Source organism: Peromyscus leucopus, chromosome 3 (genome assembly GCF_004664715.2).
Source record: "Peromyscus leucopus breed LL Stock chromosome 3, UCI_PerLeu_2.1, whole genome shotgun sequence".
NCBI lineage: Eukaryota > Metazoa > Chordata > Mammalia > Rodentia > Cricetidae > Peromyscus > Peromyscus leucopus.
In genome coordinates this window covers 124,293,833-124,354,780 of record NC_051065.1, presented here as the reverse complement: position 1 = coordinate 124,354,780, position 60,948 = coordinate 124,293,833, and the positions used below count along the sequence as shown (strand labels likewise).

Genomic DNA, 60,948 nt, shown 5'->3' with positions numbered 1-60,948 from the left:
AGTGCTAGCTAGGATTAGGGATGGCTCCCAGGGTCTCAGGCTAAGTAAAAACTCCTAACAACTGAGTCAGGCCCCAATTCAGATTTTGACCAGGCATCTGAGGAGCATTCCTCAAATGGTAAATTTAGATAAAGAAACATAGCTTGTCATTTTCCTTGTTTGGGATTTTTTTTTCTTGTACATCATAGATTTTCATTAATGAAAGTGAGATGTCTTAATTTTGGAGTCGTGAGTTGAGGGGCCTGTGGAGAATCTAAGAGATTCAGAACCTGAGCCCTACAGGTTGAAAATCGCCCTGGGCTGTGACTTTACAACAGGGGAGCCATATATTATGATTTATCACAACTGAATGTGTCATAAAAGTTTACTCACCTCTCCAGATTCATCCTCTCAGGACATGCTGGCTGCATACAGCTCTGCAGGAGGTTTTATAAATCAGAATTCCCCAGACGTGGGGCACAAAGCTGTGCAATGGCGCTCCAGGTCTATAGGGACTGACCAGAGGGCACGGCCCCTAGTCTCAAGGTTACAGAAGGGCTTTGTGGTTCCCAACTGCCTTGAGAACCCAGAGGTCCAGAACAAAACACAGCTGGGAAGAAGGGCGGAGCTGGTGTGTCCTGGCGGCTGCGCAGTCCACGTTTCTCCGCCTCCTCCTTCTGGCCGCCCAGTGTTTTTCCAGCTGCCGGCTCAGACTTCCTCTTCCCGGAAAGGAGATTCGGTGTACATTATTTTTTTTTTCTTCCTGCGCGTGAAGCTCCAGCAAAGTCAGGTAAGGACCGCAGTACCCTTTTAAAAGCAGAGTCCTGTCCTTTTTTCCTTAGGAAAGTAACGTGGTCACAAGCATTGTTTGTAATTTAACCTTTTTGTTTCTTTGCTTGAGACAATGCAGCCCAGACTTGCTCTAATTAGAGGCAGTTCTTCCCTGAGATTACAGACATGTGCTACTGTGCCCTGCATTGTTAACCGTGTGTGTGTGTGTGTGTGTGTGTGTGTGTGTGTGTGTGTGTGTGTGTGTGTGTGTAGACCAGAATGTGTCACCAGAAGCTAAAGTTACAGGTACACACTCTGGGACATGGACACTGGGAACCAAACCCTGGTCCTGCGGAAGAGAAGCAAGCTCTCAATGCCTGCACCTTTTCTCCAGGAGGTTTGCTCATTCTGTGTAAGATAGTAGTCCAGGGAGGCAGTCCACCTACTGAGGGATTGGAGTCAGACAGATAGGAAGAGGGGCCATGACTGGATAATAAAGTGGAAAACTTCCGAGATGGATGGTTTTTCCTCACCCTCCTGACCTGAGACAAAAGCCTGGCATCTTAAAACAAAGGCCCTGTGAGCTTTTTCTCCTTCCTGCAGGCCCCTACTGAGGGACTGGCTCCACAAGCTGAAAGCCCCAACAGGACATGTTTTCACAATAGTTGTCCAGCCAGCCATCCCGTCTTTCTTCAAAGGATCAACACCAAATTAGGGGAGCAAGACCCTTCAGAGACTTAAAAAACCCTAACCCTCAAGAAGAAACTGGATTCCAGCTCCCCAAGTGCCCCTTCTACTTTGAGGAGGAGTCTTTTTCTCTGCGTGTTTGCTGCATGTGTGCTTCTTCGCCCCTCAATAAAAGCCCTTCCTAAACTATTGGTCCTGTCTGCTCCTCTTTTCAGTGTCTGAGATTTCTCCAGTGCTACCTGTTGAGCTTGAAAGTTTTCCTGCTTTTTAACTGTGTAACTGGCAGAGAAAGCTGAACCCAGTCAAGAGCGCTAGAAGGTCACACTGCCCCAGTCAGGTATGGCGGGGTGTACTGACAGTCTGGCTTGAGTTCAGCTCTTTTTTGTCACTGCTTCTTTCTTCCACGGTGATCTGCCTGCCTCTACCTCCCAAGTTCTGGGATTAAAGGCAAGCTGTGCACTACCATACCCAGCCTGCTATCTTTCTTATAGCATAATTTGAGTACCTACTTAGATCGTCTTTATAAGTTCTTCATAACCAAACTGTCAGTGCTGGGAAGACTTGGTGTTCAAATTCAAAGTAATTCCTTATTGCTCTGCTGTGAACCTTAAAGCGCCATTGATAGGGTGCTTGCTTAGCATGCATGAAGCCTTGGGTTTGACCCCAAGCAAAAATAAACCTGGAGTAGTGGCTGCACAGCACTTGTGACGTAGGAGAGTCAGAAATTCATCATCATCCTTTTCTATTTAGTTGGAGGCCAATCTGAGCCATGAAACTGTCTGCAAACAACGACAACAAAGGAGCTGGAGAGGTGGCTCAGAGGTTAAAAGCACTTGCTGCTCTTGCAGAGGACCGAGGTCAGTTCTCAGTACCCATGTCAGCAGCTCACGACTGCCTGTAAGAGGAGTTGGTGCCTCTGGCCTCTGCAGACAGTCACATACACTTACACACACAAATACAAAGAAATCTTTACAACAACAGCAGGTCAGGCATAGCGGCACAAGCCATTAGTCCAGCACTCTGGAGGCAGATGCAGGTGGATATCTGTGAGTTCAAGACATGAGTTCCAGGACAGCCAGAGCTACATAATAGAGAGACCCTGTGCCAGAAAACAAACAAAAGGTGGCATTTCTCGTTTCTCCTTACCAGTGTATACTTTGGGTTATAGATATTTTAAGTTTAGGTTTGGTAAAGTCGAGTCAATATTGACAGGAATTTAGAAGTTGGTGTCCTATTACAATGAAGTCCAGGCTGGGTAGAATGGCATATAGCTGTAATTCAGCACTCAGGAGACAGAAGCAGGAGCCTAACTGCAAGCTTGATGTCATTTTGGTCTACATAGTGAATTCTAGTGCAGCCTGGGCTACAGTATGTCTATATTTGATGGGTACGGCTGTTTTGCCTGCGTGTGTATAAATGCACCGTGTGCTTGTGTGTGTGTGTGTGTGTGTGTGTGTGTGTCTGTCTGTCTGTCTGTGTCTGATGCCTGACAAAGCCAGAAGAAAGCACCAGATCCCCCTGGAGCTGGAGTTATGATTGTGAGATATCATGTGGGTGCTAAGAACTGAACCTGGTTCCCCTGCAAGAGCATCAGGTACTCTTAACTGCTGAGCCATCTCTTTAGCCCCAGAGCAAGTGTATCCTAAAAACAAAATAACAAAAAGGTATACCTTACTTCATTTTCTTAAAGACTGTTGTAAAATAAAATGCCTGTGTATTTTTTTTCATGAATTACTGAAAGGATTTCACAGTTAAAAAAAAAAGTAACTGGATTTCTTTACCCAAATTGATAAGCCAAAGCTGCCCTCTGAAATGAACTTGTGCTTGTGAGTTGTTAGAGCTTACACTAGCTTATTTTCTTGTTATGTTGAAAGATATGGACTAGGAATTTTCAGTATTGCTTGTTGGTTTGTTTGATGTACAGATGCAAACTTCCAGTGTCCACTACGTGGAGAGGCAGACCCCCCTCCTGTCTGCGTGGGGAGCAGTCCTTGTTAAAGCAACACTGACAGCCTGAGGTTTGGAGAAGTTCTAATGACTTTCAGCCTGGGTTGGAAAACTTCCAGGAGCCAGTGGCGTCTCCTGCAGGCTATGAGCAGTGGGTTGCCCCTGTTTCCCTGGAGGACGGCAGGGAGCTGTTTGGACCCTGAGATGAAAGCCTACCTGGAGGAGAACACTGAAGTCACCAGCAGTGGCAGCCTTACCCCTGAAATCCAGTTACGGCTTTTGACCCCCAGGTGCAAGTTCTGGCGGGAAAGGGCTGACCTGTGGCCCTACAGTGATCCCTACTGGGCAATCTACTGGCCAGGAGGCCAGGCCCTGTCTAGGTATGTCTCGGTGAAATGTGCATCTTGAAGGCTGTTGAAGATCCTTTTCCCTTCAGCACCCACCCCCACCTCCGTGCTATTTTTTCTGGCCCTATAACATAACAGCAAAACCAGAAGTCACTGGGGCTCATGCAGGTCCCAACTTATGTATGGCTTGTATTGCTATCCTTCTCATAAAATAGAAGAGGATTTGTCCTATGGGAAGACAAAGTCATTTCCAAAAAGGCCTCCTGTAGTTATCCATGATGGTGTGTGTCCCTTTGTAATCCTAGCACTTGGAAGCTGAGCCAGGAGCGTTTGAAGCTATCCTGTGATATATAGCAATGCTTTCTTAAAAAATTTTAAATAGTATCTATATACTCACATACTTGACTTTGGCACTTGCCACAGAGAGGAGAGTGGGGGATTGAGGCCTCTCGAGTCTGGGATTTCAACTGAGACCAAGAGAGAAGACAAGGATTGTCAACTAAAAAATTCAGAGAGGGCTGTAGCTACATCCAGAACTGGCCACTGTTAAATTAGCTTGGCTTCACAACTGTCATAGATGTTGATACTATAATGACAAAGTAGTTCTCTTCACACCTGTCATGGGTAATCTTTGCTGTAAACTCAGTTGAATTTGGAATTACCTACAAGACACAGCTGTGGGCATGTCATGAGGGTGTGCTTTTGTTAGAGTTTTCATTGCTGTAATAAAAAACCACAACCAAAAGCAGTTCTTTGATCACGGTCTATCATCCAGAAAGTCAGGGCATGAACTCAAGTCAGGAACTTTGAGGCAGGAACTGAAGCAGAGGCCATGGAGGAGCTCTGCTTCCTAACTTGCTCTTCATGGCTTGCTCAGCTTGCTTTCTAATACCAGACAGCATTACCTGCCAGTGCATTGCTCTCAGAGGGCTGGGCCCTCCCACATCAATCATTGGTGTGGATCACATGGGGACCATTGCTGCTTGACTAGTTCCAGCATTTGACTTGGTGGATCACAATTCCCCAGCACCTTTACTTCCATTTTTAATGATTCTCCCATGTGTTTTGGGAGTTCCTTTGTGCATTTTCTTTTGAGAAATTTTGTGCAGGCTTTGAAGGATGAAAATATATAAAATGGCAACCCCTTTAAACAAAATAATTCTTGGAAAAAATCTCTGCCACCATGGAACCAATATAGTGTGATGACTCTGCGTACTCCCACACAAGTTAACACCAAACTGCTAGAAAATTTGGATAAATAACATATGCTTGATTAATAAGGTATATTTGGTAATCAAGATTGGTAAATTCCTGAGGTCTCTTCAGGTTCACAGTAACATTTGTCTAACTTCATCTTTACTCACTTTAAGCTTTAGCTATTTGGATAAATTAAGCTATGTATAAAAAAACCGTGCAATATTCTATATTGGAGTGTCTGGTCCCCCAAGAAAATTCTTTTCCCAAGTTCAGACATTTAGACAAAAACCCCTGTGGTAGTTTGAATGTAAGTGGCCCCCATAATCTCATAGGGAGTGGCCCTATTAGAAGGTGTGGCTTTGTTGGAGGGGATAAGGCCTTGTTAGAGAAATACGTCACTGTGGGGGCAGGCTTTGAGTTCTCTTTTGCTTAAGCTTCGCTCAGTGTCAAAGTCTATTTCCTGTTGCCTTCTGGTCAAAGTGTAGCCAGCACCATGTCTGCCTGCACACCACCATGCTCCCTGCCATGATGATAATAGACTGAACCCTGAACTCTAAGCTGGTACCTCAATTAAATGCTTCCTTTATAAGAGTTGCCATGGTGTTGGAGTCTCTTCACAGCAATAGAAACCCTAACTAAGACATAAGTTGGTACCAGAGACTGTGATATTGTTGTACTTTACCATGTTTTGTTTGGAGGAATTTGGACTTTGGTACTTTGGGTTAGAAAAGCAGTGGAATGCTTTAAGCACTGCTTAATGGGTGATACTAGTAGGAAAGCATGGAAGACAGTGGTGCTGATAATGATTTGAACTGTCTGGGGCTGGATCAGGAGATTTCAGAGGAGAAGAATTTTAGTATGTTGTCTAGAAATTGTTCTTATGAGATTTTGATAACGAATGTGGTTGCTTTTTGTTCTTGTTCGAAGAGTCTACCTGAGACTAAAGTGAAGAGTTTTGGATTAATTCTGTTGGCAGAGGAAATCTCAAAACAGTATAGTATAGACTGTTTTGTGGTTATTAGTATTAACTCTGATGAAGATTTATAATGAAAAGAAGCAAGCTGAGCAAGGAAAAATACAAAATGTACAGTTCAAGGAGAAAAAGGGCACCAGGGAGTGGAATGGAGCTAGGCCCTATGTTCAAGGAGACCAACAAATTAAAGAAGAACAGGATATAAATGCTGTATAGGGAGTGGTGACCTCAGGGCAAGACCCCACCCAGCTAATCTTCCAACTTGTGAAAAGGAATGAAAGAAAAGCTTAGAGCCAGGTGTGGTGCTGCACACCTTTAATCCCAGTACTCAGGAGGCAGAGGCATACAGATTTCTTGAGTTCAAGGCACCCTAGTCTAGAGATCCAGTTTCAGGACAGCCAAGCTTAGAGAATGAAGGACAGAAAGTTGGTGAAGATGTAATTGAACAAGGGGGCCATGTTCCAGCCCCAGTAAGCAGAAGAACTCGGTAGAAGTCACTACCTGGAGGGATCAGGGAATTCCTCCAGAGGAAGCCAAATCCCAAGGAGCTTTTGGTGTTTCTTGGCTTGTTATATATCAGCTGTATTCTGTTATGAAAATCATGTGTGCCTTCATAGTTTTTCCAATTCACTTTCCCCTAAGAAGGACTAACAGTGTAGACTCTCTGGACATACACATTCCAGGTATTTGGAGAACAGCCTCAGTAAAGGCTTTCTCTGCAATCAGGTTATCTCCCTTAGCCACTTTCAAGGACTAGCAGTAATAACAGTCCACATGCAAGTCTCCTGATTTAAGGTAAATTCCACAAGGAGACACCGCCTAGGAGAGGTGGACATTAAGTAATAGCTTTACACAATTTAGCTCGGACCCTCCCTTTATATACCGGGACTTCCAGGGCACAGGGGAGAAGAGAAAAGAGAATGGAAGAACTAGATGGGTAAGAACTTGAGAGGAACAAACTGAGATGGGGAAGAACTAGATTGAAGGGCTAGAAGAGAGGACTAGAGGAACGAGATGGGAGATGAGGAAGAGTCAGATAAGAGAGAAGGAGATGGGAGAGGAGCTGATAGGGGAAAGAACTAGATAGATGAGAACCTAGAAGGGACAGAACTAGATGAAGGAATTAAGATAGTGTTGTGCCCAGATCGTGACCCCCAGAGAGACCACCAAAGACGAGCATGCCGGAATGCAAAAGCAAGGTTTAATTCTGGATATCCAAAAGCATTACAAGCCTAGGCAGGGACTTCGTCCAATACATCCAACGCAGTGGAGGCTGGAGGAAGCGCCCACCTGTCTGCAAGCTCAGTTTTTAAAGGGAAAAGTCACAAGGTTACATCATTTAGGGGTGCTAGTACAGATACAATTCTGATTGGCTCGCTTCTAGGGACTTCTAGAAATTACTTCTAAGGGAGTGGTTGCCCGCCACCATTTCTCATTGGCTGCCCCCAGATGGGGGCATCTGGTGATTACACAGTCACTATGGAAACTAGGGTTGGGACATTCTATGGTCAAGCAGTTGCCTAGGGGGCCAGGGAGAGGACATTCCATAGTCTGGTAGGCATTACCTCATGACTATCTTGTGACTCTGTACTTTTACACTTCCTGGTTTCTGGAATCTGAACTGACTGGTTTCAGTAACTAAAGGCCTATTCCCAAAAGGAGAAATCTTAGGCCTTAATTTTAGGGTGAAAACATTTTGGTCTTATTTCTAAGATGGCTCATTTTGGTCTCACAATAGAACCTAGAGGGAACAGTAGATACATATAGAGAAATCAGGCAAGAAAGGAGCTAGACATGAGAACAGAACTGAAGCTGTGTATAAAGGATGTTAAGCCAGAGGAATTAAAGCAAGTAGACTATAGAGGTTGGTGTACTGAGATTCTATTTCCTGAAAATAGTCCTCTCCATTAGTAGTTCTCTCTCCTGAGCCCCTGGGATGTATAATATTGAGGCTGGTTATTCTAATATTATAGAAGATTCCTGGAGTTGGACTCAAGCAAGTCATTATTAAGAAGAAAATGTCCCACAGGCCACGCTGGTGGAGGCATTTTCTGTTGAAAGTCCCCTTTCCCACTTGCCTCTAGCTAGTGTCAAGTTGACAAAAAGGAAGGATGTTTCCAGTGAAGCTTGACAGAGGGCCCGCCCACCGTAAATGTGAGTGGCACTGCTCTGTAGGAGTGTGAACACAGAAAAAGGAAGAAAGCTGAGTCCTGGAATTCTTTTCTTCATAATTTATACTGATGTGAGCAAGTACTCTCATACTTCTGCTGCCACAGCCCCCTACTGCCAGGCCTGCCCTCCCCATGATGAATTATATCTCCAAACCATGTTCCTTCAAAATAAACGCTTCCTCCCTTAAGAGTTTCTTGTCAGGTGTTTGGTTACAGCAATGAGTCATATTAACTTTTTTTTTTTTTTTTTTTTTTTTTTGAGGCAGGGTGTCACTCGTGTAGTCTGGCTGTCCTGGAGCTATGTAGCCCAGGCTGGCCTGGGTGTCACAGAGATCCCACCTGCCTCCGCCTCCTAGTGCTGGTATTAAAGGCATGGGCCACTGAGCAACTTTTTCTTAAAATATTTTGTGTGTGAGTGTTTTGCCTGAATGTATGTCTGTGTACCCCATGTGTGCCTGGTGTCCATGAGGATCAGAAGAAGGCATCAGATCCTCTGGAACTGGAGTAACAGACAGCTGTGAGCTATCATGTGGGTTCTGGGACTTGAACCTGGATCTTCTGCAAGAGCAACAAGTGCTCTTAACTGCTGAGCCAACTCTCCAGCCCTCATACTAATTTTTGTAACACACTCCTCACCCCCAAAGTCTTGTTTTGATAGCAGTTTGGTCATACCTTTGGTGTTCGTTGCATAGTTTCACCCCCTTACACAAGATTTCTTAAGGTATTTCCATAAGTAAAGCTTCTACCCCACAAGAAACTAATGTCAGCTGTTAAAGAACCTACATGGCCATACAAGATTCGTATGTCTTAATTTGTGCTCAGGTTCATGTGGATGTCAACAGTAAGCACAGAGTTCTGAGGTGGATCCTAAAGACCCAGCCCTTCAAAGATCCTGCTTTAATATTGTAAATTCCAGCCTCCCCTAGAACTTCCTCTTCTGCACACGACAGTATGAGTGATCATTTGCAATGTTCTCTTCTTTGGAAGCTCAAGGACATCTTAGGTGGACCCTACATTTGTTTGGATTCTGCATTTTTAAGCACCCCCCCCCCCCGTCCTTTTAGCATGTCCGTCTTCGTCTTCTCTGCTTTAGCATTGGTCCTGATTTCATCTGGTTGTGTCTTTAGGGTGTATAGCTATCAAAAAAAGGTGTCCTGTTTCCCAGGAATAGTATTGTTACCACTGGTCTAGGTCAGGTGGGTTCTATACCATGGGAAAAATTACATTTAATTCATTGCTTCGTGTGTTCATGTGTGGTAGCACAGGAATGCATGGTGTGCTGTGGAGGTCAGAGGACAACTTTCATGAATTGGGTCTCTCCTTCCATGTTGAACTCAGGTCATCAGATTTGGCAGCAAGCATCTTTCTCTGCTGAACCATCTTTCCTGTTTTGGTTCGTTTATTTTTTATACTTCTCACTGTCCTTTTCCATACCTCAGGTATTTTCTCTTTTCTTTCTACTTTAGGTATCTTCTGGATAACCCGGATGTTGTCAGAGGAAAGTCTGTCTTAGATCTTGGGAGTGGATGTGGGGCTGCAGCAATCGCTGCTAAGATGAGTGGAGCATCAAAGATCTTGGCCAACGACATAGACCCCAGTAAGGACTGCATATTTAAAACGTTTAAAGCTCACCCCCTCTCAGGATACATCATGATCGCTTACTGCCTTGTTTTTGTAATCTGATACTGTGAGGTATGCTCAGTGGGATGTTATCTGGGGCCTGGGCTGACAGTGCATCTCCCCAAGAGGATTTGATTTGTTGCTAGACATTCCAGAGGGATACAAAGCTGGGCGTGTGTGGTAGCTTCTGGGTTGAGAATTCCCTGCAATGTGTAAGTAATGTTTATTTGACACAAATTCAAGTAAAGATAAGTTTGTGTCTTTAGTGGATATTTTTACTGCATTAAGACCTAAGTTGTGTTAGGTATGGCAGCCCACACTTTTAATTCCAGCACTCAGGAGGCAGAGGCAGGTAGACTTCAGAGTTCCAGGGCAGTTAGGGCTACAAAATGAGACCCTGTCTCAAACAAAACAAAACACAAAAGAAAAGAAAAGAGGCCCAGGTGGTGACAGGTAAGCTTTTATTTAATCTGATTTTTTTCTGATCCTACCTTCATTTAGGGTAGAGCCCTCCAGGGGTCTTATTTTATTAAGAGGTTTCAGTTATAATTTAATCAAACCTAACATTTGTTTTTCTGTCTACAGTAAAAAAACATACTAAAAATAAGCAGAAAATGTTCATAAAAATCCCACCATTGCTGTTCTATATTCAGTATATAGCTTTTTAAAAATTTTCTTTCTTGGTTATAGTCCACATGAGAAAGTTATAGACCACCTTGAATATAAGGCCAAATAAGAGTCCTTTGTTGAAGAGACTGAGAGCAGGCTTTTGTCCCAGTGAACTCTCTTCCCCGAGATTAAACACTACAGAACTTATAAAGATAAAGGACAATTAAATCACATGAGGTGCAGGGTAGGGGAGTTTTTACTTTAAACAAGGGATTATTTCCCAAAAAGGAAGGAGGAACACTGATCTGTTAAACATTTTACAAGCATCATTTCTCAGGAGAAACTTCTGTCAAGCAGGATGTAGTTCTGGGAGGTGGGTATGGAGTCAGGATAACTGATCTCTCCTAGACCAATTCCCTCCTCTTTTTTTTTTTTGAGACAGAGTCTCATATAGTCCAGATGGCCTCAACTAGCTATATAGCTAAGGGTAATCTTGGATTTCTGATCTTCCTATTTTCATCTCTCAAGTGCTGGGATTATCGGCATGCACCGCTATGTCCAGCCTCTTTGTTTTGTTTTTTGTTGGTTTGAGACAGGGTTTTAGGCTGTAGACCCAACTGGCCTGGTACCTCCCTTTGTAGCCCAGGTTGGCTAATACTTGCAAGGATCTTCCTGCTGCATACTACCAAGTCTTGGAGTGACAGGTATGCATCATCATGCCCAGCCAGTATATAGTTTATACTGATATAAACTTTAAACTTCTTTCCCTAAAAAAATAACAACGGGGATGAGGGTGGGGTGGGGGGTGGAGAGATGGCTCAAAGGTTAAGAGCACTGGCTACTCTTCTAGAGGATTCAGGTTCAATTCCCAGCACCCAGATAGCAGTTCACAACTGTTTGTAACTACAGTTCCAGGGGATCTGACACCCTCACACAGACATGAATGCAGACAAAACACCAAAGCACAAAAAGTTAAATTCAACAACAAAATCCCTTTTAACAAAGGAGATATTAGATTATTTTTACAATTATTTATTTATTCATCTGTGTGTGTGCACATCACATGGGGAGATGGGGATAGCTTGTGAGATTTGGTTCCCCCTTTCCATCATGTGTTTTAGGCATTGAACTCTGGTTTGTTGAGACAGGTTCTTTCTGTGTAGTCCTGGCTGTCCTGGAACTCCCTGTATAGACCAGGCTGGCCCAAACTCACAGAGATATGCCTGCCTCTGCCTGTTAAGTGCTGGGGTTAAAGTGTGCAACCATGCCTGGCCTTCAGGCATTGAACTCTTAGATTTAGTGGCAAGCATCTTAACCTGCAAAGCCATCTCCCTGGTCCCTGTTGTTCGATTAAAAAAGGGGTTCAACCACAGAAACTCAGACTATCCCCCATGGACTTTTACAGTTTGTAAAAATGGCAGACAAATATTTATGCAAGGTTTGGAGGCATGATGACATTCTCTTTGCCAAAAAGGTGACCTTTACTGCAACAAATTACTTCCCTCATCAGTACTAAGATCTTGGTTAAGAGATCTAAATAGCAAATGGTACAGACTATATACACAAGGCTTACATGTTGTGGAGTTACAGGATGTTATGAATTTTTAATAATTAATAAATTAATAATTACTAAATTGGCAAAATTTCTAAATACTATTTCCTGAAGAGTAAAGAGGCATATTGTCTGTTAAAGTTTTTTATCTCAAAGAGAATGAAATTGTTTATAAGCTATGTTAAAGAACTCTTTATGCAGAATTCATATAACTCATTACTGATAAATACTTATGTTTTGAGAAAGCTTGGGCTAAAATAGAAAATGAAATATAGAGCTCATGTGGAGGAAAAAAAAAGGTGTTTTTTTGTTTTTATTTATTTTTTTACTTTTCGAGACAGGGTTTCTTTGTGTAACAGTCCTGGCTGACATAGAACTTGCTTTGTAGACCAGACTGGCCTCAAACTCAGAGATTCACCTGCCTCTGCCTCCCAAGTGCTAGGATTAAAAGTGTGTGCCACCACTGCCTGGCTCAAAAAAAGGTGTTTTTAAACACCTTAACAAGAAAGTACAGTAGCTTACTGATAAAGCTTACAGACCAATTTATCATGTTTTGTAAAGTTGCAGGAATGGCGATTACACTAAATTGCAAATTAAATGGACTGAATCCTTTTCCCATTTCAACGGAAAACATTCTGAATACCCAACAAGGTAAGTTTGATGTCATTGTTCTTGGAGATATGTTTTATGATGAAGACCTTGCAGACAGTCTTCATCTGTGGCTGGAGAACTACTTTTGGACCCACAGAACCCGAGTGTTGATTGGTGACCCTGGGAGGCCCCAGTTCAGTGGACACAGCATTCGGCGTCGGCTGCATCAGCTGGAAGAATACACACTTCCAGAGCCAACTCAGCAGGATAACAATGGACTGACCACAAGTGCAGTGTGGGAATTTCATCCCTGATTTTTCAGAGTGCTTTTATTATGGGTATAGTTCTGTTTGTATTAAACTCTAAAACTTTCTTCTGTAGGAGGTTCAGTTTAAAGAATGCAATTCAGTGGGGTGTGGTGGCTTGAGGCTTGAATCCCACCACTTGGGAGGCTGAGGTAGGCTGATCTCTGTGAGTTTGAAGCCAGACTGGTCTGCATAGTGAGTTAGTTCCAGGACAGCTAGAGCTACATAATGAAACCCTATCTAATGGAGAAAGTGAAGGGTTTACAACACCTAACCCTAACCCTAACCCTAACCCTAACCCTAACCCTAACCCTAACCCTAACCCTAACCGCCTGGGAATACCGGGTGCTGTAATTGGCTAGGCGGAAGTGTCCGCCTGGTAAATGGGACCGTGGGGGGCGTGTTGTAAACCCTTCAGAAAGTTATTTGAAATTTCCTCTGTCTGGCCCTTCATAGTCATGTACGTGTTTAATACCAGCACTTGAGAGGCAAAGGCAGGTGGAGCTCTGTGAGTTTGAGGCCAGCTTGGTCTACAGTGAGTTCCAGGACAGCCAGAGCTACATGGTGAGACCCTGTCTCCAAAAAAAAAAAAAAAAAAAAAAAAAGGGAAAAAATAAATTTCTTCCTTCCTTTGCTCTAACACCTTGGATAACTCTGTATGGTTTACTAAAGTTAGTAATGGTTATGTTCCCACTTCATATACCAGGTTGTCAGGATTTTATAACAGCAAAACACTGAACTCTAAGCAAAAATAATGTAAATAATACATATCATATACAACTGACTATGTAGAAAGTATATCTCTATATGTATCTATATATATAATATACACAATTTGCTGCAGTATTAATAAAATATCTCTGGAAGATAAGGAACTAGAGAGTTATCTTTCTGTTACTGTAACAAAATAACTGATAAAAATCAACTTAAAAGAGGAGTGGTTTATTTTGGCTCGTTTCCCAGAGGCTCCAATCCTTGGTCTCTGGCTCCACTGTTGTGCAGCGGCGGCAAGGTAGGATGTTACGGCAACAACAGTATGCAGTAGAAGTGGCTAGGAAGCAGAGAGCCAGAAACCAGGAATAAGATAGACCCTCTAAGGAACACAACTGGACAGACTTCTTCCAACAAAGCTGCACCTCCTAGAGTTCCCATCCATGAGGAATCAGCCCAACTCAATTTTGTAATCGGGAAACCAATTCTAGTTAATTTCCATTTACTGTAAAACTTAAGTTTCTGTTTATCAGAACTGGGCTGTGCCCCACCATCATAACCATAGACTGTTCGGTAACATGTTCCAGGAAGATTTTCTTAACTGCCTCGTCTTGCTTCTGTAACCACGCTTGCTTGCAAAAATCTCCCACCCTGCAGTTTTGCCCTATAAAAGAGGTATGAAAAATTGGCTCAGGGCTGTTCTCTTGAACCCTGTCTTCCCAATAGTCCATTCAGTTAAGAATCCATTAATGAACTAATCCATTGGTGAGGTCAGAGACCTCATAATCTATCGAATTCCCCGCAAGTTCCTGCCTTGAGGGGATTTCTGTCAGGGTCGAGAACAGATGCTACAATTGGTTAAGGATACTACTCTGAGGGATATCAAATGAATCTAAGCACACTGAGTTCCTTAGTTCATTCACTTTATTCTTCAAAGTCAATTCTATCTACACAGCTTCTTTTCTGTTCTCATACTTAGCTCCTCTCAGTCCCTCCTGCTCTCAGTCCCTTCTGGTGTTCTCTCATCTCTATCTAGTTCTTTCCATCTTGTCCTCTTCTTTGTTCTTCTCAATCAATTCTCCTATTGCTGTTCTCTGATATCTAGGTCTTTTCCATCTTCTTTCCTCTTTTCCCCCAAGCATGCACGTATGTATGTATGTATGTGTGTGTGTGTATGTATGTATGTATATCCATTCATTAACAACTTGTTAGTAAAAACTACAAAGTCGACTCTCAGGGACAAGTATTCTGATAAGAGTCACACTTGGCAAAGACTCGGTCAGCTTAATTGGTGAATGACAACAGCTGTAGGTTGTAAAAAGTTCTGGCTATCTCTTAAAGGGATAGCTACAAAGATTACAAGGAAAGAAATTAAACCAATGAGAGATTTAAGGAAAAGGCAAGGAATATGTGTACTATTTTATGTGATTAATAATATCCAGACATGATTGTAGCTAGAGTTTTCCTGCCTGGCCCACAGTCAGGACAAATCTCTGTCACCCGCCAGTCCCACAGCCGCTCAGACCCAACCAAGTAAACAGAGACTTATTTTGCTTACAAACTGTATGGCCATGGCAGGCTTCTTGCTAACTGTTCTTATAGCTTAAATTAATCCATTTCCATAAATCTATACCTGCCACGTAGCTCGTGGCTTACCGGTACTTTACATCTTCCTTGTCCTGGCGGCTGCTGTAGGCAGTGACTCCTGCCTTCCTGTTCTTTTATTTCTCCTGTTTGTCCTGCCTATACTTCCTGCCTAGCCACGGCCAATCAGGTTTTATTTATTGACCAATCAGCAACTTGACATACAGACCAACCCCCAGCACAGCCAAGTGCAGATCATCTCAGACACCTGCACTCAGGCCCATGGTCCTAATCATCCTCTATGCCAACCTGCTGGGTAAAGCCATGAGGAACCTGAGAACGGGCTCCCACAGGACATACAGAACATCCCACAGCACATGGTTAGTCAGTTAACAACCTTTTTATGTTAGTTACCTGAATCTCAGGACCTATATATAATTAGTCTACTGAGTCTAAAATCTTGCATTAAAAACTGGTATAGAAGTAAATACAAAGTGTTCTTTGAATCAGAGTGGGGAGGTGCTAGTGGAGGAAGCTTAGGGTAACATAGGTGCTATTGATCTCTTGAAGGACTAAGATATACCAAGGCCAGACACCTGCAATTCTGCTCTGTGAAAGTTCTATGAGGACACTTTGGCCAATATTTACCTTGTCAATGGCTAAGGATGGAGAGTAAGACCTCTAAGTGTCTACAGTCCACATGGAACAATAGACCTAGCATGAATCATTTCAGTATGTTTCTATTCATAGAAATTGTACAGTTAAATAAGAAACCATCTTTTAGACTACCACAATTATGAGTGCCTATAAGATTGAGATGCAATCATGAGATTACATGTACCACCCCCAGCCCTATAATGCCATTTCGTACTTAATTTGTACACATTTCTGGGACTGGAGATAAAATCTAATGGTACAGCACCTACCAAGCATGCATGGAACCCTAGATTCAATACCCAGTAAAACAACACACACACACACACACACACACACACACACACACACACACACACACACACATTTATAAATCTGATTTTGCCTACGAAGAAGCTCATAGATGAACAAAATGTACTTGGAAAGAGCAGCCATAAAACCCAATGAAACTGCCTTGGGATACAGCTCAGTGGTAGCCTGTCTGCCTAGTAGATGAGGCCCTGAGTTCAAGCCCTAGAACTGAGTGGGGTAAGAATCAATGAAATGAGTGTCTGAGCAAAAGCCTCAGTAATGTGAATTTGTTGAATGGCTGCCCCCCCCTTTGAATATTAATCTTTTTGGTGTTGAGAATCCAAGCCTAGCATCATGCAAACTAGGCAAGTGTTCTACCACTGAGCCACTTTTCCAGCTGAGTGTCTCATTATAACTGGTGAATTATTACCGTTGATTCCTGTGAAACAAGTATATCCATTTCTGTGAAGAGATAACAGGCCTTATGTTCTACTTTGCTTTTGGCTGAACATTTCATTAAGGTAAAAACCAGAAATCAATTCAAAAGGTAATTATGCTTTTTAAAGCATCTTTATTTAGAATTCTACCCATAATGTCTCTTACAACAGCTCAAATACCTACACCAGAGAACGGACTATAAAGGGAAAATAAATCATCTGAAACTTTCGTTATTAAAGAAACAAACCCAACCTCCTTGCCATCAAGTGATAGAAAGATGGCTCATCAAACAAATATGAGATAATAGAAGTGTTAAAATGCTGAGTCTGGTTAACTTTAAAGCACAACCATTTACATTAAGATTGAACTGGTTCTCTGGGAGTTACAGCTTAACTAAGACAATAAAATAATAAATTAGTGTTAAATTAAGTGAAAAACAAACATTTATAGAGCATATCCTGGAAAAGTTCCTCAGATCAGCCTCTGTGAAGATCAATAAACAGACCAAGTCACTTGCTTTAGTTTTCTTGATCCTACTAATTGCTCCAAGACTTCTCGTGAATGATCTATAAAAGAGAACAATGACAATATATTAATTTATAACAATTAAAGATATTTAATGTTTTTTTCATATCTAAACTGGATATAGGCTGGGTGTGGTAATGCATGCTTTTACTACTGGTACTTGGGAGGTTTAGGTAGGAGACTCAGGAATTTAAGGCAGACCCAGCTCATAGCAAGTTGGAGGCTAGCCTGGGCTATATAAGATGCTGTCTTGACATAAAGAAAAAACAAACAAAAGCTAGGTGTGATGATAGCTATTACAGGGTTATTGGAAGGGTTAAAAACAACATGAAATATAAAGCACATTGGAGCTGGTGGGATGGCTCAAGAGGTAATGCACTTCTTGCCAAGCCTGACAACCCAAGCTCCATCACTGGGAGCCACAGGGTAGGATGAATAGTGTGACCTCCTCTACATGCACACTAGATATCACATATGCACCTCTCTACACACAAATAAGTAAATGTAAGTTACAAAGCATATTTAAAAAATTATTTATTTTGCTGGACATGGTGGCATGCACCTTTAATCCCAGCACTTGGGAGGCAGAGGCAGGCGGATCTCTGTGAGTTTGAGGCCAACCTAGTCTATAAAGTGAGTTCCAGGAAAGCTAGGGCTACACAGAAAAACACTGTCCTGACAAACAAACAATAAAAAATTGTTTACTTTAAATTTTATGTGCTTAGCCTGAATGTATGTAATGTGTATTGGTGTACCACTTGTCTGCCTGGTGCCCACAGAAGCCAGAAGAGAGCATCAGATTCCCTGAACTGGAGTTACAGACATCATGCATGTGTTGGTAATTGAACCTGGGTCCTCTGGAAAAGCAGCCAGTGCTCTTAACTCCTGAGCAAGATTGCCAGCCCTGGTAAATAAATGTACTTTTAAAATCAAAGCATAGTATACAACTGAATAACTCATTAATAATTAGTTAATGGTACTCTTCATTATCATTAGATTTTGCACTCTGAACAATGTAAATATTTTTTTCTTTTGAGAAAGGCTCTTTCTATGTATCTCAGACTGGTCTACATAAGTGAGTTTCAGGCCAGCCAAAGCTACATAGTGAGAGACCCTGACATTCCCACCACCACCACCAAAAAAAGAAAGGTAAGATATCGCACACTTCTAATTCTAGTGGTGGAGACAGGAAGACCCTTAGGGCTCAGAGGCTGACTCCTGAAGAAGGACAACTAAGGTTATCTCTGGCTTTCATAGGCACACAAACATGTACATGTACGCCCCCCCCAACATGTGCACCTCACACATAGGAACATACGACATTTTAAAAAACGTAAATTAAAGAGAAAAAAATACAGATTTCAGGTTAGTGGTGTAAGTCAATGGTACAGCACTTGTTTAGCATCTGCAAGGTCCTGGGTACAACTCCAGCACCCCAACAAACAAACAAAATCACATGTTAAAGTAAGGAACTGGACAAAGAGACAGGATGCAAAGAGCTACTGTACAAAGCTGGAGAGACTTTGTAGAAGGCCACTACTGTCTTGACAGCAAATATAATCAAAGATATCACAAAAGAAAGGAAGAAAGAAAGAAAGTTATGAAGAAAGGATAAAGAAAAATCAATATCTCTTATGAATACAGACTCAAAAATCCTCAACAAAATCTGCACTACCCAAATCTAGCAACTGCAAAAGGATCATATACCTTGATTACCTGGATTTATATATATATAAAATTTTTATTTTATGTTCATTGGTGTTTTGCCTGTATGTACGTCTGTATGAAGGTGTCAGAAACCCTGGAACTGGAGTTACAGACAGTTGTGAGCTGCCATGTGGGTGGTGGGGATTGAACCCAGGTCCTCTGGAAGAGCAGTCAGTACTCTTAACCACTGAGCCATCTCTCCAGCCCGATTGCCTGGATTTTAACATCTGAAACTCAATTAATATATTTACCTTGTATTAGTTTCCTATTGTTGCTCTAACAAGCACCTAATTCAGTGGTTTAAAACAGTATTAATTTATTATTGTACAGTTTTAAAGGACAGAATTCTAAAATGGATCTGACTGGACTAAAATTAGGGTTTGGCCTGTCTGTACTTTCTTTTAGAGGCTCAAAGGAGAATTCACTAATAACATTTTCAACTTTAGAGATCTGTTTTTTTCTGGAATCCAAGATGACTGGAGGTTTGGGACTGTAACCAGCAACTTTCAGGTGTCCTTTGGAAGTACAGAATAGAACATGATAAAAGTTGACAGATGATGTTATTCTCACCTGTTAGGGGTTGTCTTAGGGTTTTTATTGCTATGAAGTGACAGCATGACACAACTCTTATAAAGGAAAACATTTAATTGTGGTGGCTCACTTTCAGTTTCAGAGGTTTAGTCCATTATCATCATGGCAGGAAGCAAGGCAGCGTGCAGGCAGACATGGTGCTAGAAAAGGAAGCTGGAGAGGTCTTATATTTTGACTCACAGGCAACAGGAAGTGGTTTGAGATACTGGTCAGTATCTTGAGCATATATGAGACCTCAAAGCCCGCCTCCACAGTGATACACTTCTTCCAACAAGATCATACCTCCTAGTAGTGCCACTTTCTTTCTCAGATAGGCATTCAAATACTTAACTCTGCAGCATTAAACAGGTGACTAACCCAGAGTAAAGGAATGTAAAATGTACAAATATAAAATGAAGGCTGAGATCCAAGGTTCATTCTGCTTTTGGTAAATAAGGGTCCAAGGGAGGAGTCAGTACTTTTCAGCAATAACAGTTCTCTCCCTCTCCACCATCCCTCCCTCCCTCTTTCTCTTTCTTCTGAGACAGGGTTTCTCTGTGTAAGAGGCCTGGCTATCCTGGAACTAGCTCTATAGACCAGGCTGTTAACTGATGCCTCTTAACAGGATATGGAGTGTTGTATGTGTTGAATTTTTCTCAGGTAGTTTTTCTGTTTCTGTTGAGATGATCTTGTCCCTTATTGATAAGATGTGTATTAGTTACATTTCTATTGGTGTGACAAAACACCATGACCAAGGCAACTTATAAAAGAAAGTATTTAATTGGGCTTATGTTCAGAGTGTTAGAGTCTATGATGGCAGAGCAAAAGCATGGGAGCAAGAACAGATGAGAGCTCACATCTTGACCTACAAGTAGGAGACAGAGAGAAACCTGGGAATGGTGTCTTTTAAACCTCAAAGCCTAGTTGGGCTGTGGTGGTACACACTTTTAATCTCAGCACTTGGGAGGTAGAGGTAGGTGGATCTGAGTTTGAGGCCAGCCTGGTCTACAAAGCGAGTTCCAGGACAGCCAGTGCTGTTACACAAGGAAACCCTGTCTTGAAAAACCAAAACCAAAACCCTCAAAGCCTACCCTCAGTGACACACCTCCTCCAAGAAGGCAATACCTCCTAGTCCTTCCCAAATAGTTCCACCAACTGGGGCCCACGTATTCACACATATGAACATGAACGTATGAGTGTCAATCTCATTAAACCACCACACTCCACTCCCTGACCCCATAGGCTTGTGGCCATGTCATAATGCATTTATTCCAACTTCAGAAGTCCCCATAGTCTATCACAGTCTCAACACTTTTTAAAAGTTCAAAGTTCAGAGTGAATTCTAAGATTCAAAGCAATCCCCCAAATTTACCCCCTTCAGGGCCTTTCTACATAACCCTGGCAGTCCCGGAACTTGCTATATAGACCAGGGTTGGCCTCAAACTCAAACTGCCTGCTTCTGCCTCAGAAGTTCCAGAATTAAAGGTGTGTGCACTCAGTGCACTCTCTTAATTGTAAACCTTGTAAAATAAAAAAGCAAATTATATACAAACAACTTACAATGGCAGGGATATACATTACCATTCTAAAAGGGAGGGATGGTGGCACAGTGAGCAACTACTAGACCAAAGAGGGACAAACTCCAATCCTGTAGCCCATGTCAGATGCCAGTGCTTAGATGGCTCCATCTCTCTGGCACTGCTGCCTACAGCATTTCTGTCTCTAGGGCTGGTTCCACTCCCTGTCTGCAGATCTCCTTTAGATGTCTTGGGTCTACCTTTAACATCTTGGGGTCTCCAATGTAATCCAGACTTCACTTCCACAGCTTCACAAAGTGGGGGGTAGTACTTTTTTTTCCCTCCACATGCACACCACCCCCCACACCCCTTGGGTAGTACTTTTAAAATCTTCATTATCCTTAAGTGTTATGGTATTTATTTCACTTTTTAAACTTTCAACAAAATTTTATTATACAAAGGCTGTCCCATAACTGGATACTTTCTACTTGGTATGGTATTTATTTTAAGCTGTTTGGGGCCAATGAGATGGCTCAGTGAGTAAATCTGCTTGCTACTGATCCCTAAAACTCATATGGTGGAAGGAGAAAACTGACTCCAGCAAGTTACCTTCTGACCTTACATGTCCACCATGGCATGTGAACACATACACAAATAAATACTAAGCTTTTGCCTAAGAATCATTTTCGTCATTGACTATATATACATTTTTCCCCCGACTTGGTTTCTATTAAAAATAGAAGGGTAAATACAAGTTTGATTATTTCCAGATGTTAACTAGAACAATATTAAAGGTAAAATTAGCAGAGATAAATTTTATAACATGTTGTATATGCAAGCTATCTCTAGACAAACAGAAAAGCCTATTAAGACAGAGCTATTTCAGCTAAAGTTACAGGGCCAGAAACTTCTGGTTCACAGACTGTTTCATTTCAAAATTTGATGACAGCCTACTTGTTCATGACTTTCAGATTTTGGAATCCATAGGACCTCACTGATTTTAAAATAAGGAAGTATTAAAACAGGGAGCTAGAGAGATAGCTCAGGGGTTAAGAGTACTTGCTGCTCTTTCAGAGAACTTGAGTTTACAACTCACTGCAACTCTAGTTCCAGGGGATCCAGTGCCCTCTCCTGGTTCTAAGGGCACTGACAGTATGCTATCCAGGAAGCTGAAGTGAGGACCAAGGTTGAGAAATACCTATATTCTTACTACCTAAGCATAGATTTCCCTTAGAGAGAAGGGAACTAATGTGGAGCTGTCACAAAACATAGAAAGCCTAGGTAGCAAATCCTTAAACTGAGAGGGCTACAAGAATGCTTTGTACTCCTTTGCCCATAGGCCTAGAGTTCTGGACTAGCTTAGGCTCAATGGTAATCATAATGATAATAATGTACAGGAGAAGTAAGAGTTACTTTATAAGTACCTCTGCTTATTCATTATATAGGTTAAGTGCATACATAACTCAATGGCTAGGCTGATTTTTTTTTGTGTTGCTGTTGTTGTATATGTGGTGTGTGTGTGTGTGTGTGTGTGTGTGTGTGTGTGTGTGTGTGTGTGTGTAGGTGGACATGTGTGTGGAAGCCTAAGGTTGACATTGGTTGTCTTCCTAATTGCTCTCCACCTTATGTATCTGACACTGGAGTTCACCATTTTGGCTAGGTTGGCTAGCCGGTTTGTTCCAGGGATTCCCTGTCTCTACCTCCTGCTTGGGCATAAGCTAGGGTTATAGGTGGGATCTGGGGATCCAAACTCTGGACCTCATTCTTGTACAGCAAGACTGAACCTGCTGAGTCATATCCTCAGCTTTCAATGGATAAAATTTTTGTTATGGTGGTATTTGAGACAGGATTTTTTTAGCCTAGGCCAGCCTAGAATTTACTAAGTAGCTCGGGCTAACCTTGAATAATAAGCCATCCACCCTACCCCGGCTGGGAATATAGGGATTGGTCATGATGCCTGGGTTAAATTGTTCTCACCCTACTCCCCAAGACAGGGTTTCTCTGTATAGCCCTGGCTGTCCTGGAACTCGCTTTGTAGATCAGGCTGGCCTGGAACTCAGAGAGATCCAGCTGCCTCTGCCTCCCAAGTACTAGGATTAAAGGTGTGCTCTGCAACCCCCACCCCCATATTTGATCATACTGTGAAACCCAAGTTTTCTTTAATTAAATACAATCTTGGGTCAAGAGGTGGAGCCAGCAACTAGTTGACAGGAAGTAGTCAGAGAGTGTGAGGGAGCGTGGAAAATAGATAAACGCATAGGAAGTATTAGGGACTTTTTGGTTTGGGATTGGGGAAGAGACACTCTCTTGCTGGGTAGATGGCTAAGGAGGAAGGTCAACTGGTTTGAGCTAGCAGGTTTTCACCCCAGTATCTGACTCCCAAGTCTTTACTGGTAAAATAGAATGATAGAGACTTAGTTAAAAATTACATTTGGCTGCAGAGGCAGTTTTGGGGGGCACAGAAGTCCCGCCAAGCCTCAGTCTGTGCAGCAGGGCAGTCAGTGACTGCGGAGTCACAGTCATTAGCTGCAACAGCAGTAGATTCAGTGCGGCTGCTGTGCTGATGATAAAACAACACCTGACAATTAAACTGTTCTCAATCTCACTTTCTACATCTTGAGTAAACAACAGTCAGCTGGTCACGTAGCATATTTAATAGATGTAATAAACTTGACTTTTTTATTGTCTGCATAAATATCATCTTAACACTATGATCATGACCACTGTTGGCATCATCATCCTTATGTAGGTAACACTGAGCCTCACCACCACCATTACCATAACTAGTACCTGCTTTGAGATCCCAATAGATCAGATGATCACCATGATAAGCCTGTGAAGGAGTATACTGCATCATTTTACTGATAAGTATAATGAGTAATGGAATTAAAGGACTAAGGAATTTTCTCAAAGTTCTACAGTTGGTAAAAGACGAAGTCAAGATCTGAATACAAGTAACCTGTGAGACTGACCTGTTATTAGGGGGCAGCCATGGAAAAGAAGTATACATATCTGAGGACAGGCAGTCAGGACAGCTTCTACAGCTTTATCAGTTAGATTTATACAGTATCCCATGTTAATCTCCTATATAGAAAACAAAATGAAAGAAAAAGATTTTAAAACTAGATCTATAATAGCAGCATAAAATGTTTGGAAAATAATTTTACATAAAAAAGAACTAAAGTGACTAAGATAACTCTATCTTGTACTGACTCCACTTTGTCTGTGTAGACACTTCTCAGTCTCCTGCCCCACCAACAGCCATGTCCGCCTTGGCAACACATTTGGGATTTTCCATGACTCTAACCATGATCCGAATGTACTAATCAAAATAACTAATGTTTATGTAAACTAAATATAAACTAAAATAACTGCTCTTCCATGGGACCTGGATTTGATCCACAGCATCCACATAGTGGATCACAACTGACTGTAACTCCAGTTCTTGGAGATCTGACATCCTCAAGCATCAGTCATGCATGTGGTGCACAGGTATTTATACAGGCAAAACACCCATTTGTATGAAATAAAAATAAGTTTGTTTGTTTCTAGACAAGATCTCACCATGTAACTCTGGCTGGCCTGGGACTTACTGTATAAACCAGGCTGGCCCTGAACTCACAGAGATCTGCCTGACTCTGCCTCCCGAGTGCTGGGATTAAAGCATGTGAGCCACCATAAACACTTTTTTTTAATGTACATTTGGTGTTTGGCCTGCATGTATATTTATGTGAAATTGGATCCACTGGAACTTGAATTACAGACAACTGTGAGCTGCTATGTGGATACTGGGTATTGAACCAGGTCCTCTGGAAAGAACAGCCAATGCTTTTAACCACTGAGCCATCTCTCTAGCCCTGGAACACAAAATACTTTTTTAAAAAGGAAAAAAAAAAAAATACGATGAAAGCTGGGTATGGAATTACACTCACTGTAATTCTAACTATGGGAAGACTGAGGCATGAAGACTGCTGCAAGTTCAAGGCCAGCGTGGGCTCAAAATATAAAGCAAAAACAAAAATTCAAACAAGTAAACAAAAAACTCCAAAAGATAAATGGGCAGAGGGAAAAGATGTCTCAGCAGATAGAGGCCTGCCATGCAAACCTGAAGACCTGAGTTCTTCAGGACCCATGTAAAAGTGGAAGGTGAGAACCAAATGTATAAAGTTGTTCTCTGGCACCCTGCCTGCCAATAATTTTTTTCTTTCTTTTTTTTTTTTCTTTTTTTTAAAGATTTATTTATTATGTATACAGTGTTCTGTCTGCACATATCCCTGCAGGCCAGAAGAGGGCACCAGATCTCATTACAGATGGTTGTGAGCCACCATGTGGTTGCTAGGAATTGAACTCAGGACTTTTGGAAGAGCAAGCAGTGCTCTTAACCTCTGAGCCATCTCTCCAGCTCCCAATAATTTTTTTTCTTGAGAATAAAATAAAGTTTAGTATTTTCCTAGCCATTTAAAAATTACCTCTAATTGTTTGGCACATGGTCCACTAACAAGCGCAACCACACCACTGTCAGACACCTGAGCAAAAGGGAAAAGAAATATATTCTGTGATAGAGACAAGAGAATTCTCTACAGTGCATTAATCATGAAGAATAATAGCCTCCCATTCAGCAAACATGCATTTTAGTCATATATTCTTCCTATCTGTTACTTAATAGTTTATGGAAATATGTAAATTCTAGTACAATTATTAAACACCCGGTGGCAGTGCAACATGAAAGAGATTGACCTGGAGTTGTCTAACCAAGGGTGAGTTTGATGCCTTCTAACAAAGGAGCACATTTTCTGTTTATTGAAAAGCATATCAAGCATGGTATAGGAAAGGAATGAGTTTTACAAGGGAAGAACTAATTTCTCTGACCACATAGACACAGAAGAGCAAGCAAAACCACAAAACATGTTATACTTTACACACACACACACACACACACACACACACACACACACACACTGTTCTGAGTTAGGGAAATGGAAGAATTACAAGGGAGACATATACATTAATCTGAGTCATGGCATGGAGTGGTTATGAGTTAGAAATAAGGAATATAGTTTGAGATCAAAGCTTTGTGTTCATCTTAGCTTTTAAAAGATGATTTACATGGAGAGTACAAAGTACAATAAGATTACGTTGTTTTTCTTAAAGTAAGTTATATTTAAACTAACTACACAGTATATAGCTTTAAATGATCTCAAAGCATATGATTAAGTTGGTTACAAGGTTGGACAAATGTTCTACTTCTGAAGGCAAGCTATAAGAAGAATTCTAAAAAACATTCTCATACCACCTATATCAAGAGATGGCCAACAGTTTCAACAATAAAAAAAGAACTAATTAAAAAAAAGAACTAATTATGATATTCTGATTAATCATGGATAATAATTGATACAGCACACAATTTGTGTCAAGTTTATATCTCATTTACCTGAGTAGTTGAAAAGTCAACACATTGCAAAAATTGGCAGTTTTTTCCTAATGCATGTAAGGACATATCAGTAATACTTAAGCAGCCACCCAAGTCAATGATCTTTAGCAGCTGGCAATTGAGTGCAAGAGCAAGGACTCCTTCATCAGTGATATTGCAACATCCTTTCAGAGAAATTTCATGAAGGTCGGAACAGGATGAAGCTACAGCTTTTATTCCTAGGGGAAAACAGTGAACTATATGGTTATAAATGGATATTACAAAATTTAAAACGTCCCAAAATTATCAGAATAGAATTTCTTCAAGCATCAGATGGACAAGGATTTCCTCTCTGAGATATAAACATAGGCAGGCTTACTGGAAGCCTGTAAGAATAGATACCAGAGGTTGCCTTTATAAAGGCTGCTTCAGTTCTAAAGCCCTTCTGTTCTTGATCTAATATTCTGTTAGGTAACCTCTGTGGATGCACGTTAGACATACCTACCTGGACAAAGAACAGACTCCAGACTTGACTGTACTAATTACCACACTACGAATACAGTAAGATGCTATCTAAGTCCAATGGTCAGGGTTTCCTTGCTTTACCTTAAACTAGTGGTATGATTTACACCCACCAAATGTAGTCACTGGATGCAGTGCTTCACAGTACTTTTGTATTTTAAAAAGTCATTACAATTCCTTTTACTTTGGAATACTTTTTTTCTTGGAAATTAGAATCAGTATCATAGGTTAGCCATATTTGGTTCAGAATGAACTACTATCTCCTTCAAGTGAGGTCATTATTTTGCATCATATAAAAGAGGCAGATGCTCTACCACTGAGTTGTAGTGTGTGTGTGTAAGAAATGTGATTAAGACAGATTTTCATTTTAACAATCACCAATTGTATGTTAGTAATTTTCAAAGTAGTTCATCCCACAACAGGCCAAGTATATCCAGGACAAGATGCAGAGGCAAGGGAAGTAGATTTATGGAGGTAGCAGTTTTGTTAGTGGGGGGGGCTAATGGGGGAATTCTTAAAGGTAAAAATCCCAGATGAAGTCTTCTATGAGGTATTTCCAAGTTCTTGTCACTGGCAAAGAATTCAAAGTCCAAGTAAGAAATCAGGAGGAAGTTTCACTACACAGGGAGTGTAGGATTCTCAAGAGAGCTTCATGACTTACAGGCTTTTCTTGGTAGGCCCTGTGCTATGGGGAGGGACGGGAGTGTTTATCATCAGGTATCATCCCATGTTTCCTGTCTTTTTCTTTGGCCAGAACATTACAATGGACATAGATCCTCTGTAGCTATTTCTTTTATTTATACATTCATCCCCCCCCCCTTCCTCTTTATTTTTAGACACTCACTGTGTAGTCCAGGCTGTCCTTGAACTCACAACACTCACCCTGTCTCAGCTTCTAGAGTGCTGGAATTACACATTTGAGTCACTATGACTGGCTTTCTGTCTTAAAACAGACACATTCTGCATGTTAAGTGTTGCTGGAGGGCTTCTCTCCAGGTTCCCCAAGCCCCGCAGTCCCACAATCCACTTATAAAATAATCACTCAGACGCTTATATCACTTATAAACTGTATGGCCGTGGCAGGCTTCTTGCTAACTGCTCTTTTATCTTAAATTAACCCATTTCTATAAATCTATACCTTGCCACGTGGCTGGTGGCTTACCAGAGTCTCTACATGCTGCTTGTCCTGGCGGTGGCTGCAGTCTCTCCCCTCCTTCTTCCTGTTTCCCCAATTCTCCTCTCTCTTTGTCCCGCCTATACTTCCTGCCTGGTCATTAGCCATCAGTGTTTTATTTATATAGAGTGATATCCACAGCAGTTAAGTTTCATAGCTATTAACTAAAAACTAAGGAAGGGCATTATAAAGGCTAGATACTCTGGGTGCTATGGTGCTAAGGAAAGATTTGGCAATTAACATCTTTTTTGGCAAAAGGATATGAGGAACAGACAAAGGGAAAAGGAACAGGACAAGTCCAAAGGGATAGCCCTGATAGATACCTATGAAGACATACTTATTTTCCTAGTGGTATTGAAATAGGCTTTTGTTAAAACTGCTTTTGTTAAAAAGGATTGCCTAGTCACTCGGACTGACAAGGCAGTTAAAAGCAGGATGCAAGCCTGACATTTCTGCCTTTGTTTTATGTCTATAACTTTTACTTTTGAGGCAGGCAACATAGGGAATACAGTTTAGCCCAGGACTCTATTTGGTTTTGATTACACACACACCCTCCTCTTGTAATGATGCACTTGGCAGCCCAGCACCTTCACCTGCACATACTGTGCACACACACACATCGAGCAACCTCAGAACTCTTTGAGCCTCCCACCTCCATCAGGCTACTTGTACGCTCACCTCTGAAAAACAGTACAGACCCTCTCCAAGATCCCAGTAAAAATATATTTCCAATGTATCCAGGTACAAAGAATACAAGGATTAATTCAGGAGGAACTCATTTGGGGTACATCAACATAAGGCAAAACTGTGTCCCTTAGGAAACTTTCAGGGAAATCCCCTATTTACCATTTTGTGCCTATGCATTATTGGGCACAGAAAGGAAATTATGGAAAGGGACATGGACAATTGGAAAAATCAATATGTGACTTAATCTAGCAATCATGTCCCTGACCATAGCCCTGACATAACCAAAATAACTGCTGAATGTATAACCAAAACAACCACTGTGTTCCGTCAAAACAAATGTTACAAGGTTCCCCTAACCTACACTGAACAATGATGCTACTGTGGTTTTTAGCTTTATAAGTGCTGCATCCCTGAACTTCTGGCTGAGAATTTTTTGTGACAAGAGCCCGCTCTGGCTTAAATAAAGGACTCTTATTTGGCCTTATATTAGTGATGCTCTGTAACTTTCTCACATGGATTGTAACAAAGCAAAGTGCATTCCTGAGTTTGTGAACCATGGTGACAAATTATTGAATCCTGAGGAATGTTGCAGGGTTGAGACCCAGAGACCACTCAGCACCACCAAAGTCTGAATTTGACAGTCTTTATTTAGCTGGAGAGAAACAGTCCTCACAGAGCAGCCTTGAATGCATTTTACAGGGAACTTTTAAAGGCAAAAAACCAAACCAAACCAAAACAAAAAAACAACCCAAAACACAGAAAACCTACACTCTGGTTGGCAGCTGCAGGGGGAATTAAAGCAAGCAAGCATTTAACAGAAGCCAAAAACATGCAGTTAGCTGGGCATTTTGATTCTGAGTTTCTAGAACAGGGTTGGTTACTTTCCCATGGGACTTTTCACTGCAGGGGTAGGGAAGTGGGGTGGGGTCAGTTAAATCAAAGATGGCTCCAGCAGAGACAACATGGAGGGACCTTTGCCTTATCATAAGGAATAATTTGCAGAAATTTTTGTATAGCTCCTTAGTCAGAAGTACTTGCTGGAGGCCAGGATTTGGGACTGGCACATGAACTGGAGACAATCTTGCAAGGCAGACTTAGCTGTGGGATGTGATACTAACTCCAAGTAGATAATGGCAGAGCTGAATTAAATGATAAGAAATATAACTGGGGGTGGCAAGATGGCTCAGTAAGCAAAAGTTCTTGCTGCCAAATCCCTGGGACCCACATGGTAGGAACAAAGAACCAACTCCCCCAAGCTGTCTCTGACCTCCACAGGGAAATAGACAGCCAGGAAATAAATTAAAATGAAAAAACAACCTAGCTGGTATATGGGGAGTAAGATAATTGCTTCTTATAGAGAAGCAATTACTATCATTTACTATCAGAATAGCTATGCTTTCTTTCAGAGCTCTTTTTTGTTGTTGTTGTTTTGTTTTTTGAGACAGGGTTTCTGTGTGTAGGTTTGGAGCCTGTCCTGGAACTCATTTTGTAGACTAGGCTGTCCTCAAACTCACAGAGATCTGCCTGGTTCTGCCTCCAGAGTGCTGGGATTAAAGGCATGTGCCACTACTGCCTGGCAAACAGTTTTTTATTTTTTATTTTTTGAGACAGGGTTTCTCTGTGTAACAGCTCTGGCTGTCCTGGATGTCACTTTGTAGACCAGGCTGGCCTTGAACTCACAGAGATCCACCTGCTTCTGCCTCCCAAGTGCTGGGATTAAAGCTGTGTCAGAGCTCTTTTTTAATGAGTTATTTTTCACGTAAACATTTCAAAACTTATGTTTGTTTACAGTATTATGAATATACCAAGTGGATAACTAAAATGATTGGGAAATACAGTCAACCAGCCAAACAATTATCCAGAAACCAACATACACAAATAAGTCCTTCCTTCCTGAATGCTTTCCTTCCTTTTCTTTGAGAGTTTCATGACACAGTCCAAGCCAGCCTAGAACTTAGGTCCTCCTGCCTCAGACTTTTGAGTGTTGGTATTACAGGTATGTGCTACCATATCCAGCTAAGTACTTCTTTATTATACGGAAAAAGAAAAAAGTTCAAATCCTAAACTGAAAAATGATCTATATTAGAAAAAATAAATAAAAAACAAAACCCTTAAAAATCCACTATTTCATGTAACTACTCTGAGAAAATAGTTTGGATATAAAACATGTACTGCATAGTCATTTTTTTAATTTTTATTTTTTGTGTATAGATGTTTTTCCTGTATGTATGTCTGTACAGCATGTGTATGTGGTGCCCAAAGAGGCCAGAAGGAGGTATTGGATCCTATGGAACTGGAGCTACATACTGTAAACAGTCATGTGGGCACCCAAACTAAACTTGGTTCCTCTATAAAAGCAACAAGTGTTCTTAACTGCCGAGTCCTCTCTCGAGCCACACCCTCCTTAAAATTTTTTGTTTTGGTATTGGACATTGTTATAGAGATTGCCTAGTTTATCTGAGTTGTCTTGGTTTTTTGAAATAGAGTATCAAGTAGTTCACCTGGCCTAAAATTCACTATGTAGCTGAGAATGCCCTTGACCTCTTAATCTATCTCCTTCACCTCTCAAGTTTTGGGTTTACAAATATGAACCACCCCACCCATCTTAACCTGGTGATTGTTTCTGTTATAATACTGCATCAAAAAAGTGGTGGTAAAAGCTTTTATTCCAGCACCCAGGAGGCAGACGGCAAAAGGATCTCTGCGAGTTTGAGGCTAGTCAGGGTTACCTAGTGAGATCCTATCTCAGCAAACAAACAATAAACAAATAAATAATAAGCAAAGTGCCTTAACCACACTGGAGGTTGAGGCAAGAGGATTACTAGGAGTTCTAGGAAAAACTGGTTTACAAGGTAAATACCAAGCCAGCCAAGAGCAACATACTAAGACCCAATCCTAAAAAACAAAACAACAATTTTTGTGACAGTTTCCCCTGTATTCCAGGCTGACCTCAAATTGGCTATGTAGCTCAAGATGGTCTTAAACTCTTAATCCTCCTGCTCCTACCTCCTAAATACAGAGATCACAGGCTTTGAAAGGGAAAAAATCAGTAGCCATCTTGAGAGACGCCCCCCTCCCCTCTGAAAGTATTTGCTGACCAGCAATTTTAGAACTGACCAGAAGTTGAACTCATGGGAAGATAAGGCTAGAACAATAAATCAATATATCCTGGACTTGACAAAACAAGATATGGGGAGTAATGGACTCAACTGACCAGAAGTTGAACTCATGGGAGAATAGGGCTGGAACAAGAAATCTGAATGTATATCCTGGGTTCAGCAAAAGCAGGACATAGGGAGTAAAAATTTTATGTCTCTGTAGATACCCTGAATCCTGTTAGCCATCAGTAACCTCATGCTTATAGTTCACAGTAACTTCAAAGAACTACCTCACCCCTAGCCCCCGAGATATGTAACCCTCTGCACGTAACCTTTCCTCTATAAACCCCTTGATGTGAGTGCTCGGACCTTCCCTCTTTCACCCGCTGTAACATGGTGTTGGGGAGGTCCCTGCCTAGGCTGGAATAAACAAAACCTATTGTTTTTGAACCAGAAGTTGGGTCCTTGGTGGTCTTGTTGGGGGGCTCACACGTGGGTATTATAGTTATTACAACAGGCTAACAACAAAAACCTCAGTCTTAACCAAATATCATCAACTGCCCATGTCTTGCACTATAACAGGCAAAATGTTTAAAATACCGAAGTATTATTTTAAATATGTTTAAAATATAAGGCAGGAACTTAGCATGTTTTTAAAATGGTTATAAACAAGAATTCCAATTTGAATTATTGTTGTTCTTCTTACTCTGATATTTTTTTTTTAGACTGGATAGTTTTTTCTTTTTCTTTTCTTTTTTTTTTTTTTTCAGAGCTGAGGACCGAATCCAGGGTCTCTACCACTGAGCTAAATCCCCAACCCCTAGTCTGGACAGTTTTACTGATACCTTAATTCCTATTTTTTTTTTTTTAAACTCTTCATATTCTCTTGCTATGTAGGCTTAGGCTATCCTGAAACTCACTATGTAAACCAGGCTAGCCTCAAATTTGCAATGATCTTCTTGTCTCTGCCTCCCTGAGTGCTGGAATTACAGTTACATGTCTGGCTCATATTCTCTATCTCTCTTTTTAAAAAATTTAATTAACATACAAAATAATGTTTCATTTTAACATTTTTATACATATATACCATTGAACCTTGCTCATATTCTCCTCTAACCTCTCTCCTCTCCCCACCTTGCTGGTGTCCTTATATTCTCCTCTAAGATACTTTTTTCTTTGCTCCAAAATTATATCAGGTGCCCATGTACTCAGTGACCATATACATACCTTCTGAAGTTATGCTATTTCTATGTTCCCTGGAGGATTTTAGATTTAGTGCCTTCAGTTTTCTGCATTTACACAGGTGCTGGAGAGCCAAGTCTGAGATATCACAGCTCCTCAGATCTAGTCTTTGGACTTCAGGATGTAGCACCTGTAGCAAATACATGATTTTGAAAAACGTCAATTTCTTTCTTTCTTTCTTTCTTTCTTTCTTTCTTTCTTTCTTTCTTTCTTTCTTTCTTTCTTTCTTTCTTTTTCTTTCTTTCTCTCTCTCTCTTCTTTCTTTCTTTCTTTCTCTTTTCCTTCCTTCCTTCTTTCTTTCTTTCTTTCTTTCTTTCTTTCTTTCTTTCTTTCTTTCTTTCTTCTTCTTCTTCTTCTTCTTCTTCTTCTTCTTCTTCTTCTTTTCTCTCTCTCTCTCTCTCTCTCTCTCTCTCTCTCTCTCTCTCTCTCTCTCTCTCTCTTTTTCTTTTTTTTTTGAGTCAGGGTTTCTCTGTGTAAGAGCCCTGGCTGTCCTGGAACTCACTCTGTAGACCAAGCTGGCCTCGAACTCATTGAGATCTGCCTGCCTCTGCCTCCTGGGTGCTCGGAATAAAGGCGTGCATCACCACTTTTTTGATGCAGTATTATAAAAGAAACAATCAGCAGATTAGGATGAGTGCTGGGAGGATTAAAGGTGCTTGCCACCACCGCCCAGCTGAAAAAAATCAATTAAAAAAAAAAAGACTTTTGCAACTCTTAAGTTCTCTCTCTAGCCCCCAAATTAAATTTTCTGTAAACATGTATTCCACAATTAATGATCTGGTAATCATAACAGGTAAGTGGTTGATGGAAAATATGCCAAGAATGTAGGGTTTAATCTGTATGGAGAACCTAAGGCAGGATAAACAAATAAACAAAAAACAACAGCAACAACAACAAAAAACAAGTTAGCTTGTAGCTGGAACTGCAACACTAGTGCTTAGTCTTCGGGGCTGCAGTAGCTGGTGCAGAGAAAGGACCCTGGAGAGCTGCAGTGCTGGTTATCGTCTACTGGCATCTCTGACTCACTCAACTGGACCTATGTGCAGCAGGTATGGTTTCCAAGGGAAAAAACCTGATCCTTTGAAACATTCTCCATCAAATGATCTGATGTTAGGCAGTCTGTACAGGAATAACCAATCCCTGTAGGACACATATCTCTCCTTACTGTTATTGAAAAACCTAAACAACTCCTTTAGCATTGCCAGCTCTTAGTAGAGTGAAAAATCACCCATTTTGGAGGTCACATAGCCGAGACCGCCACTAGCTGTAAGGAAGACAACACCTCTGCCCTGTGGATTGTATCAACAGTCACCAAGATGACAGTGCAGGAGCTTGACCAGTTTTGCTAGCTTACAAATGTCTGATGGGTAAGTGGAATAGAAAGCCACACTTGACATCTGTCTCCACATTATGTCTACCTCCTTTGTTGCCTTCATCTTTGGGTTAAATCTTATACAGTTCTATATGTAGACATGCTGAACATCTTAGAAATGCAGGATTAACTTGACATAGAGTTGTCTAGTCTTTTCTCAGACCCACTTAGGGCTAAAGATGCCTACCAGCCACCATGATCAGAAATCCCAGACCGTAAAAAGAATAGAAAGAGTGGTACCTGCGTTCTTGGAGATCTTTGCCTATTCCCAGAACCCTCTTATTATCCCTTGCAGGTGAGAAGTCAATTTGTGAACAAAGCTCCCACTTCTTTATCCTTTAGTCACTGAATAAATTTTTGTGTCCTAACATTTGTCTCTTAGATACTACATATTACAGGCAAGGTATTTAGTCATAGAGTACTAGCCCTGGCTGGCCTGGCTCTCTCTATGTAGACCAGGCTGGTCTTGAGCTCATATCGATCCACCTGCTTCTGCCTCCTCCTCCTCTTCTTTTGCCTCTGCCTTCTTAATGCTTTATTAAAGGCATGTACCACCATGCCTGGGCCTCGTATACTTCTTTTAACATGTTTTTTAGTCGTTTGTTTAAAAATAACATTACTATTATTAGTGTGTGCCTGCGCGCGCGCGTGTGTGTGTGTGTGTGTGTGTGTGTGTGTCTACACATGTCATAGTACATGTGTAGAGATCAAAGGACAACTCTGGAGAGTCAAATCTTTCCTTTCACTGTGGGTTTTAGGGACTGAGTTCAGGTCATTGGACCTGCCTGACAAGTGTTTTCCCTACTGAACAGCAGCATTTTTTTTTTTCCCTGAAACACTCTCATGTAAATCAGGCTACCCTCAAAGTCACTATTTAGACAAGACCAGCCTTGAACTCCTGATCCTTTTGCCTTAGCCTCCCAAATGCTGGGATTACAGGTAAACACCACCTTGTCTTTCTATTGTTGTTTTGAGACAGGGTCTCTATATAGCCCTGGTTATCCTGGAATTCATTATCTAGACCAGGCAGGCCTCAAATTCAGACTCGTAGCCAGAATCTTTTCTCTGTCCTGCAGTGGCTTATAAAATAATTACTCATTATGGCTTAATATTAATTACAAACTATTTAGCTTAGTAATACTGGTACTTTCACATCTTGCTTCTTGGGAGGCTGGCTAGTGTCTCCCCGACTCTGGCTTCTTCTCCCTGTGTCTCTGCTTAGATTTCCCACCTGGCTATATCCTGCCTTGCTATAAGCCAAAGCAACTTCTTTATTAATCAATGATAATAAAACATTTCACAGTGTACTGAAAGTTGTCCCACAGCAGAGATCTACCTGCCTCTGCCTCCTGTGTGCTGGGATTAGAGGTGCGAGCTACCATGCCTGGCCTCACCATGCTCACCATACCTTTTTAAGATTTTTTTTTTTAACTGTATGTGTGGGTGACTAAGGAGGCTTGTCATTGGATTCCTAGGAACTAGAGTTACAAGCAGTTGTAAGGCTCCTGATGTAGATGTTGGGCATTTAACTCTGGACCTCTAGAAAAGTGGCAAGTACTTTCAACTACTGAGCCATCTCTCAATTCCCTTCTTTTTCCTCTTCTTTTTTTGGAGACATGCTGGCCTAGAACTCACTACGTAGCCCAGGCTGATTGGAAACTTACAGCAAATCTCCTGCTTCTGACTCCTGAGTATTGTAATTACACACATAATCTACCATGTCCAACTGTCCTTCATTGTTTGGAGTAGTTAGTACATGTCCATTGTTTTGGGGAGCTACAGTTCAGTGTTTCCTTGAGGCCAATAAATAATGGCCCAATTTCTAAGCAGGCAGGCCTCTATGAGTTCAAGGCTATCCAGGGCAGTGAGACCCTGTCTCAAAAGCAGTAACAACAATAAAAAGTTTTTAATATATACTTAAGTGTAGGGAGGTGGCAGGGGTGGGGGTGGGGGAGAAAAGCAAGGGGAAGGTAGTAGTTGAAGACAGTACACATCCAAGGGTGGGTACTGGCTTCTCAAGTCAGAGTCCTATTTTAAAATGACTAACAGTCTTACTAAATACCCCTTTTAGTTCAAAAAATCTCAACTTAAATCTAAACAATGAAGTATAATTTTATAGCTATACACTCTTACCTCATTTATATTGGAATCTGTTATCCGGCCCCGCGTGCTCATTATTTTAATCAGTCTATCTTTGATGTTGGGGGGCAAATATTTAATATCTGAGATATACCTGGAAATATTGATCATTAGGCACCGAAGACATCTGAAACACACACACAATATAATAAATTACACTGTATCTGCACTGGCCCCTGACACTTACCAATATTGCTTGTCAGCAGTTAGTCCTTTCATAAAACAGTATTTTTATTAACATTTACAAATTTAGCTTGATAAGATTCGCAATCACTGCTTATGTAAAGTAACATATGACATTTTCCTTACCCCTTTCCCTCTGTATACCCGTTGCCAATATGCATTTTAACATTTTGCTTTGAAACAGAGTCTCATGTAGCCTAGGCTTGCCTCCAACTCACTATTCTATAGCACAGGATGACCTGGAATTCCTAGTCCTCCTGCCTTACATCTAGAATTCTAGGATAACACACATGTTGTCACCATCCTTGACTTTATTAAAATATATTTTAAAGAGGGCATGGTAGTGTATACCTATAATACTAGCACCTGGGAAGTGGTAGGAGATCAAGAGTTCACAGCTGTCCTCAGTGAGCTGGAGACTAACCTGAGGTATATCAGATTCTGTCTCAAAAAAACAAAACAAAACAAAACAAAACCAGGACTGGAAAGATAGTTTATTCATTAAGAGCACTGGCTGCTTTTCCAGAGGACCTGGGTTTGATTCCTAGAATGCATATGGCCAACATGCATTCTTACAACCAATTGTAATTCTAGTTTCGGGGGATCTTATGCCCTCTCTGGCAACCATAGACACCAGCTATGCAAGTGGTACACAGACATACATATATACAGAGCACCCTACCCATACACATAAAACAATTTTCAAAAAATTTATACAGGCAATGAATGACTAGAGAAAAAACTAGAACCATAAAGATGCTATGGAGAGTAAAAATCAGTTACCTGCATATGCAGTTATGAGAAGAGGTAACCACTAAGATCCTGAAGCAGTTGAGGACAACTTAGTCAAGATTTCATTTTGGTACATTGATTATTTCAGGATAAATGCACTTGATAAATACAGCTTGCAGAAAGGTCTCTCTAACCTATCCTTTCCTACACTAGCAAACCAAAGAAATCCCTTTGAGCAGGATGCCTTCCCTGAACCATATCCAGAACCTTAACCATAGAGCCTTGGCAGTGTAATTGCCAAAGGCCATACAAACTTCATACCCCTTCTTACAGCTCCCACTGTTGGCTCTAGAGTTTACTGTCTAGCTAGTTTATTGTCCTGCTATTCCTTCACAAGTGATTGCTTTGTCAGAAATGTGCTAAAGCTTTCCACTTTGGCTACTTCTACAAAAGAGTAAAGAATGGGTAGAGAATTTCTTTAGCCTCTTTTAAAACAACGTGACCAACATGTCTTATAGCCTCAAATTCTAGCTATTTGACAAACTCATACCTGTGTAAAGTAACCACAAATTCTGTCTACAAATACCACTATATATAAATTTCAATTAATGAATGACAATGATCATATACTTGTTATCATTTTTTAGTGCCATCTTCATTTTTTTCTTTCCTCTTTTGGTTATTGCCTTCTTCCCCTTTCTGCACTTATCCAGCCTACATTAGTGTCTTATGTTAATCTAGGAGATTAAGTCTTTCTTCCTCTGTGATACACAACCCCACACAAATATTCAAAAGGGGTGTTGTGAAGGGAGGTATAATAGTTTCCTAGAACAGCATCCCAGTATAGTCACTTCTCAATATCTTCTTCATTCAACAATCTCTTGTGCAAACCCTTCAGAGCATTTCAGTACTGTTCTCATTATGTGTAATGGTTTAAATGTCACAGTGGATATCTTTTTTTTTTTTTTTTTTTTTAGAGATTTATTTATTTATTGTGTATACAGTGTTCTGCCTACATGCATGCTTGCAGGCCAGAAGAAGGTGCCATATCTCATTACGGATGGTTGTGAGCCACCATGTGGGTCCTGGGAATTGAACTTAGATCCTCTGGAAGAACAGCCAGTGCTCTTAACTGCTGAGCCATCTCTCCAGCCCCCACAGTGGATATCTTATTTAGTTACTTGCCTTTTGAAAAGCATCCATACCATTCTGGGGTATGGTAACAATATTATCAGATTTCTTTTTTAAAAATCTATAACTATGTTGTTATTATTATTATTGCAGTACTGGAGGGGTCTTTTCCTCCATATCCCCCAGCAATGAATATTTTTCCACATATTACCATTTTCCCCACTTTTGTGTATCAGAGCTCTTCCTGAGGAGATGCAACACAACTTACTCCAGATAGGGAGCTCATGACAGACCACAGTGCAGTTGATACCCAAGGCCAACTTGATGAACCATGAGTTTTATTGGGGTTACTCACAGGGATATGAATGAGGAGTTACTTATAGAAGCTTATCCAAGACAGCTGCACCACCAAAGCCCACCCCAAGCTGAGAACCTGAAGCATACTACGGAGTCTACAAGCAGCTCAACAGGTTGGAGAGTCCTTTCCAAGTGACTCAGTTGTTGCTCTAATCCTCTTCCAGGCAGCTGGTCTAGTCTCAAATTTTGTGCAAGTTGGCTTGACTGAGAATGACTCAGCTGTCTTTATTTCCTACTCTTGGAAGGAGGTGGGTAAATCTGGTCGATTTCAGGGACTTCCTGGTTACCTTCTGTTTTAAGCTTCCCTGGAAGATGGGATGTTTCAGTTTCAAAGAAACTGCTACAAAACACCTACTTCCCAACACTACTGGAAGAGCAATGCATACTCTTTTCTTTACTTTGCATTTTCACCCAGCCCCCACTTTTTTTCCTTTTTGGTTTTTGAGACAGGGTCTCACTATGGCTTTAGATTCATGGCAGTCTTCTTATTTCAGTATTTCCAGTGCTGGAATTACAGGCAAGAACCACCACACTTGGTTGTACTTCCTTTTTTATTGTTGTTTCATAAAAGTCCAGTCTGGCACCATATTTGCAAATTTCCTGGCTTAGCTTCCCAAGGACTAGACATGTGTTACCATGCCCAGGTTAGCCCAGCTGAGAGCCCGTTTACTCAAGGGGTTATTTATGGGTGGTAAATGTAGATATTCTGAGACAGGGCTTCTGTGTAGCTTTGTGTCTGTCCTGGAACTTGCTCTGTAGACCAGGCTGGCCTTGAACTCACAGAGATCTGCCTGCCACTGCCTCCCGAGTGCTGGGATTAACCTGGCTAATATATAAAATATTTATCCTTAAAATTTTTAACATGCATTTATCTATGTGTATGTGTCAGGATGAATATGTGTGTGTGAGTAGGCCTGTCAGGGGACACTGGGGGAAATCAGAGGACAACCCACCAGTCACTTCTCTTGTTCCACTGTGTAGCTCCCAGGAATTGAATTGGCTTGGAGACATGCATCTTTATCCACTGAGCTATCTCTTTAGCCCTTGACAGTTTTATTTTTTGAGTTCTAGATATTAATCTAGATGTTAGATGTATAGACAGCAAAGATCCTCTCCCCATTCTCTGAACTACTTCTTCCCAGTTCCTTTACTTTGAAAAGTTTTCTTTTTCTTTTTTTTAAGTTTCATGCAATCCTACCTGCCAATTCCTGGATTTATTTCTCTGAGTTATCATTTTTTGGACAGTCCATTCATATGCCCATGCTTTCCTCTAGCAGTTTCATAGTTTGGGGTCTTACATTAAGGCCTGTGATCCACTCTAAGTTGATTTTTATTTGGGAAGATAGGGATATAGTTTTATTCTTCTATATGCTTTCCCAGAACCAGCTGGCAAAAAGATTATCTTTTTTCAAATATATGTTTTTGACATTTAGTCACTGTTCTATTTCTGCGAAGAGACACCATGACCAAGGCAGTTAACTCTTCTAAAAGAAAGCATTTAATTAGGGGCTTAACTTACAGTTTCAGAGAATTAATTCATTATCATGGTGGCATGCAGGCAGCTGCTGAAGCAGTAGCTGAGAGTTATATTCTGATCCATAGGCAGAGAGGAGAGTGTCACTGGGCCTGGCTTGGGCTTTTGAAACCTCAAAGTCCACCCCTCAGTGACACATTTCCTCCAACAAAGCCATACCTGCTAATCCTTCTAATCCTATCAAAGCGTTCCACTCCTGTGACCAAATACTTAAATCTATGAGCCCATGGGGGCCATTCTTATTCAAACCACCACTTCCACCCCCTGCCCCCAGAGACTTGTAGCCATACGATGTGAAAATGCATTCAGTCCAACTTCACAAGCCCCCATAGTTTATCACAGTCTCAACACTGTTTAACAGTCCTAAGTCCAAAATCTCTTCTGAGACTCATGACAATCTCTTAACTGTAACCCCCCTGTAAAATCAAAATCAAAAGACAGATCACAAACTTCCAACAGTGGCACAGAACGTACATTACCATTCCAAAATGGAGGAAAGAGCATAGTGAGGAAATACTCGACCAACTCAAGACCAAAATCCAGCAGGGCAAACTCCAAATTCAGCTTTATTGACTGCAACATACTTATGTTTCTTGGGCTGGTTCCACACTCGGGTATGCAGTTCTCCTTGGCAGGTGTCCCACAAACCTGTCATTTGTCCCATAACGTCTTGGGGTCTCCAAGACAATCCAGGCTTCAGCTTTGCAGTGGCCTCTCTGGGCCTCCATGCAGGGTCGCCCTGGCCTCAGCAGCTTTCCTTAGCCACAGAGGGAGATTCCATAGCCCCTCTCTTGTATTCTTGACTCTTAAAGCCCGAGGCTCGTGGCTGAAGCTGCCAAGCTCTGCTGCTTGGGTGACATCAGCTTTCTGTGGTGGATGGTTTCTGTCATGACTGCCTGAGCTTGCATTCCTTTTCTAAGGTGGAAGCTTACCTGGGTGGGGTCTTGCCCTGAGGTCAGCACTGTCTTTATTCTGTTTAGCACCAGGCTTTTCTTTAAACTTTTTATTGCTGAGCACTGGACTTGGCTCCATTACAGTCCCAGCTGCTCCTTTTCTCTTCAAACTGTACTTGTGTTTCTCTTTGTCCAGCTTGGGCCTTTTCCATTATAGATGTGCATATGAGTGATTACTAATAAACCACATGACGTAGTCAATGCTATTAGGCTTTCTTGAAATCTCTTCTGCCAAAATTCTTCAATTTAGCCTCAGTCAGATTTTTTTTTTTTTTTTTTGGACAATGGCAGAAAGCAGCCACATTCTTTGCCAAAATATCCTAAGAATAGTCTCTAAGCCACTTACTAATGTCCCTCCCCTCTGAAACTTGTTGCTGGGCACCCGAGTTCAAACTGGCCTCAGTAGCACTGTCTTCAATGTTCCTACAAAGAGTAAGCCCAGTAAGCCCCACTTAATGTGTTCAACTACGTTTGTAGCTCAGAGGCTGCTGTCTATATTTCTCCAACAAGAGCATGGCCAAGCCTGTCACAGTAATGCCACTCCCTGGCACCAAAATCTGTATTAGTCAGTGTCTTAGTTAGGGTTATTATTACTGTGACAAAACATCATGACCAAAAACCAAGCTGGGGAGGAAGGGTTTATGTGGCTTATACTTCAGCATTGCTGTTCATCACTGAAGGAAGTCAGGACACAAACTCAGAACAGGACAGGATCCTGGAGGCAGGAGCTGATGCAGAGGCCATGGAGGGTGCCGCTTACTGGCTTGTTTCCCATAGCTTGTTCAGCTCACCCTCTTACAGAACCCAGAGCCAGCAGCCCAGCACCACCCACCATGGGCTGGGCCCTCCCATATTTATCACTAAATGAGAAAATGTCTTACAGCTGGAACTCAAGGAGGCATTTCCTCAGCTGAGGCTCCTTCCTCTAATGACTAGCTTGTGTCAAATTGAGAAACAAAACCTACCCAGTACAGTCAGGGTTCTATAAAGGAACAGAACCTACAGAATATATATACATGGAATTTATTAGAATGGCTACAGGGTGTGGTTCAACTAGACCAACAGTGGTTGTCTATCAACAGAATCCAAGAATCAGTAGTTGTTCACTCTGAGGCTGGATGTCTCAGCTGTTCTTCAGGATAGGCTGGATTAGACTTGCTAGTAAGAGCAAGCAGCTAGCAAAGAGAGACCCAGCTTCCTTTTTTCCATACCCTTTATATAGGCGATAAGCAGAAGGCATGGCCCAGACTAAAGGTGGATCATCTTACCTCTGAAGATCTAGATTAAAGGTGTATCTTCCCACCTCAAAGATTAGAAGTGGGTCTTCCCAGTTCAAATGACTTAATTAAGAAAAAAAAAAAAAAATCCCTCATAGGTGTGCCCAGCCATTTGGGTTTTAGTTAACTCCATATATAGTCAAGTTGACAACCAAGAATATCCATCACAGACACCTTTGTCAAAAATGAAGGGATTGTGTATGGATTGTGTATGACAACCTTGGATGTCCCTCCTCAGGAGCCATCCACCTTGTTTTGTGAGGTAGGGTTTCCAGTTGGTGTCTCCCAATGCAGTTAGGTTGGCTGGCCAGCAAGCCCCAGGTCCTGTTTTAGCCTTCAAAAGAGCTGGGATTAGAAGCCAGCAACACTGAACCTGGCTTTTGTTTTCTTTCTTTTTTTAATGTGGGCTCTGGGGATCAAAGAGGTCCTCATGTCTGCATGGCAAACACTGAGCACTCTCCCTTGCCCTCAACATTGTTTTTTCTTCAAGACTGCTTTGGCTATTGGGGTTTTTTATGCTTCTGTATGAAATTTAGGATTTTTTTTTCTGTGAAGAATGTCGTTTTAGGGTTCTATTGCTGTGAAGAGACACATGATCACAGCACCTCTTATAAAGGAAAACATTTAATTGAGGCTGCCTTACAGGTTCAGAGGTTTAGTCTATTATCACAGCAAGAAGCATGGCTACATGCAAGCAGCAGAGAGAGGGAGGGACACTGGACCTGACTTGAACATTTAAAACCCCAAAGCCTGCTCCCACTGACACACTTCCTCAAACAAGGCCACACCTCCTGATAGTGTCACTCCCAGTGGGGGCCGTTTTCATTCAAACCACCACAATGTCATTGGAATTTTTAGGAAGACTGCATTGAATTTGTAAATTGCTTTTTTTTTGTTTTTAAAGTACAGCCCCTTTCACATTAATTCTGCCAATCCATGGATAAAATAAAGCTTTAAGTGTTTTAAAGTTTTTGAGATATGGGACTGTTTCCCAATGTCTTTTTCACCATTCATGCTACTGGTACATAGGAAGTTAGTTTTGTATGACCTGTTTTTAAAGACAGCGAGTGTCTCACTATATATAGTCAGGCCTTGCCTGGAATTCATTGTGTAGGCCAGGGTAGCCTCAAACCTGCACAGATCTGCCTGCCTCTGCCTCCTGAGTGCTGAAATTAAAGGCGTGTGCCATCATGCCTAACTAGCTATTGGCTTTTATACATTGACTATTGGGGTTTTTTATGCTTCTGTATGAAATTTTGGATTCTTCTACTTAGTTGAAAGTGTTTATTAGTCTGAAGGTTTTCTGGTAGAGTCCTTCAGGTCTTTTAAGTAAAGGATTTTACTTAAGGATAATAAGACTTCCTTTCCTATTTGTATTCCTTTTATTTTCTTCCCTTGTCATATAGCTTTGGCTAAGAAGTCTAGCAAGATGCTGAATAATAATAGGCACCTTTGTCTTTTTCCTAATTTAAAAAATATATTTGGTCTTTGAGATAGGGTCTTGTGGTGGTATTGTGTTCCCCAAAATATTGTGCACCCTAATAAACTTATCTGGGATCAGAGACTGAACAGTCACTAGATACAAAGGCTAGAAAATGATGGCACTCACACCTTTAATCCTAGCACTCCACAGGTAGAAATCCCTCTGGATCTCTATGAGTTCAAGGCCACATTGGAACCGGCCAGGCATGGTGACACATGCCTTTAATCCCAGAAAGCCAGCCTTTAATCCCAGGGAGTGGTGGTAGAAAGCAGAAAGGTATATAAGGCATGAGGACCAGAAACTAGAAGCATTTGGCCTGGTTAAGCATTCATGCTTTCGAGTACCAGTTCAGCTGAGAGCCATTCTGCATGAGGACTAAGAGGCCTCCAGTCTTAGGAAACAAGACCAGCTGAGGATCTGGCGAGGTGAGGTAGCTGTGGCTTGTTCTGGTTCTCTGATCTTCCAGTTCACCCCAGTACCTGGTCCAGGTTTGTTTTATTAATAAGACTCTCTAAGATTCCTGCTACAGGGTCTTGATATGTAGCCCTAGCTAGCCTGGAACTCACTAAGGAGCTCAAGCTGGCTTCTAACTCATAGTATCTTCCCATTGGCCTCCAGAGAGCTGTGATTACAGGCATGACCTTCCATGCTTATCCTCCTGCTTTATTTCCTTATCCATGGGTCTCAATTCTTTGGACACAGATCCTTTGGAACACCAAACAATTCTGAGTGTCACTTTATTGTGGAATAATCTTTTTGTACACTGTTAAGATGTGTTCTTATTGATTTAATAAAGAGATAAATGGCCAATAGCTAGGCAGACAGGGAGAGAACTCTGGGATGAAGAAGGACAGAGTCGCCAGGAGACACAGAAGCCAGAAAGATGTGGAGTAAGTTGGACACACAAAATGGGATACAGGTAAAAGCCACATGGTAGAATGTAGAGCAATAAAAATATGGGTTAATTTAAGTTATAAGAGCTAGTTAGAAACAAGCCTAAGCTACTGGCCGAGCTTTCATAATTAATTATAACTCTCTGTGTTGTGATCTGGAGCTGGCAAGAGGGACAGAAAAAATCTGCCTACACTACTAACAGAAAGGGCCAGTCTACTTACAGCTTGGTAAAAAAGTACATTCCTTGCTGCCCAGTGTAGTGAAACCACACACACACACACACACACACACACACACACACACACACACACTAGTGTATTTCTCTAAAGGTAGCTCCCTCTATGTACAAGTATGCACCTGGGCTCTGTGTCACCCTGTGAGTTCTAGGAACAAGTTAACACTTATGCTGCTTGGAGTGCTATGAAGAATAAACTTTTTCTTCTTTAATCTAGGAATCTTATCTTCTGCCAACCACTATGAAAGAAAGTAAAAAATCTAACCTATTATATGTAACATAAGCTAAACCCCAGATTTGACAGTTTGAAAATGGATGCTGACAGAAACATATAAGAGGAAGTGTAACAGGTTCCCAGACCTTAGTAGGCCCCAGGCCTTAGCATAGCTGATGCCATGTTAGAAGCACCTTTCAGGCCTTGAAACCCAACAGGAGACTGCAACCTGTCAAAACAGGAGCAAAGGCTCAGTCAATAGTTAAACACCCCTTTTTAGGTCTCTGAACCATGGAAACTTGGAGCTAACAATTAGATATACATGTAAATAACTCATGCTTTAATGGAAAAGACTAGAAATTCATTACTAATCAATATGCACCATCCAGATAGCTGCCATTTCTTCCAGGATTCATCTTCACATCAAAAAGGGCAACACATCCACCAATGTGGCCTGGGCACAAACAAAAAGCTGAAGGTATCTTATTATGCTGAAGCTACCATTGCTTGCCAGCCCTGTGCCTTAAAAGTTACCCGGATGTGGCTCAGCAGCAGGACATTATCAAGTGAAAGGCTCCAGGTTTGATCTTCAGTGCCACAAAGCAAAAACCCAGCAATCCTTGAGTCTTCTTTTCTTCCCTTTATACCTACTCTCTCAAACTTAATCATGCCTTGACCTGTCATCTACAATGACTTTATCCCCAGCCTTAGTCTCAACCCCATCTCTCAGATCCACACTTACAGTCCATCTGTCTGCTTGACACCTCTCCCAGCTGCTGCAAGGTGTTTCCCCATAAGGTATTTCCTCTTTCCTAAGTCTCACGAGCACCCTGCCCTTCTAGACGATCAAAGCTCAAAATTTTAAGGTGACTTCTGATTCTTCTCTTCCCTTGGACCCTTTATTCAAAGACCATCATCAGATACCAGATCTAAAGGGTTCTCTAAGGTAGTGCTAATTAAAGGTGCTGGTCAGGAAGGCGGTAAGGAGAAGGCAGGGAGTAAACCAAGCCCTGTCTCTTTCAGACAGGCTCATCTGCTGGACTTCTGTGCTTTTCGGCATGGCGGAATGCTACTCTAACATAAGATCCTTACTTTGTTACAAATCAGAAACAACTTGCTTGACCAACTGTTAGTTTCAGGCTGTAGTTCCTTCCCCAAAGGTTACAAACTCTAGACCTAATGACAAAATGGACCTTTACATAAGGAACAATATCTAGTTATGACAATGCAAATCATGTGCTCTTCCTTTTGTCTTATTTCCAAGATTCCAATAATTTTTCTCGATGGTTACTTCCTTTCCTTCCCACTAGTGTTTTAAGTTCTGTTCCACATAGTCAAGTGTGGCAATGCATATTTGCAATCCCAACACTCAGGAACAGGCAGGAAGGATCTGAAGTCCAGGGTCATACTCTTGCCACATAGTCTGTGGCCAGCCTGGGCTACATGCGACCCTGTCCTCAAAAAGCCAAAAGCAAGAAACACAAGCTGGTGGTGATAACTGAAGCCTGTAATCTCAGCACTTTGGAGGCTGGGACAGAAGGCTCCAGAGCTCAAAGTCAGCCTGATATGTGAGTCTGAGTCCAGCCTGGGCTACATGATGAAGAGTTAATGGGAACTATATTCTTGCTTAAAAATGCTTCTGCTTCTGCTTGAGCAAAAACCACAGCTCTTGCAGGTGCAAAACTTGCCCACAGACCTACCGCCTTGCGAAAAATAGGCTGTTCTGCAAAAACCACGAGATGTACTCAAGATTGCCCAGAAACTGCTGTTACTCACCCAAAACCACCCAGACCCCCAAGACTCAGCTGGGTGCCTGAACCCTGAGTAACCCCTCCACCCCACCCGTATGAAACTGCCCTATAAAAAGCCTACAAGCTGGAGCTTCAGGGTCTTCAGTCCTCAGCTTGACTGTTGACCCGTGTGCACACGTACAATAAACTGCTTCTGAGTGACTCGATATCGGAGTGAAGCTTCTGTTATCAGCGCCGACTCTAACAATGAGATCCTGTCTCAAGGGGGATAAAATAACAAGAAATTCAGAAGAAAACAACTGGAACCTAGGCAAGAAATTCCTTTTGCTCATGTAATGTTAGATGCATCAATGGAACCAAAGTAGCTTCCAGTCTTGAACCATTACTGCTTTTTTTCTTAGAGTTTTTCTTTTTCTTTCCTTTTCTTTCTTTCTTTTTTTAAATAGGAACAATAACTAACACTGAATCCAGCTTTTAACTCACTGGATAACTGAGGAGGGCCTTGATCTTTTGATCTTCCTTCATTTCTCAAGTGGTGTTTGCCACCATGCGCAGTGTCTTCCTAAGGTGATTCTCACAAAGCCTTGTGTAGTTGGTACTGTTACACGAAATTTCAAATTTTTGTTTATTTGCTTTGGGGCAACAGTATCTCACAACACAACCCCGCTAGCCTCGAATTCGCGGCAGTCCTCCTGTTTCAGTTCCCAGAGGGCTGGGACTGCAGGCATGAGCTGCCATGCCCTACTGTTGCCCGAATTTTAGGAGATTATGTTACCGTCCCTGGTCCCAAAGATGGCGAACCGCGCCCGCACCCGCATTTCCTGAGGTTTTTCCAGGCCGGCTCATGCTTTCTTTTGTTCTGCCTGGGTTCTCAGCGCTCCTCGGAGCCCTGGCATCGGATGGAGCCGCCCGCTCCGCGGTGCTCCGCGGTGCTCCGCGGTGCTCCGCGGTCCTCAGCGACCAGGCGCCCATCCCGGCCCAGGACTAGGAACCGGCGGGCTGGGAAGTGGGCGAGGGAAGGGGCGGGAGGGGGCGCGGACAGACGGACGTGCGGGAGCCGCGAAGGGGGGCGGGCTGGGGCGGACTCACAGTTCCAGGAGTTGACTGACCAGTCGCGACGAAGGCATCGCGGCCGCTCTCTGAAGCCTGGACCGCAGTCCGGGGACTCCAGAGCCAACTTCCGGCCGCCAGGACGCAGAAGCCCAAATGACATCACACGGGTCGGGCCTGGCGGTTGGCCGCGTTTGGAGCAGGGAGGAAAGCCCGGCGCTCTGGGGCGGAGCTAGCTGGCGGGATCAACGTAGTGTCATGGGACTTGTAGTTGTTATTCCTGCCAGCCGCTGGCTGAAGCCGCCGTCCAAGCAAAGGCTGCTGGCAGGTCACTGCTTTTGCTAGTGGAATGCGGGCCTCCATGACACACATGGAGGCTCGGCTCAGATATGGACGCCACTGACTTACAACGCACGTTTTACAGGATGGCAGTGACCATCTCCACTGAGAACGCCTAAGGCAAAAGCTGAGCCATGCACTCTTCCATCATTTTAGGAATGGGCCATATTCATTATAATCTCATTAAATGGAAATTGTTTAGCCTATTTTCCATGTGAGGACACTCAATACCAACACATAAACTCAGAATGTCATTGTGCAGCGTGAAGGCAATATGAGACTCCATCTTAGGGAAGGGCCACCATTTTATACCACCTGGTGACTGGGGGCTGTACTCAGTTCCAGGAAGAACCTCAGGAATGTGCCATGACAACTGGAACAGATACAGGGCAGTAAAGTTTAACAAGATCCAGATGCTTCTGCAGACATCCAGTCAGAGGTTTATGTGCCTTGCAGACATCTAGATAATCCTGTCAGCAGGTTGTGGTTCCACACCAAGAGTCTAAACCAATAGTTTCAAATGTGGTTTCATGCCGAAAGTCTGGACCAATAGTTTCAAAAAATCATCTTGCCCCATATCCCTTCTACCCTATCCCAAGATGCCAAGGCATGTGATTCCCGGCTTGTGGGTTTTCCCTTTAAAACTCTCTACCCTGGGCCAGCTGCTGCCGCCACATTTCCATCTATCTGCCAGGCATGGCCCAGGTTTGAACCTGACAAAAAGACCCTTGTGTGCTTGCATCGAGACATGGGTACAACAGCAGGAGACCCAGCTCTTCAAAAAGTATCCTGAAGGGCTCTGGCTCCCCCAGGTAGGATACTCTTTTCATGGCTCTGCTGTAGAGAATACTTGAGGCTTTTAAATTCTATTTTACATTCTTTCTTACAGAGTAATTTATTGGTCCTACGTTAGAGCTTCCTTTGTAACACGTTGAGAATGTTACATCCATCTCTTCAGAATGCTGCTCAGCCCACTATATATTATGGAGGGGCCCCCAAACAGCTTGACCACACAGCCACCATAACGGGATTAGGGGCCCAGACACAGCTTCTGTGACAGGCTTACTGGCAGGTGACACCCAGATCCAGGAAAAGCCTTAAGCTGACGCTACCCAGGGATCCACCCAGGGATGAGGAAATTCCTACCATCCCAAACATCCCAACCATCAGATAAGGTGACCAGATGTCCTTGAGCCTAGTGCACACTTATTTCCCCTTCTTACCAAGATATCCCTAGACAATTGTCAGGCTATCAGGGTCCTGAACCCTGGAAATCCCCTCACTCCAACCTCTGCGATGATAAAAACCCCATCCCACCTGAGCTTGGGGCTCTCTGGTCACCACTGAGTTGGACAGACAGAGGGACCAAGCCCTGGAGCTTGAAATAAAGGCTCTTTGCTTTTACATGTGGGATTCGGTCTCCGTAGTGGTCTTTTGGGGGCCCCTGAGATCTGGGCATAACACATATATATGTATACATATATATGTATGTATGTATGTATGTATGTATGTATGTATATGCTGCAGGCCGCAGGAATATATCATAAGAAGTCAGCTGATTATGGCAAAGTCACTACCTGGAGGAATCAGGGAATTCCTCCAGAGGAAGCCAAATCCTAAGGAGTTTTTGGTGTTACTTGGCTTTTTATATATCAGCTGTATTCTGTTATGAAAATCATGTGTGCCTTCATAGTTTTTCCAATTGACTTTCCCCTAAGAAGGGCTAACAGTGTGGACTGATCACTCTCTGGACATACACATTCCTGGTATTTGGAGAACAGCCTCAGGAAAGGCTTTCTCTGGAATCAGATATCTCCCTTGGCCACTTTCAAGGACTAGCAGTAATAACAGTCCACATGCAAGTCTCTTGATTTAAGGTAAATTCCACAAGGAGACACCACCTAGGTCAGGTGGATGTTAAGTAATAGCTTTACACAATTTAGCTCAGACCCTCCTTTCTTACAGCCTTACTAACTTTATAGACCTCTAACTCCTTACCTAACCACTTCTAGGAATATTTAGATAACTTTCTGTGCTGACAGCTATGCTCGGCCAGAACCCCAGTTCAAGCCTCCCTGTAATTATCATCATTGGCAGCATCTGGCCAGGTCCATCCCCAGATAGAGGAAAGTACCTTATCAGAGATACCTCTGTACTCTCTAAGAACAGACTTAAGCATCCAGGCTACCTGTTGGAGAAGGCCTGGCGGATGTGCCAATTAAGTTCTACTTCCTGCTTTCCCAAATCTTACCTCTGGTTCCAGATCTCCCTTTAACTATCACCAGAGGCATCTAGCTGTACACAGGTTGCCTAGCGACTGAGTACACTTTCCCCGACCCTGCAGAAAAAACGGCAGATAGCTTGGACAGATAGGAGCCACAGGAAAAAAGAAGACAGTTTTATTTTCTCCCATTGACCTAGCAACTTATAGATTCTTAACATTTTCTACTAATCACATTTAAGAGTTTAATAGTTGAGCACATAAGATCCCTCTTCTTAGATATTACCTGAATTTAGCCTTTAGTTAATTCTTTTCCCCACTGGTCACTTCCCTTTGGGGTTGTAAATGATAATTAACAGTTATTGCCTCCCTATGTGATTCTTATCACCCCTCTGTTGACCCTGGAAGCCTGGCTTTGCACTGCTAAGGGAATACTGCTTGTAAGTGTACATATACCAGGACTTCCAGGGATCGTGGAGGACAGAGAAGAGAAAAGAGAATGGAAGAACTAGATGGGTAAGAACTTGAGAGGAACAAACTGAGATGGGGAAGAAGATTGAAGGGCTAAAAGAGAGTACTAGAGAATGAGATGGAAGATGAGGAAGAGTCAGATGGGGAAGAACAAGATGAGGAAGAATGAGATGAGGAGAGAGAAGGAGATGGGAGAAAAGATGATATGGAAAGGAACAAGATGGATGAGAACCTAGAAGGGACAGAACTAGATGAAGGAATTAAGATAGAACCTAGAGGGAGCAATAGATAAGTATAGAGAGAAATCAGGCAAGAAAGGAGCTAGACAGGAGAACAGAACTGAAGCTGTATAAATAGGATGTTATCCCAGAAGAATTAAAGCAAGTAGACAATAGAGCTTGGTGTGCTGAGATTCTGTTTCCTGAAAATAGTCCTCACCGTTAGTAGTTCTCTCTCTTGAGCCCCTGGGATGTATAATATTAAGGCTTGTCCTGCTAATATTATACTATCTATCTATCTATCTACACACACACATATATACATATACATATATATTCATGATATTGAAGTGAGAATCCAGGGCATAACCCCAGCTAACCAACACATGTTTATTAAATACTAGATGAGGGCTCAGGATTGGGTTGGGTGCTGAGAGTTCAGTGGTTCACACTGCCCTTTGACAAGAAGGACGATTAGAATTAGTCCCCAAGAGGAATTAATTCAATGGGAGCACCAATCCTGTGTACACAGGTATAGAGAGAGTTTAGAGACAAAAAGGGCTCTGGAGCTGTTGCTTCATTATTTTCTGCTGTTTCTAGAGCAGAAGAGTAAAGAACAGACAAAATCATTGAATGTCTTAAGCTACAGGTTGCTCTTCTGAAGGAGAAAACAGTTTTGCAGAAGAGATGTTGGGTTGGAAATACTATGATGAGCTGGGCAGGGTGGTGCATGATTCAATCCCAGCACTTGGGAGGCAGAGGCAAGTGGATGGAGACTAGCCTTGTCTACAGAGTGAGTTCCAGGACAGCTAGGGCTACACAGAGAAACCCTGTCTTGAAAAACCAAAAGAGAGTGAGAGAAGGAAAGAAAATACTACACTGAAGAAAGAAGTGAAGAAGGCCCTCCAGTTCCTCTAATTTAAGCAGACACCCAAATTAGAATGAAGCAAATACATTCTCATCTGGTACTCCACTGCAAGCTAATTCTACAGATTCTGAAATGTGATGCAATCTACCAATAACAGCTACCTGTTCTGATACAAAGGAGTGTATAAAAGGAGACAGGGGGCTGGAGAGATGGCTCAGAGGTTAAGAGCACTGGTTGTTCTACCAGAGGTCCTGAGTTCAATTCCCAGCAACCACATGGTGATTTACAACCATCTATAATGAGATCTGGCGCCCTCTTCTGGCATACCGGCATACATGCAGACAGAACACTGTATATGTAATAAATAAAGTGTAAAAAAAAAAAAAACTGTTATAAAAAAAGGAGACAGAAAAAGAAACAAAGGTGAAAGAAAATTGAAAAGAAATGAGGGGGAAAGAAAAAAAAAAACATTTAGCAAGAAGTGCTGACTCTAAGCCAGTTGATGTATCCTGTCCGGCTCTTTGAATTGATTACATTGTAATTGCCAAAAACCATCTTAATGATTCTTTGTATGTAGAAATAGATGTTGAGAAATTTCACTAAGGACAGTTGTCAGTAGGCTCTAGTGTAGATGTAACAGTCTTATTAAATAAGGAACACAGAGCCAAATGCAGAGTTAAAAGCCCAAGAAGTCAGAGCAGCAGCCAAGAGCAAAGACTAAAACCACCTTCTTGCCACTGGCTGCCACTGCTGTCGTTTCCCTCTAGAGCCCCTACATTCCAGTGAATCATGTTCCTCTTGAACAGATACAAAAGCAGATGATGATTTTACTTTGTAACCAGAAACCTTCAGATATGAAGAAAGTGCTACTTTAAGCAATGGTGAGTTGTGCTATTTTACCAGAGAATGTGGAAATTTGGGCGATTTCTGGAAGCAGAATTATTATTTTTAAGGCAGGGTCTCATGTAGCCTAGGCTGTCCTTAGACTTGTTATTTTATGCAGGGATAATCCTAAGCTTTCTGATCTTCCATTTACTGAGTGCTGGGACTATAGTCTTTTGCCACCATGTCTAGTTTATGCTGTCCTGGGGATCAAACCAAGGGTCTTATACCTGCTAAGAAAGCAATCTACTGACTAAGATGCACCCCGTCCCTCAGCATGCTTTGCCCGAAGTGCTTAACAAATTTCTGAGTCTTAAGAAGATCTGGGAGCAGATCCAGCCTGCTCTGGACCATAACGATGAGAGTGTGGCTACATACAAAAGGGTTCTCTTTGAAGTGAAAGAGAAGAGAGTGTGCAGGATTCCAAACCGTAACTAACCACAGAATTAAATAAGATAAAGTGCTCTGTTACTGAAAGACATTGGAAAATTTTTTTAATAACAACAACAAAAGGAATGTGTCACATGTAAAAAGAAATTTAAAAGTTATGTAATGTCTCTCTCAAATATTATATTGAACTCATCTGTTCTGTAATGAGGTGAGACAATACATCATTAGGTCAAGTGAATAAAGTGGCATTACAATGTAATATTGATACTGGCAGGAGGTAGGTTCCTTTTCTCTGTCGGAAAGTTAAAAGATGAGCTAGAGAGGTGGCTCCATAGTTAAAAGTACTTGTTGCTCTTACAGAGGACCAGAGATTGGTTCCCAACACCACTGTGACCATTGATCACTGGAAAGCTATTCTGGATAGAGACATATGGTCTTGCTCAGTCCCATGCTACCCTGCCAGGGATATGAACCTTCTTTTTGTCTCATATCTATGCTGTATACAAGCATGGCTATTCATCACCTCGTAGCCCATAAGTCCATCACTTGAGAGGCTGAGATATGGTGATATATTGTGCACCCCCAATAAAGCTTGTCTGGGGATCAGAGGACAGAGCCAGCCACTAAATTAGACATAGAGGTCAGGCAGTGGTGGCACACACCTTTAATCCTATCACTCAGGAGGAAGAGATCCTCTCAATCTCTGTGAGTTCAGGGCCACACTGGGCTACCTGAGAGAAACAGAACCAGGTAGTGGTAACACATGCCTTTAATTCCAGAAAGTAATATGGCAGGACACAGAAAGGTGTATAAGGTGTGACGAAACAAACTTGCTTTCTTGAAGCTGAGGATTTCGTAGAGGTAAGCTAGTGGCTGGCTGTTCGGCTTCTCTGATCTTTCAGCTTTCACCCCAATATCTGGCTCTGGGTTTTTTATTATAAGACCTTTTAAGATTCGTGTTACACTGAGGCAGGAGAATTACCACAAATTTGAGGCTAGCTTGGGCTACATGCTCTGTTGCCAGTGTGGGCTATATATGAAAATCTTAGCTAAAAAACAAAACAAAACAAAAAAAAACGGGGGGTGGGGGAAATATATGACTTACTTATTTCTGGAATCTTTCATTTTAGGACAGTTGACCATCAGTAATTGAAAGCATAAATTTAAAAACAAGCCTAAAGCAACAACAGCAGAATCATGGTATACCTTCTTGTGGAATAAGTTTTGATGGAGATTTCTGGGAAAGAAGCTTCCATAAACTTGCTTATTCTGGATGCAAATAACCTTTTCATGGGTACCCAAATAGATTAGAAAGAGCATGGACTCTGGCAGGTCTTTTTGTTTGGAAAAGTGCTTCTTCTATTCAGACACACACTGAGAACAGTGGCTCAGGGACATAGCTGTATTTCCAAGCATGCAGAACTATTATTTATGAAGCATCTAAGTACTAAACATAGTAAATCTTCACGTGATCTCATGAGTCCTTAAATGAGTCTAGGGTATCACGCTATTTTATAGATGATAGTGGAACATTTTCCAAATTGAAAGATCTGCCAGAATCCCCAGACCATACTCTTTCAACTCTGTTGGGTACACATGAGAGAGGTCAAGGTATATGCAAGATTAGCAATAAAATTTGGGGAGCTCTCTTCTAAAAGATATTGAGGTCAGGCATGGTGGTACATGCCTTTAATCCCATCACTCAGAAAAGGCAGGGGTAGGTGGATCTGAGTTTGAGGCCAGCCTGATCTATATAGCAAGCTTCGGAACAGCTAGAATGACATAGAAAACCCAAAAACAAATAAACAAGCCACGTATTACATTTCATAGTGGTGACAGAACATTAAAACAAAGGACAGTAAAGCCATAAGACTGCACGTCACCCATCTATGAAACCAGCTTGATATTTGTAGGGTAAAACCATACCAGCGATCAAGATTCAGCTTTTTCTAAATATAATTCACAGATGAATGTGAACACAAGAAAACACTTGTTTGTTTGTTTTTGTTTTTCAAGACAGGGTTTCTCTGTAGCCTTGGCTGTCCTGGAACTTGCTCTGTAGACCAGGCTATCCTTGAACTCACAGAGATCCTCCTGCCTCTGCCTGCCAAGTCCTGTGATTAAAGGCATGCACCACCACTGCGTGGCTTCAAGGAAACATTTTTACTAGCACTTCCAGAAAATTGCTCAGAATTGAATGACTTGTTTATAGTTTAGATGATAATTAACAATTTAGATTGGATAAGAACAAGATGTGCCTGTTTTTTGGCATAGAAAACAGGATGTCCTATTTATTGTGGGTTGTCTCTAGATTATTTCCTGTTAGTGGAAGCCCTTAGGAAGTCCATGTTATTCATGGTTTATCTTGGAATGTAAGATTATTAGAAATCTAGAGTATACTAAGTGACTTGTTGTCAGGATTAGAGTCCTTATACAGATGTCAGTTTTCCTTTCTTCTCTCTGCTTGACCCATATTGCTATAGTTTTTTTCTACCTTTGAATCTTCTCTATTTCCTACAATTGGTACAATATGAAGAAAATTTTATTGCTGTTTGGGATACATGCCTTCGATCTTAGTATTCAGGAGGTGTGAAGACAGGTATGTTTTTGGGGTGGAGGTAGATCATGCCTAAACTATATAACCAGACTCAAGAAAAAGTTCCCTGAGATACTATAGACCATTACTGGTTGCTAGAGGAAGAAGAGACAATTTTCTCTTGTGGTGTACTCACTTGTAGATGTAACCAACCATCTTATTAAATAAGAAACACAGAACCAATGTAAAAGAGAAAGCCAAGAGGTCAGAGCTCAGAGCTAAAACCTTACCCTTCCTCCTGCGGTGCTCCTACCTCTCCGAAAGAGACCTACTTCCTGTGTGTTTGTCTTTAATATAGTTTCTGTTCTGCCTTCTCATTGGTTGTAAACCCAAACACGTTGACTGCCTCGTCACTGCCTGTATGTACAGCCCTCCAGGTCTTAAAGGTGTGTGTCTCCAATGCTGGTTGTATCCCTGAACACACAGAGATCTACCACCTAGCTCTGTCTACCAAGTGCTGGGATTAAAGGCATGTGCCACCACCACCACACTCTTGCTATGGCTCTAATAGCTCTGACCCCTGGGCAACTTTATTTATTAACATACAATTAAAATCACATTTCAGTACAAATAAAATACCACCATACTCACTGGTAAATTGCCCATGCTCCTGTGAATAACCTTTCACAGATGCTCTTGGCAAGAAACCTTAGTTAAATTCACTGTTCACAAAAAGAAAGGGGAGGAGGATGGAAGTAAAAGAGGTATCCATCAGGACAGCATGGTGGGGTACCTACAAAAGGTGGGGGAGGTGCAAGAGTGTACCAACCAGAAAAATAGAGAGCAAGGGAGACTGAAATCCCTTACTATTGAAAGGTTTTTCTGGGGAACAAAAGGGTGGGGAGCCTGGCCATGGCTCAAAGCCAGTGTGGCAGAGATAAGGAAGCATATTTGTTTACAAGCAAGTTACTGTTACTTTCTAGGAGGTAAGGACCAGAGCAGTAAGGGGCTAGTTAATTTACTTGTTTTAAGGGACAGCCCCAACAGAGTGGTGGATCTGATCTTAAAGTCACATGATCTAACAAAGGGAATCAGTGGGAGTAGAGACAAGAAAGGATAATGTTGGGTTGGGTTGTGAAAATGATCAAAATTTATTATATACATGTATGAAAACATCAGTGAAACCTGATGTTGTATATAATTAATCTATGCTGATAAAAATGTTTAATTGATTTGTTTGTTTGACTGATTTTAAACAGGGTCTCACTGTGTAGCCTGTGAACTCACTTTGTAGACCAGACCAGATTGACCTTGAACTCACGGAGATCTGCCTGCCTCTGCCTCCCAAATGTTAGGATTAAAGATGTAAGCCACTATACCCAGCAAAACTTTGAACTCTTAAAAAAAAGAAAGAACTTTATTATACTTTATTGTTCTAGTAAGTTATATAAGGTAAGCAAAATTATTTTTCTTTTTTTCTTTTTTTTGGTTTTTCGAGACAGGGTTTCTCTGTGTAGCTTTGCACCTTTCCTGGAACTCACTTGGTAGCCCAGGCTGGCCTCGAACTCACAGAGATCCGCCTGGCTCTGCCTCCCGAGTGCTGGGATTAAAGGCGTGTGCCGCCGCCGCCACCGCCCGGCTATTTTTCTTAAAGTATGCTATTTTTCCATAGTGTAATGCATATGAAATATGTGGACATGTAAAATATATAATAATTGTAAATGTACAGAATGATCATGTCCGTTTTATGTGTATGCACTCACACAAGCAGAGGGAAAACACCCCAGGCATGATGGCTTAGCCTATAATCTTAGGGCGCAGGCTGAGTCAGGAGGCTTGCCATGGGTTGTGGCTACGGAGTGAGTTCTGGGATGTCTTGGGCTGTAGTGAGAGACCTTGTCTCAAGAATCTGAAAAAGAAGCTGGAATGATGGCTCAGTAGTTATTGACTGCCCTTCCAGAAGTCCCAAGCTTGGTTCCCAGCACCCACACAGTGGCTCACAACAGTCTTTAATACAGTTCCAGGGGATCTGATACCCTCTTCTGTCTGACCTTCTTGGACACTAGGCACAGACTGCATTCAGGCAGAACACCATATGCAAAAAAAAAAAAAAAAAAAAAAAAAAATTAGAAAAAAACATTTAATCCAAAATAGGGAAAAAAAAAAAATCATCCTCATAGCTGGGCGGTGGTGGCACACGCCTTTAATCCCAGCACTCGGGAGGCAGAGCCAGGCGGATCTCTGTGAGTTCGAGGCCAGCCTGGGCTACCAAGTGAGTTCCAGGAAAGGCGCAAAGCTACACAGAGAAACCCTGTCTCGAAGAAAAAAGAAAAAAAATCATCCTCATTTTACTTGTTATTTTTAGATGGTTCTGCCTCCCACAATGAAAAACACCAACCTTACACTACCTGTAGAGACAAAAAGGCCAACTTTAACCTATCTGTAGAGACAAAAACACTGAAATTCCCCCAAACAGAAACTGACTACTTGGATTCTGACCCACTCCATGACTTGTGATAAACAAGTCTTATATAAACATCTAGCAGGCATGTCTGACTTTATTTGTTAAATTGTTTTTTTACATTTACAGTGTGTGTGTGTGTGTGTGTGTGTGTGTGTGTGTGTGTGTGTGTGTACTCTTGTTACCCGGTGTGTTGTGGAGGTCAAAGGACAACTTGTGAGACTTGGGTCTCTCTTTCTGCCATGTGTTTCGGGGATCAAACTCATATTGTCAGACTTGGTGGGAACCACTTTGCCCACTGAGCCATCCCACCTGCTGGTGTCTAACCTTTGGAGACTGCAACATGACTGCAATGTTGAGCCACAATAGTTATCCTGCGATGCATGCCACAGACTGGACATGCCTAAAGGCTAACTCCTAATGACCCATGGAACCCCCCGCTGTTAGGACTCCAGGACAGGCTTCCCCAAATGACAGAGTGGTGCTGATGGCAGTATTTTATGGTAATGGCTCCCGACCCCAACAGTTGGCACTGGAACACTCTGCCCACAACAGGTGCATCTCAGGTCACCAAGGTAACCACCTGGCTATTCCAGCATCTGAGCTGTGCGCCCCTCTTCTATTTGCCCCTATATAACCCAACATACTTTCCCAGGGGGGCTGTTGTTCTTTACTGTCTGAGGAGGCTTGGCAGGTTTTTTGTTGTTTTGTTTTTTAAATTAAAGCTGATATTTCTTTTCCATGGAGTTTGGCTGTGTTCTGTGGTTTCTTGCTGCTCCTACTTAAACCTACAAATGGCCAGTTCTGTTTTGGTTTGTTTGGTTTGGTTTGGGGTTTTCAAGTTTTTCTTTGTAGCCTTGGCTGTGTTACAGATCAGATGGAAAGGTATCCTGGCAGCTGGGACAAAGTCACACCACACAACAAACCTCACACAAGATATTTATTGGGAAGGAAAAACCCAAGAGGGTGACTGCTTTTGCTTGGGTGAGAAACAGCAGAAAACCGAACAGAAGACAGGGTTTATCTACCTTTTCTTGGGGAGTGGGGTGGGGCAGAGCTTTCTAGGATGGGGACTGGTGGGATTTCAAGCACAGAACTTGGGTTTTTTACTCTGTAGGGTTGGGGGCTGGGTCCAGTGGTTAGGGCAGTTAGAGTGTTGTGTTGTGAAAACCTGGCAGTTGGAGGTCCACAGGGGAGGGACCTGGCCACTTGTGTGACTTGAGGGGCTTACATTGGCTGTCCTGAGAATTTTTCTGTGTAGCCCTGGCTGTCCTGGAATTCATTCTGAGGACCAGGCTGGCCTTGAACTCACAGAGATCTGCCACAAATGATCAGTCTTAAAGGCAACTGCCACTAGGAGCTGGAGAAATGGCTCAGTGGTTAAGAACACTGACTGCTCTTCCAGAGGATCCAGGTTCAATTCCCAGCACCCACAAGGCAGCTCACAACTCTAACTCTAGTTCCTAGAGGCTGAATATCCATAGCAAAATACCAATGCACATAAAATAAATTAAAAAATAAGAAAGGAATATCTGTTTTTAAAAAAAGGACAAGTGATGCTATACAGTTTTACTGCTCATCAAGAGACTTCGATGCTCCCTAATCTATGTAGATAAGGATCCCGCACAAATGTCACAGGAAATAGGGACAAGCAACTTTCCACTGTTGTTTAAAAACAAAAACAAAAACAAAAAACTATTCCCTCTCAAGCACGAATCTCTGAAATTTGCCTGCTGACTCCCTATCCCTCTTTGCAGCATATTTTCTTTCAGTCTTATTATACCTATTCTGTCTAGTAAGCACTTTTACCTTAGGTCGGCCATCACTGTTCCTGGCATCACACTAACATATTCAAATTTTAAGTCCTAGTCTGTTCCTTATAATGATCTCATTTTTTGAGGATAACACATATACTTGAAAAAATTGCTTTGTATATGTAATTATAGTTATTTAAATGGGAGAGCAACCAGTATTCCTAATAATGAGCCATCCCTCCAACCCGTAGTTAGTAAATAAAATCCCATAGCATGTGTATTTTGTGACTTGTTTCTTTTTGTCAGTTTTATTTATACTAATGCAGATAGTTGTATCTTTTTGTGTAGCTGTTTCCTCGGTGATTGGAATATTCCATTCTGCAGGGAAGTTTTCTTAAGACAGAAAGCAAACTCAAAATAGCTTCAGGAAGTCCTGAACTGACCAGATTCACAAGGCCCCTTCCTCCTAAGAGTAAACAACAAAGACTGCTGAGAGTCTCATTCAGACAAGCCAATCTGCAAAGCCAACTCTCAGACCAGACGGGCTGCCAGCAAGAGGTTTAGACCGTCTGGGCCACAGAGAAAGGTCAGTCTCCAACCTGTTGAGCTACCTGCAGGCTGTGC

General features: G+C 41.9%; 2 protein-coding genes across 7 annotated transcripts; one reads left to right on the top strand and one right to left on the bottom strand.

Moving 5' to 3' along the window:
* The first annotated feature begins 647 nt into the window (after nt 1-647).
* On the top strand, nt 648-12,824 carry Etfbkmt (electron transfer flavoprotein subunit beta lysine methyltransferase). 3 transcript variants are annotated; one of them, XM_028892415.2, is made up of 5 exons: nt 651-769; nt 1,653-1,774; nt 3,362-3,764; nt 9,539-9,669; nt 12,415-12,824. In XM_028892415.2, the coding sequence occupies exons 3-5, from the start codon at nt 3,472-3,474 to the stop codon at nt 12,756-12,758; spliced, it is 768 nt and encodes a 255-aa protein (XP_028748248.1). In that variant the 5' UTR covers nt 651-769; nt 1,653-1,774; nt 3,362-3,471; the 3' UTR covers nt 12,759-12,824. The 3 variants fall into 3 exon arrangements, with proteins under 3 accessions (XP_037059856.1, XP_028748248.1, XP_028748247.1); XM_028892414.2 differs by lacking the exon at nt 1,653-1,774 and having other exon boundaries at nt 652-769; XM_037203961.1 differs by lacking the exons at nt 1,653-1,774; nt 3,362-3,764 and having other exon boundaries at nt 648-769.
* A 3,707-nt stretch (nt 12,825-16,531) lies between these two features.
* On the bottom strand, nt 16,532-48,364 carry Amn1 (antagonist of mitotic exit network 1 homolog). 4 transcript variants are annotated; one of them, XM_028892388.2, is made up of 7 exons: nt 48,244-48,364; nt 36,385-36,517; nt 32,865-33,009; nt 26,178-26,395; nt 25,216-25,272; nt 23,719-23,830; nt 16,532-16,993 (listed from the first exon to the last, which is right to left on the bottom strand). In XM_028892388.2, exons 2-7 carry the CDS (start codon nt 36,499-36,501, stop codon nt 16,920-16,922), a joined length of 723 nt encoding a protein of 240 aa, XP_028748221.1. In that variant the 5' UTR covers nt 36,502-36,517; nt 48,244-48,364; the 3' UTR covers nt 16,532-16,919. The 4 variants fall into 4 exon arrangements, with proteins under 4 accessions (XP_028748221.1, XP_028748220.1, XP_037059854.1 ...); XM_028892387.2 differs by having other exon boundaries at nt 48,224-48,363; XM_037203959.1 differs by lacking the exon at nt 48,244-48,364 and adding an exon at nt 47,947-48,169.
* Nucleotides 48,365-60,948: the final 12,584 nt, after the last annotated feature.

What these genes read in the sequence shown, in the direction of transcription:
- Etfbkmt (XM_028892415.2), top strand. Translation starts at nt 3,472, where the DNA reads ATGACTTTCAGCCTGGGTTGGAAAACTTCCAGGAGCCAGTGGCGTCTC. An exon ending in GGAGGCCAGGCCCTGTCTAG is followed by an intron (nt 3,765 to 9,538) that starts GTATGTCTCGGT and finishes TTTCTACTTTAG; the next exon opens with GTATCTTCTGGATAACCCGG. An exon ending in GGCCAACGACATAGACCCCA is followed by an intron (nt 9,670 to 12,414) that starts GTAAGGACTGCA and finishes TGTTTTGTAAAG; the next exon opens with TTGCAGGAATGGCGATTACA.
- Amn1 (XM_028892387.2), bottom strand. Translation starts at nt 48,261, where the DNA reads ATGCCTTCGTCGCGACTGGTCAGTCAACTCCTGGAACT. An exon ending in GTCAGTCAACTCCTGGAACT is followed by an intron (nt 36,518 to 48,223) that starts GTGAGTCCGCCC and finishes TGTGTGTTTCAG; the next exon opens with ATGTCTTCGGTGCCTAATGA. An exon ending in AAATAGCATAACTTCAGAAG is followed by an intron (nt 26,396 to 32,864) that starts GTATGTATATGG and finishes GTTTTCCCCTAG; the next exon opens with GAATAAAAGCTGTAGCTTCA.